This window comes from Juglans regia, chromosome 15, assembly GCF_001411555.2.
Source record: "Juglans regia cultivar Chandler chromosome 15, Walnut 2.0, whole genome shotgun sequence".
NCBI classification, from domain to species: Eukaryota; Viridiplantae; Streptophyta; class Magnoliopsida; order Fagales; family Juglandaceae; genus Juglans; species Juglans regia.
Window position 1 is genome coordinate 17,169,809 of NC_049915.1, and position 72,089 is coordinate 17,241,897.

General features: G+C 36.5%; 4 protein-coding genes across 4 annotated transcripts in view; 2 read left to right on the forward strand and 2 right to left on the reverse strand.

Annotated features, from left to right (window-relative positions):
* Positions 1-21,442: 21,442 nt before the first annotated feature.
* Positions 21,443-23,425, forward strand: LOC108993052. Its single transcript, XM_018967821.1, has one exon. It carries the CDS (start codon positions 21,443-21,445, stop codon positions 23,423-23,425), a length of 1,983 nt encoding a protein of 660 aa, XP_018823366.1.
* A 3,383-nt stretch (positions 23,426-26,808) lies between these two features.
* LOC108993053 (heavy metal-associated isoprenylated plant protein 47-like) lies at positions 26,809-27,432 on the reverse strand. Its single transcript, XM_018967823.1, has 3 exons — positions 27,427-27,432; positions 27,260-27,329; positions 26,809-27,128 (listed from the first exon to the last, which is right to left on the reverse strand). The coding sequence occupies exons 1-3, from the start codon at positions 27,430-27,432 to the stop codon at positions 26,809-26,811; spliced, it is 396 nt and encodes a 131-aa protein (XP_018823368.1).
* A 15,093-nt stretch (positions 27,433-42,525) lies between these two features.
* Positions 42,526-52,705, forward strand: LOC108993054. The gene is made up of 6 exons (XM_018967824.1): positions 42,526-42,990; positions 43,037-43,160; positions 50,851-50,947; positions 51,509-51,587; positions 51,930-52,210; positions 52,446-52,705. The coding sequence occupies exons 1-6, from the start codon at positions 42,526-42,528 to the stop codon at positions 52,567-52,569; spliced, it is 1,170 nt and encodes a 389-aa protein (XP_018823369.1). The 3' UTR covers positions 52,570-52,705.
* A 15,426-nt stretch (positions 52,706-68,131) lies between these two features.
* The window catches only part of LOC108993055 (putative disease resistance RPP13-like protein 1), a 4,251-nt gene continuing 293 nt past the window's right edge, over positions 68,132-72,089 (reverse strand). Inside the window, exon 1 of the mRNA XM_035685815.1 lies at positions 68,132-72,089. This exon is cut by the window's right edge and continues 293 nt beyond it. Coding sequence (XP_035541708.1) covers positions 68,132-72,089 — 3,958 coding nt within the window.

The window sequence follows — 72,089 nt, forward strand, 5'->3', positions numbered from 1 at the left end:
CCGTTCTTCTACTACTTCCTCTGACACCAAAGAAACTAGTTTGGGACATCTATCAATGTGCAGATGACGAAGACTTGGAAGATGTCGCAGGAGTGATCCCTCAGCATCTGACCACAAATGTGTCATGATCAACTCCTGGCAATTGAAAATGGTTAATCAGCTGCAGAGTTGAATCATGTATTCTATATAAGGACGCTAGAGCTCTCGCAGGCTCCACTATGTATTTTTTTTTTTTTTTAACATAGATTTTTTTGACACTTTTAAATATTTTTAAAAATAAAATAAATTTAGAAATCATTAAAAAACACATTCTTAATTAAAAAAAAAAAACCATTAAAAAATACTTCTTTAATCACGAAATAAAATAAAAAATCATAAAAAATATTTTTTATTTTACTTTGTGATTAAGGAAATATTTTTTTAATGATATTGTGAATTTCTTTTTTATTTTTTTAAAATATTTAAAATTATTAAAACAAATCTATATAAAAAAAGAACTAAAAAAAACACATAATAAAACGTATGTTTTAGAGCCTAGCGAGAGTCCGAGAGCTCTAACATTATTCTATATATATATAAAAAGTGACAACAACATTAATTTATATATTTAATCATTTTAACTCTTTTCCAACAAATAAAATTCATTAATTACTTCTGCATCCATCTTATTCTTCAATGCTTTCATTTTCAATGTAGATTAATTACCAGATAATTTTTCAAAAAACTGATCCTGCGTGATTGGAAAAGTTTCCTCAGGATTAATGGAGGCGATTGGAGGTAAGCCATGCAACTCCCATAGGCATGGTTAGAGGGTCATGTGGCCCCATTTCCTCATTTTGACAAGTAATAATTATTAAGTAAATTCTGAGTTCAAATTCTTATAATTTCATACTTCTATTGATTTAATTAATACATTTTACATGTTGTCCTACTTATTAAAGAGCAATCTGACCCAATACATGATGTCATGGACAATATAAGTGTATAATATAAATAATTAAATTATCTCATTGTCCTGATCGAACAGTGCTTGTTGTACCTTATGTGGACTCGATCGTGTCTTGCCATGCATGTCGATCAGTGGCCAATATATTATATATCTCCAATAACATGAGTCAATTAAATTTAAACTAATGGTGGTTTAATAATCTTGTGGTTCACTTTGATCTGCTCATTGTCTTGGTCCAAGAGTCCCTGTACCTTCCGTGCGTGGACTAGACTAGTCTTGCTCAATAAATTTTGTAGGCATATTTTATATACTTATTTCTCTTCTTGAAAATTTAGTTAATAACTCTTGAAGTTTAAACTGAAACTAGTACTGCACCAGCCTGGCCTGCTCCAAGTGGCGTGTATCATGCATGGGTAACCAACTCCAAGTTATAATAATAAATGATTCGACCAAAACATAGAAATATAACTATATATATATATATATAGTTATCATGATCCCAAAACTCTTTTGGCGCATGCATGCTTGTTAAGCTAAAAAAAAAAAGATTTAGGGGTAGGTGAAACTAGATCAGGCACAACATGAGTCAAGATAAGGATATTTTTTAGCAATTAATTTGGATGTATTCTTCTTGGAGTTTGGTTCCACATCGATCCATCCAACTTGAGGACGTTGCTGCGAAGTTTCCATTCTCCATGTGAGTGGGGACGTTGAGCGCAGTTGGTAAAATTATTTGTTCTTGTCTCACGTTGTCATGATGTTGATCTATAATATAATATAATCGCACCAAATAATAAAGGTGTGAGCTAGGACAGAAATTTTTCTTTTGACTAATAAATTCGGCCTTTTACTACATGATGATCAAAATCAAGTATCAATACCTTTATGCTCTATCATGCCTAATTCTCAAACCGGCCTTGACGCGGTTTAGTTCGCAAAAATATTAACATTTCCTTCGATATTTATATTTCTAGAAATATAATGTTTGAGAATGTAGATACTTGAAAGTATATTAAATTTACATTTGAAAGTGATTGAGGCCGGGAATATGATTGAATTCTCAGTATCATATATATAAAAGGATAAATTATATTTGCAGTCTTATGCTATATATACATCGCACATTCTTTAAAAAAAAAAAAAAAAAATTTAAGACCTATATTTTAATTTTTAATAGTGAGTTTTGCTTTCTTTCAGATGGAATGCTTGTGTACACCCTAAGATTTTACCCAAGATTACTCTTATAAAATCTCTATGTTTGTAAAATTCCTAGGAATCCTTAATACCCCTGGAATCCTGCAGAAAGTATTCGTCCTTTCCCAAATACCCCTATATTTTTGGGTTAATCCCAAAATTAATCCCTTGATTTTCGAGAATTTGCAAAAAGCTTATTAGATTTTTTATTTTCACAATTACCTAATTGAATATACATTTTTTTTACAATTAATTAAACTCTTCTATCCATCTTCTATCAAATTCACTTATAATGGCAATGATATTTATTTATATATTATATAAACAATATTATTTATGTAATTGTAAAAGTTTTAAAAGGTTATTTTTGTACTCTTATAAAAAAAAATGACATTCTAAGAGAGGTGCGAATGTCGATTCCCTTCTCGATCTTTATGTAATTACAAATACATCAAACTTAAATTATTGATTAAAAATAATTTTTGTAACTACAAAGTTAAAAAAAAAAAAAAAAAAAAGCTATTTCCGTCCGCTTATAAAAAAAGAAATATGAAAACAAGTGGGAATGTCGAATTGGATTCTCTTATTTAGAAGGGGGTCCACATTTCCTTCAAAAATGGGTTAGATAGAATTAATTGGAATCTAAATTCAACGAGCGTTTGGATTTCTTCATTTGTTTTTACAATTATTCTCATCTTATTTAATTATTATAATTTTTTTAAATCTCACACAAAATAAAATAAATAATTTAACATTTCTAAATTTTAAAATAAAAATAATATTAAAAAAATATTTTATAATAATATTTTATTTAATTTTTAACTATTATCTCAATTCATTTTATCTCATCTATAAAAATAAAACGAATACAGTCCACTCAAACAAGATAATCACATAAGCTAGATTTCTAAAATTCTAAAAATTACCACATCCAAAGGGCCAATTTTATTTAATATATTCTATCACTTTTTAGTATTTTTTATCATCACTCCAACATCCTAAGATCAGGTTTGGGGGTGAGATGAAAATTTTATATTTTATTTTAGTATTTAAAGTATTATATTTTAGTATTATTATTATGTTGAAATTTGAAAAAATTGAATTGAGATTTGAAAAAGTTGAATTATTTATTATATTTTATATGGAGATTTGAAAAAGATATAATAATAAGATAAAATAAGATGAAAATTTTATGTCTCATCCCATCCCAAATCTGCCCTAAATGTTCTTCTGGCACAAACTGCGAGAGACCACATTTTCTGTCTAAAAAGTACATCAAGTTTTTCAATTACATCGTATTTGCCACTCAAGTAAGCTGAGAAGTGGCGGGCCTTTATAAAAGTATGAGATATGCTATACATCAGCCTACACTCTCCACACACCATGATTTCAATTTTTTTTTTCACTCAACACACTAAGTTTGTTGAGGTTGATGTAAATAGTAGGCTGATGTAAATATTTTTCCTAAAAGTATTCCTTTGCTTAGAACTACTATTCTCAACTCCTGTTATAAGAAAATTATTTATTTGTAATCAGTTATTTCTTATAAAAAAATTATTTTTTGTTAAAATGAGTCTATTTTCATCGTAAATAATCATTATCGTTATAAATAATCTGTCATAAATGCTCATTTTTTTTTGTAATGATATATATATGTCCTCCATTCTAACGCATGTATTTCCTGCAACCAATTGAGCCAGAATCCCTACTTGTTTATAGGAACGTGGGATCGGACGTACTTTAGAGCAGTTGATGGCAAGTGCATGCTTTATTTAGTTATTTATTTATTTTTCTTATCGTGATTATCTTTAATTATCTAATTCTATTTCTCTTTTTGTTTATTTTTTATTGCGTCTATATATATATCTTGCAATTGTCACACTGGGTGGAGTCCAACACAACTTGCATCTTTCAGTCAACTGACGGAATCTAAAGTTCTGTCTTCTCTTTTAATTGTTTTATTTCTTAAATTACAAAAAAAAAAAAAAATGAATTGCGTGTACACCGAAGTTTATTATAATTAATAACCCACAAAAAAGAAAGGTTTGATATATCTAACGCCTCAAAACGAAAATAAAATAAGGAGGAAAAAATAAATTTTAGTACTAACAAAAAATGCTAAAATCTCAGCAATTAGAGTAAAAATTTACATTCATGCGGAGAAACGAAGAGGAAAAAATACTAACTATGAAGATTGAGTACAAATATTAATTTATATTAGTCATATGAATCACTCAAACCCAAAAATCCAATACACTTATAATCTCACATTCTAAAACCCTAAAATAAACTCAAACCCAAAACTTGCAAAAATTTGTAGTAGAAATGTATTGGAAAAAATGGTTAATAAAAAAAAATGGAATATGCATGCATGTGATCGATGGGGCCATGCAGGAACTACGTGATCAGGATTCTTCATGTATTGCTAAAACATATACATAAAAATTAAGAAATAGCTAAAACATATACATATAAAAAAAACATATATGACCAGTCAGCTGCAAAGTTGAATCATGTATTATAAAAAAAAAGGTCTTGAGAGCAACCACTGTTTGTTGCATCCAAATTACACGCATTACGTGTCGAAACAGAAGCAGCCACTGACAGCAGAGATGAGGGAAAGAGCGGATGAGAGAGAGACCCGGCGAGAGAGAGCTACTGATGAGAGAGAGAGAGATAGAGATGAGAGAGAGAGTCGATGAGAGAGAGTCAGAGATGAGAGAGAGACCAAGATAGGAGAGAGAGTCGATGAGGGATGAGAGAGAGAGGGGAAGATCTAGTGCATTTTGCACCCAAAAGAAAAACCTAAAAGACCAAAAGTAGTTACGTAATGTGTGCAATGTGTGCATAGTAACAGTGGCTGCTCTGTAGCAATACTCATAAAAAGTGACAACAACATTAATTTATATTTATTCAATTTAACTCTTTTCCAACGAACAAAATTCATTAATTACTTCTGCATCCATCTTATTCTTCAATGCTTTTATTTTCAATGTAGATTAATTACCAGATAATTTCTAAAATAAAGTGATCCTCCATGATTGGAAAAGTTTCCTCAGGATTAATGGAGGTGATTGGAGGTAAGCCATGCAACTCCCATATGCATGGTTAGAGGGTCATGTGGCCCCATTTTTTAATTTTGACAAGAAATAATTATTTTGACAAATAAGCAAATTTTGGATTCAATTTCTTATAATTTCATACTTCTCTTGATTTAATTAATATATTTTACATGTTGTCCCACTTATTAAAGAGCAATCTGACCCAGTACATGATGTCATGGACAATATAAGTGTATAATATAAATAATTAAATTATCTCATTGTCCTGATCGAAGACTGCTTGTCGTACCTTATGTGGACTCGATGTGTCTTGCCATGCATGTCGATCGGTGGCTAATTATATATCTTCATAACATGAGTCAATTAAATTTAAACTAATGGTGGTTTAATAATCTTGTGGTCCACTTTTATCTGCTCATTGTCTTGGTCCAAGAGTCCCTGTACCTTCCGTGCGTGGACTAGACTCTTGCCTGCCAAGCTTTAAAAACAATAAAAAAATGAAAAAAATAAACGTATGAATATGTCCAATCATAATATACAATATTTATTATATTTGTCTCAAAAATCATTTAATATTGCTCAATAAATTTTGTAGGCATATTTTATATATTTATTTCTCTTCTTGAAAATTATTTAATTAATAACTCTTGAAGTTTAAACTGAAAGTATTATCACCGGCACCAGTACTGCACCACCCTGGCCGGCCTGCTCCAAGTGGCGTGTATCATGCATGGCCGGTAACCAACTCCAAGTTATAATAATAAATGATTCGACCAAAACTTAATATATATAGTTATCATCACAAAACTCTTTTGGCGCATGCATGCTTAATTGGTGAACCCATGTGACGTCCTTCCATATGATCTCGAGTTTACCTAAAAAAAGATGAGAAATGCTACATACAGTCGTGGAATGCGCAGTCGCCGTGCAGTCGCTTTGAAAAAGAGTGGGGTCTACTATTAAAAAATTAATTTCTTTTCAGGTGTGTCCCTTATTTATTCACTTTTTTCAAAGCGACTGCACGGCGACTGCACGCTCACGACTGCAAGTATCATTTCTCAAAAAAGATTTAGGGGTAGGTGAAACTAGATCAGGCACAACATGAGTCAAGATGAGGATATTTTTTAGCAATTAATTTGGATGTATTCTTCTTGGAGTTTGGTTCCACATCGATCCATCCAACTTGAGGACTTTGCTGCGAAATTTCCATTCTCCATGTGAGTGGGGACATTGAGCGCAGTTGGTAAAATTATTTGTTCTTGTCTCACGTTGTCATGATGTTGATCTATAACATAATATAATCGCACCAAATAATAAAGGTGTGTGCTGGGACAGCAATTTTTCTTTTGGCTTAATTAAAGTGGATGCCATTTTTACTATGGCATAGCTGGTTACATGACTAATAAATTCGGCCTTTTACTACATGATGTTCAATATCAAGTATCAATACCTTTATGCTCTATCATGCCTTCTCAAACCGGCCTTGACGCGGTTTAGTTCGCAAACATATTAATATTTCCTTCGATATTTATATTTCTAGAAATATAATGTTTGAGAATGTAGATACTTGAAAGTATATTAAACTTACGTTTGAAAGTGATTGAGGTCGGGAATATGATTGAATTCTCAGTATCATATATATATATATATATATATATATATAAAATGAGAAATTATATTTACAGTACTCTTATACTGCATGTATATGCATCGCATATATTTTTTTTAAAAAAAGTAGATAAATTTACCATATTAAAAAAAATTTTTTTTAATGGAATGCTCAGAGTTGTACAGCCTAAGATTTTATCTGGATTACTCTTATAAAATCTCTATGTTTGTAAAATTCCTAGAAATCCTGCAGAAAATATTCGTCCTTTCCCATATACCCCTATATATATTTTTGGATTAATCCCAAAATTAATCCCTTGATTTTCGAGAATTTGCAAAAAGCTTATTAGGTTTTTTATTTTCACGATTAACCAATTGAATTTACATTTTTTTACAATTAATTAAACTCTCTCCATCCATCTTCTATCAAATTCACTAATGTCAATGATATTTATTTATATATATAAACAATATTATTTATGTAATTGTAACAGTTTTAAAAGGTTATTTTATACTTTTATAAAAAAATGACATTCTAAGAGAGGTGCGAATGTCGATTCCCTTTTCGATCTTTATGTAATTACAAATACATCAAACTTAAATTATTGATTAAAAATCATTTTTGTAACTACAAAGTTTAAAAATAGCTATTTGCGTCCGCTTATAAAACAAATATATATGAAGAGAAAAGGGAATGTAGAATTGGATTCTCTCACGTATTTAGAAGGGAGTCCACATTTCCTTCAAAAAATGGGTTAGAATTGGAATCTAAATTCAAGCGATTTGCTCATTTGTTTTCATAATTATTCTCATTTCGATCATTTAATTAATTATTACAATTTTTTTAAATTCTCACACACAATAAAATAACATTCAATTTTTTAAAATTTTAAAATAAAAATCATATTAAAAAATATATTATAATAATATTTTATTTAACTTTTAATTTTTACCTCAACTCATTTCATCTCATCTGTAAAAATAAACGAGTCCGGTCCAATCAAACAAGATAATCTTATAAGCTAGATTTCTAAAAATTCTAAAAATTACCACATCCAAAGGGCCAATTTTATTTAATATATTCTATCACCTTTTAGTTTTTTTTTATCATCACTCCAACATCCTAAATGTTTTCTCTTTTTGGGGCTTCGGGATAGATTCGGTCAAATTCGAAATAAAAAATTTAAAGTCGAGAATAATTTCAGTTGAACTAGCATATAGATTGTGAGTAATTTATTGATCAGTTATGGACTTACACATGAGATGTTGGGAGGCAACTTATTTATTTATTTATTTTATGGGATGTTGGGATTGGCTTTGGAAAGTTTTTAGTGCATTAAAATGCATCACTGGCCTCCATATATGCAGAATTATAGATGAAAGAAAAATTCTATTTATTATCAATTTTATTATCATTCTTTTAACATCCTATAAAATGATTGGCCCACAAGTTAAATATAACAAATAGTCTATAATTATTTAATACCACGTAATAGAAAGATAAGAGAATAATGATAAAAATGATGGTGGGTAGCATTATTCTTGATGAAACTTCATTGTTTTGCCAAACTTGGAAGCTTACCATATAGATTTGTTTAAAAAAAAGAGCAAAAACAAGCTTAAAGTCATGTGAGGGAAATCACTACAACAAATTTGATTTTTAAAAATGAAATTCTTTAAGGAAGAATTTGTTTTCATCCTTAAAAGTGATAAAAATCAAATACGGTTGAGACAAAAATTATTGAAAATATGTGTGGCGCTCCCGACCTCCATATACGGGAACACGGGAATCAAGACATACGAATGATGACAACACGATCATGCATCCCAATGATAGTGTCAAGTGTGTGTACATACAACAGTGTATAATGAACAATGCAGCGAATAATTTAAGTAAGTCAACTAAGTACCAAAATTTTTAAAATAAATTAACATAAGTAAAATGATTAAAAAGAGTTATCCAGTTATCCCAAAATATAATACAAGTCTAAATACAATAATGAGTGATCCCATATCACTCCTCGGGTGGAGCCGAATCCGCAGGCTCACCCTCAGCTTCACCTGCATCGAAATGTGCGTTACCATAAATGGTACTGCAGGTAAGTATAATCCAAACAACCCTCGAGAATAAAAATGCATTAATGCAACCAACAATTATGCATGCATATGATGAAATATGCATTATGCCCAAAATATCATTTTTCACAAAAATGAATATTTTCTAACACACGCCAAAATCTCATTTAGCCCAAAACATATCCATAAAAACATTTACCGCCTTTTTCCCAGAAAATGACCCAAATCAATAATCCATCGTTTTTCCAGAAAATGATTCACATAAAATCCTTATATCCAACACACGTCATTTTCCCAGAAAACGGTCCATTAATCCATTTTAACCGTATGTATCATGATCTCCTCTAGGGATCATCTGTAACCCTGGCTCCCTTCATCACACCATGGGTAACGATCGTGCGAGTGACTTCGTAAAGAGCGATGCCCAGTTCTGCGCCCAACGCGTTCATGACCAAGCATCCTCTAGCCCCTACCAACAGAAGGGCTACGGAGTCGGCATGAGAGCGTTACCATCCCGTTCGATTCCGTTATCGCCCAGCAATAACCCAGGGGACATCACTCAGTATATTTCGCTCCCGAGTGACCAAAGGAGCTCCACTGAGATAATGCCCCATATTGGCTTTAGGTCATGATACACACGCACCAAAATCCATTTCTCACATGAAAATCCATTTTTCATAAAATACACATGAACATGTATGCAATCACGCGAAAACCCAGTTTTCATTTACAAACATGAACATACGTGCAAATATGCCATGTATGAAACGACATAATATCCAACAACCAACAATTCACAACACAATCCAATCACACAAACAACTTCAACCTCCAATCCATCCGACCCCCTTACTCCTCAGACTAAGTCCGGCACAACCAACCAGACCACAATAAAAATGAGTTAGTACAAAAATACATTTAAATCACGAAAATTCTTTGGAAAAATACTTACAAAACTATAGTATAATTCTCGAAGGATCACGGAGGTACAAGAGGTGGCGACACACCGTTTGAAAAACCCACTTTTGAATAGGGACAAACTAAGACTCGAGATTACTAGGGAAGTGCTTAGGGATGTCGGTAAAGCTAGTGATGGTGGTGGTTGGCCGTGGGTGGCGGCGTGGGAGGTGTTTGGAGGCCAAAATGCTCAAAACGGAAATGTGGATGGTGGAGCTTCACTGGTGGCGGATCGGAGCTGAGGATGGATGGGTTAGGTTGCTGGGAGGTCAATGATGATGTGGTGAAGAGATGGTGGCCGGTATTGGCGCTACGGCGATGCTGGAACAAATGGTGGCCGCGGCTTGAAGCCGTGTGTGGAGAAGAATGGTGGCGCGAGAAGGGGCTTGGAATGGAACGGGTGGTCGTCGGCCGGAGGGGAAGAGAATGGGAGGGGCAGTGATGACCACGGCGGCGCACGGCGGTAGTGGGTGGTGGATGACGCAACGGACGAGAGAAAGGGAGGAAAATCGCGCGGGAGAGAAGAAAGAGAGAGGATAAGAAGAAATGGGGAGAAAAGAGAAGAAGAAGAAGAAAAGAAAAAAAAATGTGGAAAAGAAATAAGGTCAAATCCTCATATTTTGGGTCACAAAAATGATCCAATGAAAAATATTTCAAAATAGCAAGTTAAATAAAATAATTTAAACGTAGTGATTAAATGAAAATAAAATAATTAAATCTAACAATAAATTAATTTAAAATAAAGAGAAATTTAAATGTATAACAATAATTAATATTAAGGAAACATATCAAAATAATTTTCACAAATTAAAAATCATAAAAATGATCCAACTAAAAATTCGATAAACTTAAAACAAGAGAACCAATATTTAAATTAATAAAAATAATCATTCAATTAAAAATACATTAAAATACGAGATGTTACATTCTCCCTCCTTTAAATAAAATCTCGTCCTTGAAATTGGCAAGGTCAAACATTAAAACTAGGACAGAAATAAGATTTGACTAAGAGCAGACATAAGAAACATACCGCCAGGGTCAATCAAACAAGTATAGATATTGCTCCCTCATGTCAGCTTCTCTCTCCCAAGAGAAATCTTGAGCCAACGGATCACCCTATGACACTTTCACCAAAGCTATCGTCTTGGACCTTAACCCTTGCTCTTTCCAATCCACGATCTGCATTGGGGCAACTTCATAAGTAAGGTTAGGCTGATGTTGAATGCGTTCAGGTTCAACAAAATGTGGTTCTTGTTGTCTAAAACTCTTATTCAATGACGACATATGGAACACATCATGAACTTCCCCAAAATAGTCCGGCAATGCAACTCTATAAGCAGCAAACCCAACCTTCTCCACAATCTAAAAAGGGCCAACATACCTCGGACTAAGCTTTCCCTTCTTACCAAAGCGCTTAACGCCTTTCATAGGAGAGACTTTGAGGTAAACTCAATCACCTACCTCAAAGGATAAATCTATTCTCCTTGTATCTACATAACTCTTCTGGCGACTTTGAGCTTCCGCCATTTTAGTCCTTACAAGCTGAACTTGATCTTTCATTTCTTGAATTATCTCAGGTCCAATTAATTTACACTCGCCAACTTCATCCCAACACATAGGTGATCTACACTTCCTTCCATACAAAGTTTCATACGAGGCCATCTGAATGGAGGCATGAAAATAGTTATTATAAGCAAACTCTATTAGCGACAGATGATTCTCCAAACTCTCTTGAAATTCCATGACACAAGCTCGCAACATATCCTCAAGAGTCTGAATAGTGCGCTCTGATTGAACCTCAATTTGAGGGTGATATGCAGTACTAAACTTCAACTTAGTGCCTAAAACTGCATGCAAACTCTTCCAAAAATAGGACGTGAACCGCGGGTCCCGATCCAACATGATACTCTTGGGTACTCCATGCAAACGCACTATCTCTTTGACATACAACCGAGTCAGCTTTCCCAAAGAGTCGGTATTATTAATAGGCAAGAAATGGGCACTCTTGGTCAACCGATCAACAATCACCCAAACCGAATTCTTCCCACTAGGGGCCCTCGGCAAACCCACTACAAAATCCATAGAAATGTCATCCCACTTCCACTCAGGAATAGGGAGAGGTTGAAGTTTACTAGCAAGTCTTTGATGCTCAGTCTTAACTTGATTGCATGTGACACATTTCTCAATAAACATGGCGATATCCATCATACTCGCATTAGTCCCCCAGTGGCACATCACGCCCAGTATTCCTAGGGTGGCTATGTTATCCAAAATCTCATTTTTCCACAAGAACCTTAATACAGCATCCAATAAATTCCAATGATTAGTAGCTTCATACAATAATCTGTGCTAACTTCAATCGACTTCTATGCTATAACTTCCAAACCTCCATTGAATTCTACCTTTGGTAACCTAATGGCCACTTCCAAAGTTAACCATCAATAACAAATTTTGCACAACCAAATGATTAATCTCCAATTACAAGTATTTTCTCAACATTTCAAGTCACCACTAATTCCTCAAAATTAGCACAAAATCTGAACTCCTAACTACGACAAAAAATATCATGCTTCTGCTGCGCATTCTGATATTCGCCACATGCATAAAATTTATGTCCTCATAAAACTAACACCATCAAGTGCATGGTGGCTCCATACCTACTAACCAAAAACTCTTATCATAATTTGGTAGAAAATACTCTCTTTCCCAAAACCACGAGTCATCACTCATAGTCCTCAAATAACTCCTCTGCCTTAATCAAAATCAATATTCGGCAAAATACATCTATGATCATTGGCAGAAAACCAATATCAACCGACCTCAGTATCCCAAATTAAAAATAGGTAACCTCAACCCAAAATACATCTGTCTTATCTAAGATAAGGAACATACCCTAAAAGGCTCGATTCCAACCCATCCAACCAATATGAGCGCCTATAAACTTCTACTCGACAACCTAAACCCAAAAGCTCGTCTCCTTACTTCTGAATATCATCTAATCTAGCAGTGACTAAACTCACTACGAACCACCATTGACTTCACCAAAATATTATCAAAACCTTCTTGGTAACTCGCCCACCTACTTCTACTCCTATAAGCTAGTATTAGCACAACTAGTTCCTTCAATCGCACATCATTATTAAACCTCAAGGCAAGCCATATTGCTCAAATCTTCAATCCACCAAAAGCCATTGCAAAGCACCCATGGATCCTAATGCTTTATTAACTCACATACTTGATCATATTATCCATCGCTGATGCCTAAGCTTCAACTTCCAAGATCTTATCATACACCATACATGACGACCCATCAATCTCTCTTCAAGTTAAATAACAATGTCCTTAATTCAACCAACTGGACGCTCAATCTCTAAAGGAAAGTACAGCCTCAAAATTTAAATTCCTAGGTAACCTCAAGTCACAATTAATTCCTGTAGATAATCACAACAATTTTTGCCAACCATCATTCCATTGAGTAACCCGCATCGACTATACACTTCGATCAACTCATCAAAAACTCAAAGCCAATGTCTCTTAAATTTAATAATATTGTATTTACTCCTCTTCAACACCTACCAAAGCCCCTTATTCCAAGCCAAAAAAATGAGACTAGGACCTGTACTCTGCGAAATGCATACATACTCACCACTACTACGCATTGATCTCTTGCACCCTTAGCCGAAACCAATAATCCTCCAAACGTGCAAGTGATCCATCACTACCATTTCCATCATCTGGACATATATGCTTGAAATTAACAAGAATCATTTCTTAAATCCGCACCATCTATTATTCTTAAAATTGATATGGATTAAATCCTTAACATGTCATTGTAACCTCGAGCTAAAAACAATCATTTTCTGAACTAGATCAACATCTTCAATTCTCAGAAAATACACGAACTAAATCATTACCTTCGATCTCTAAATAAATTCTCTCATGAAAATTCTCATATCAGTAACTCAACTCTGATTAATCCTATTTTAAAGGTTACCGACTAATCAATCGCTAGAATAGATCAAGCTAGCGTACCAAGTCTACAAAACTAAGAACTCAAATCCTATTATAATTCAGCGCTTCAACTCTGCAATTCTAAAACCTTAAACCAGATAAGAATCATTTCCCGAAATCCTCAAGATCGATGACCTTAAATCTAAAACATTCACCTTATAAAGCTTGTCAATTCTAAAGCCCCCAAATGTTATCAAACTGCTTATCAAAGTCGGCAAGATCGAAAACTTCTAATCTAAGTAATCCCTCAATTGCTTGTTGAACCTACCACCTTAAATCCCATAAACTTATTTCCCCCAAACTATAGGGACTCAAACCTTAGATGAACTTGTATAATCTAAACTTGAGGTTCGTTGAACTTACAACCTCCTACTCCATAGACGCATTACATAAATTCTACGGAACCTAAGACCTCAATTATCCTAAGCGATTTAAAACTATTCCACTCCTCAATTGCGACTTGAGTTCCTACTCCATAGAATTAACCCAGACCATGTCGTTCGAGCCTCGATATTAAAAACAAACCAATTGCCAAGAGTTCAGACCTACTATACTAAATGTTCAAGCCTAACAATAGCATTCACAGTCATATCATCTTCCTGCCATAGCACAACCCTTAACCCACTTTTCAACTCCGAACAAAACAAAACAAAATAAAATTTCATAAATAAATAACATACGACAAGATGAATAAAACAAATGAAGTAATAAACAATAAAATAATTAAAACAAATAAAATAACCTACCATATAATAAAACAAATAACATAAAATAACATACAATAAAATAAATAAACAAACAAAGTAGTATACAATAAAATAAATAAAACCAATAAAAACAACATACTTTAAATTAAATAATTTCAATTTACACTTTTCAAATTTCTGGTACCTCACCTAAGGGATATGTGGTTTTACCTAGAGTCGAATCGCTTTGATACCACCTACGGCGCCCCCGACCTCCATGTACGGGAAAAAGGGAATCGAGACATCCGGATGATGATAACATGGTAACGCATCCCAACGATTGTGGCAAGTGTGTGTACATGCAACAATGTACAATGAACAATACAACGGATAATTTAAGTAAGTCAACTAAGTACCAGAATTTTTAATACAAATTAACATAAGTAAAATGATTAAAAAGAGTTATACAGTTATCCCAAAATAAAATATAATACAAGTCCAAATACAATAACGAGTGATCCCATATCACTTCTCGGGCGGAGCCGAATCTTCAGGCTCTCCCTCAGCTTCATCTGCATCGAAGTCTGCGTTACCATAAACAGTACAGCAGGTAAGTATAATCCAAACAACCCTCGAGAATAAAAATGCATTAATGCAACCAACAATTATGCATGCATATGATGAAATATGCATTATGTGCAAAACATTATTTTCCTCGAAAATAAATATTTTTCTCGAAAATAAATATTTTCTCCAAAAAATGAATATTTTTCAACGCACGCCAAAATCTCATTTGGCCCAAAACATATCCATAAAAACATTTCCCACCATTTTCCTAGAAAATGGCCCAAATCAATAATCCATCATTTTCCCAGAAAATGATTCACATAAAATCCTTTTATCCAACACATTTTCTCAGAAAATGGCACATTAATCCATTTTAAACGTATGCACCATGATCTCCTCTAGGGATCATCCACATACCCTGACTCCTTTCGTCACACCAAGGGTGACGACCATGCAAGTGACTTCGTAACGAGCGATGCCCAGTTCCGCGCCCAGCGCGTTCGTGGCCAAGCAGCCTCTAGGCCCCATCTGCAGAGGGGGCACGAAGTCGGCACGATAGCGTTACCATACTGTCTAATCTCGTTGTCGCCCAATGAAAACCTAGGGGACATCACTCAGTATATTTCGCTCCCGAGTGACCGAGAAGCTCCACCGAGATAATGCTCCACCTCGGCTTGGAGTCGTGATATACATGCACCCAAAATCCATTTCTCACATGAAAACTCAGTTTTCATAAAATACACATGAACATGTATGCAATCACGCGAAAACCTAATTTTCATTTACAAACATGAACATGCGTGCAAATATGCCATGTATGAAACGATATAATATCCAACAACCAACAATTCACAACACAATCCAATCACACAAACAACTCCATCCTCCAATCCATCCGACCCCCTTACTCCTCAGACTCAGTCTAACACAACCAACCAGATCACAATAAAAATGAGTTAGTGCAAAAATGCATTTAAATTATGAAAGTGCTTTAGGAAAATACTTACAGCGCTATAGTATAATTTTCGAAGGATCACGGAAGTGCAAGAGGTGGTGACACAACAACAGAGCAGTGCAAAATGAACTAGGCCGTGGGTCTCAAAAATCTACTTTTGAATAGGGACAAACAAAGACTCGAGATTATTAGAGAATAGCTTAGGGATGTCGGTGAAGTTAATGGTAGTGGTAGTTGGCCGTGGGTGGCGGCGTGGGAGGTGTTTGGAGGCCAAGATGTGCAAAACGGAAATGTGGATGGTGGAGCTTCACCGGTGGTGGATCGGAGTTGAGGATGGATGGGTTAGGTTGTTGGGAGGTCAAAGATGATGTGGTGAAGAGATGGTGGCCGGAGGTGGCACGAGGGCGGTGCTGGAACAAATAGTGACCGCAGCTTGAAGCCGTGCGTGGAGGAGAAGGGCGGCGCGAGAGGGGCTAGGAATGAAGGGGGTGGTCGCCGGCCAGAAGGGAAGAGAAAGGGGGGGGGCGATGATGATCACGACGGCAGTGGGTGGTGGACAACACAACGGACGGGAGAAAGGGAGGAAAATCACACGGGAGAGAAGAAAGAGAGAGGAGAAAAAGAAATGGGGAGAAAAGAAAAGAAGAAGAAAAGAAAAGGAGGAAAAGAAAAAAGAAAAAGTGAGGGAAAGAAATGAGGTCCAATTCTCATATCTTGTGTCACAAAAATGATTTAACAAAAAAAATTTCAAAAGAGCAAGTTAAATAAAATAATTTAAACGTAGTGATTAAATGAAAATAAAATAATTAAATCCAACAATTAATGAACTTAAAATACAGAGAAATGTAAATGCATAACAATAATTAATATTAAGGAAACATATCAAAATAATTTTCACAAATTAAAAATCATAAAAATAATCCAACTAAAATTGCAATAAACTTAAAGCAAGAAAACCAATATTTAAATTAATAAAAATAATCATTCAATTAAAAATATACTAAAATACGGAGTGTTACAATATGGTATTAAAAAATCAAATAATTATCGTTTTTTAGACAAAAATTTTGTCTCAAAAACGATAATTATTAAAAATATGGTTCGAAAAACCATTTTTGCATTTGAATGGTATGTTTAAGGATGAGATAGGTCATATAACATGTTATTGAGCATTGAATGATGTCTGAAAAATAAACTTGACAGCAATAAATATTAGAGGGCCTTACTTCATATGTTCATCTCCTGTACTCTAGACCATACAACATTAATTTATTGAGCATTGAATCTTGTTTAATTTGAAATTTTCAATTTGGCAACAATAAATATTATAGGATCTACTTAATGTGTTTATCTCTCTCACTCTATATCTTATGCAAGGGGATCTAGGTTTGATGATGTCGACTTGAAAAATTCCTAGTTGATAGTACTGAAATATCTTGAGAAGGGGAATCAAGGAAAATTTAACAGGAAACAATGAAAATTCTTAAGATTTGGACAATATTGCACACGTGTCAGTATTTTAGCCAAACTTTAGTTACAAATATAAGAATCGCACATATGACTCCAATTCAAAAAGGATCTTTTCAGCGCACAAGTCATGATCACCACAGTATGCCTGTCCGTTCCTGTTTAGAGCTCATAAGCATTTTTTCTCTTCAAATCATCAACTTAAGTTATTTTTATTTTTTATGGAACCATTTTGATTTTACTTTTAGAGATCATTTTTTGTTCGACTCGGGTAAATTTTTGGCAAAATTATTATTTTATTACGCGTTTTATCTTTATGCAATAATGGAGATTTTGCCTTATCAGGCAAAATTCTCATAAATTCGGATTTCCTTAGTACATTGAACCTGGCTTGTGGGTTTCAAAACTCAGTTTCAAGTTTTATCAATAAACATTGCTCTCAAAATTTTTTTTTTTTTTTTCCGTTTTGCATTTTTTCTCAGTTTCAATCCTTAGAATCTGTTGATTAACTTGCCTTTATAATAATTTTAATTGAATCCAATGTCAAAACCTGAGTGTTCAGATAGTAACTTTATGAGATCCAAATCCCACTTGTTGAATGCAAAATGGGAGAAGTAAGGGCATTTAGGATTTATATATATATATATATATATATATATATATAGTATGTGCATTCTTTTTCTCCTAATTGGATCAAGCCTCTTTGGCCTCATGAAGTGAGAGAGAAAGATAGAGATACCAAGTATGCCGTACAATATTTGTACTCATTAATTTAATGATGTCTAGAATATTTATATGGTTAGAATAAATATTGTAGTGCTTAATTCATGTGTCCATTTTTCTCCCACTCGAGACTCAAATTTTATAAAAATACTTGAGGAGATATTTTACCCGCTTAAGAAGTTTGGGCAAGAATTTCAATTCTTTTGTTTGGTAATTATACATGATTTATAAATTGAAATCAGATTAACACGCCTAACTCATGAAGGCCCACTTTATTTTTCTAGAAAAACAATCTTACCCGTTTATTTGAAACATAAATGACATATATAGATACAACAGTTAAAAACTACAGCTAAAGGCCTATGGCCTGGTTGGCATAACCCCAGCCTCCAAAATGGAGGTTTGGAGTTCAAAATCTCCTCCTCCAAACAAATAAAAAAAAAAAAAGCAATTAAAAACTACAAAGAAAATCGAGGATATTGAAACCTTATAATAGCCGCCAAAGCCCCAAATTAAGCATACTAAAACAAGGCAACAATGAGATATGGGTAATCTTTATTCATCATTATAAGCATGCAATTGTTTACGTTATCATATGTTTATTTGGGCCAAAACTCAGCTTCAAATTGTTTACGTTAACTATGATCCCAATTCTCAATGCTCTCAAAGGTTGCATTGGGCCGATAATTATTAGCACTGCCCTCCCAAAGTCCCGTCCTGCATGCATGCACCTCATCCTCCCTCAATCACTACAAGAAAACTACTTATTTGTGGCCATTTAATTCCAGCGAAATGATTATTTACAGCCAAAATGAGACTGTTTTGGTCACAAATAACATTTTCGCCGCAATTAAATGGCCACAAAAGCCCATTTTTCTTGTAGTGAATCATAATTCCTTCCTCCATCCTAGCAGCAAATCTTTGGATTTTCATTGTCTTTTTATTTTTATTTTTTTATTTATTTTTTATTCTATTCTCATCTGTAGGTTTTGAAGTTGAATATGTCTTCCTTATGCTGTTTTTCTCCCTCAATTAATTTCTAAGTGCAGATTGGCGCTTTCTTTTGTTGAAAATTAACTTAATTTGTTCGACAAGGTTTCAATCCTTGCTTGGGAATCCTCAACCTAGTCAGTGCTTCCATAGAGTCATTATAAGCATTTGGACCGAACCTAATAAGTAATGCCTTAGTAAAGATATCCCAGTTTTGCATTGGACAACTATCTTCCATATCTTGAAACCAAATTAATGCCCTTCCCTCCTGTGAAAGGAGGCTAGTCGTACTCTATGCTGTGGGATAGTGTTATGAAAAAGAAAAAAAATGATTGGCCTTGTAAATCCAACCTATAGAGTCATCTCCATGGAAGAGTGGGAAGTCGAGCCTCACGGTACTTGGTTGAATCTCACCCATTTGTGTATGAAAAATTATTTACATCAGCCTACTATTTACATCAGCCTCAACACACTTAGTGTATTGAGTTAAAAAAAAAAAAAAAATTGAAACCATGGTATGGGGAGAGTGTAAGCTGATATATAGCACATCTCTATGTATTTTGCAGGTGCTATTGCTATTGATGTAGATGGGGCTGCTATTGTTGCTGAATTGGTTGTTGAGGATAGGTTTGTTGCTATTGTTGCAGCTGCAGGTTTCCAGATTCGTCTCTTAATGGGGCCCCATCAGAAGATTCGGCATTAGGGCTGTGCTACTAGGGTTTCTTTTATGTATTTCCATAGTGAGGATGGCCAGTTCTTGTCCTATGTCAATTGCAATTGCCATCTCGTTGTCCATGTGAGACAACCAACATCATTAGACTTTTTTAATTCTTGGTATTCGGAATCAGTTGCCTTTTTTAGGGCATTGAGCCTATCTTGTAGCTAATTCAACGTAGTTCCTTCTGCCATTCTTCTTCACAGGAACATGTCTCTGATACCACTTTGTAACACACTTATTCTGATTCACACACAAATAAGCTGACTTCAAGAAGAGCACCTCCAGAAACGGAACGAGATAGAGAGATAAAAGAGGAAATTTAGGTTTTTTATTACTTTTCAGATGCCTTACATTTTCCCTCTTGCGTTACATATACTGAGAGAGCTAAAAGAGCTCATGTGCCTACTCTTGGGGACTCAAATAAAATAGACTGAACTAAAGACAGGAAGTACATAAAACAAGTAAATGGATAATAGCCCAGGATCAACGCTGCGGCCCACAACTGACTCCAACTAACTGACCTCTAACTAATTGACATTGGGCCTAGCCCTTACAAATGACCCATCCCACGACTAACTCACTAACTCCAAACTTCAGTTCGACACTCAAAACATTTCACCTAACCGAACACTTCACTTCAAACTTCGCACACGTGCACCTAGGGCTCGATCTCATCTTCTTCCTCACAGCCTCCTTTCGTCGTCTGTACCTCTTCATGTCTAGGGTTCCAGCTATGCCGTGTTACAGAAATTGTATCTCTTGCATGCCCAGATGTTTATATATATATAAGAGAAGTTTGATTCCAATGGAACTAATAAAGAAAGAAAATTCAGTATTCTTTTGCAGTCCAAAAGATCATTGAGAAAACGAGGAGGGTTAAATTCATGTAATTTGCAAGATAGTGTTTGATGGGCCCGCATATCAATCTTATATGGTTTTTTAGGATCAAGTATAAAGACAGTATCTGGGTTTTGGTGATCCTTTGGACGATTATATTTCTTTCTGCTCCTAAGTTTTTCGATTCTATTATTTCACTCCTCTTGTTATATTATAATTTTATCAATTACGGCACGACGTCATATATTACACAATAAAGATGCAACCAACTCACAAGCTGCAGGTCGTATAGCTACTGCAACAACCACAAGTCGCACAGCACAATCCCCATACGCGACACTAAAGGATGAAAATGGATGATCCTCCATTGTGTATTCTTTTTATATTGTCTATCCATTTTTTATTATTTGTGAATATTAGCTGGCAGCTATTTTTAGTAGATAGAATCTGTTAGTTTGTTATGACAGACTATATAGTGGCCACTCACTAGTGCACTGTTGTATGCAGAATTTCCTTCTAGTACTTTTCAATGGAATACATGGTTTTTCCTTCTCCATGAATATGCTCTCTGATTCTCTTCACTTCTAAGTTTACATTTCTTACATGGTATCAGAGCCTAAGAGTTTTTTTTTTTTTTTCCTCATGGAAGACACACTGGAACATTTCGATGATTCTTCTTCTGCTCATTCACACATAAACATAAACACCTTACCTGCATCCCGATTTCTGAATCTTGGTGACCCTGGTAATCCCTTCCGTTTGGACAATGGTGACAATCCTGCTGTTATCCTCGTGACTGATTTACTCACCACAGACAACTATGCGACTTGGTCCCGTGCTATGCGACGGGCACTCCGTGCGAAAAACAAACTGGGTTTTATCTCTGGCGCCATCCCTCAACCTATCGATCCAGAGGATCCTCTTCTTGAGCTGTGGGAACGCTGCAACGACATGGTCGTCTCATGGATCCAGAACTCCATTAGTCCCTCCATAAAATCCAGCGTTGTTTTTGTCGATGATGCTCGGGAAATTTGGCTCGATCTTCAGGATCGTTTCTCTCAACAAAACGAGCCTCGGATCTTCCAGCTTAAGAAAACACTTTCCAGCCTTCTTCAAGACAATGATTCAGTCAGTATTTACTACAGTAAGCTGAAAACTTTTTGGGATGAACTTTCCATTTATGATCCAATTCCTGCTTGTAACTGTGGTTCTATGAAAACCCTTTTGGATCGTTACCAGAGAGATTGTGTATTTCAATTTCTTAAGGATTTGCGTGATTCTTATGCTAATGTGCGTGACCAGATTATGCTCTTAGACCCTTTGCCCTCTGTTACTAAGGTGTTTTCTCTAATTCACCAACAAGAACAACAACACAACCTGATTTCAACCATTCCATCCCTTGACTTAATGGCCTTAGCCATTAAGAAAACTTATCCCAACACCAAATTTTCTGCCCAGCCCAGACCCCCTTTCAAGAAGGACAGACCCTATTGTAGCCATTGCAAGATCCTAGGCCATTCCCTTGAATCATGCTTCAAAGCTGGTCATGCCGAGGCCCCCGTATGTACTCATTGCCATTTACCTGGTCACATTGTTGACAAATGCTACAAGCTGCATGGTTATCCACCGGGTCATAAATTTTTCAGCAAATCTCAATCTTCTGGAGTTTTTGCTAATCAGTTTAGCCTCTCTAATGCTTCTGAACCTAAGGAAATCAGTGATGAGAGAGTTGGTTTGACTAGAACTCAATATCAGCAACTCATTGCCTTGCTTCAGCCACGGGAATCTTCAACTGCTGCTCCTCACTCTGCAAACCAGATACAGTCCATTTTCAACCCCTCCTCGCCTTCTAACATTTCTGGTATTCCCTTTTGTTTCTCTACTTATACACACAAACTCACTGACACTCCTTGGATTATTGACACAGGAGCAATAGACCATATGGTCTGTTGCACCTCTTTTCTTACTACCATCACAAAACAAGTTTCATTATCTGTCAAATTACTTAATGGGAACCAAGTTCTTGTTACACACACTGGTAATGTTCAACTCACAAAGTCCATTTTACTCAAAGATGTTCTATGTGTTCCATCCTTCCATTTTAATCTTCTTTTAGCAAAAAAGCTTGCTACCTCTCTCACTTGTTGCCTGGTTTTCTTTTCTGATTATTGCTTTATCCAGGACCTTTTAACTTGGACAACGATTGGGAAAGGTGAAGTGAGACATGGCTTATATCACTTGCTACAAACTGAAGTTGCTCCCTCAACTCTAGCCACCATTCTTTCGAATTTCTTCAAAACTAATGTTCCTGTTTCAGCTTCTGTTATAAACAATGTGGCTATTTCAGACCTTTGGCATTGTCGCCTAGGCCACCTATCACTTTCTCGTTTACTTTTGATTACTGATCCTATTGTAAAGCAACACACCTCTTCAACTAATGAAAAATCTTGTTGCATTTGTCCTCTAGCTAAACTTCACAAACTTCATTTTCCTGACAGCACTCACAAGACTTTGAGGCCTTTTGAACTAATCCATTGTGACCTTTGGGGACCATGTTCTACTGCTGCATATGATGGTTCAAAATATTTTCTAACTATAGTTGATGACTTCATAAGAACTACATGACTTTATTTACTTCAAAATAAGACTGAAACTCGAAAATGCATTGATTCTTTTTCAAATCTGGTTGAGACACAATTTACCCTTAAAATTCAGACTTTAAGAAGTGACAAAGGGGCTGAGTTTTTAATGAGAGATTTTTTTAACACCAAGGGGATAATTCATCAAAGAACTTGTGTTGCTACCCCTCAACAAAATGGTATTGTGGAAAGAAAACACCAACATTTACTTAATGTTGCTCAGGCTTTAAAATTTCAAGCTGGACTTCCCATTGAATTTTGGAATGATTGTGTTTTAACTGCCACTTACATCATTAATAGGACCCCAAGTCCTCTACTTAAAAATAAAATTCCATATGAGCTACTTTTCAAATCACAACCTCCCTATGCTCATATGCGAATTTTTGGATCTCTATGCTTTGCTACTACCCTTGTCCATGGTAGAAAGAAATTTGATCCCCGAGGTCGCAAATGTATTTTCCTTGGCTACCCTTTTGGCATTAAAGGTTATAAACTCATTGATCTCAATACACGAACCACTTTTATCTCTAGGGATGTTATATTCCATGAATCCATATTCCCATTTCACTCAACCTCCTCACCCAACACAACTCCCTCTAATAAAAACAGTTTTGTGTTCACACAACCTTTGCCAAATCTTCTTGACTTCCCTTCTTTTCCTCTTCAAACCAACCCTACATCTCACACAAAATTTCCTTCCTTTTCACCCACTGCCGTCACTCCTATTTCTCCTCCCATTCAATCAGCCCTTCCACAACCATCTAATCATCCCCTTCGCAGGTCCACTAGAGTCAAGAGGGCACCTCAATACCTACGTGATTTTCACTGCCAACAAGCCTCACTTCCAACTCCATCCCAATCATTGGCCAAGACAACCTCCAAAACTGCAGGTACAAATTTTTCCCTACACAATTTTTTAACTTACCAGAATTTTAATCCTTCATTTCGTGCCTTCTCTTCTTCCATTTCTACTTCATTTGAGCCAACCACCTACAAACAAGCAGTAAATGATCCTGGCTGGTGTCAGGCAATGGACACTGAATTGCAAGCTTTAGAACAGAACAAAACTTGGATTATCACTGATCTTCCTCTAGGTAAAGAAGCTGTTGCTTGTAAATATGTGTATAAAATTAAGTATAACTCTATTGAAACAATTGAAAGGTTGAAAGCCAGGGTTGTAGCAAAGGGTTTTACACAGCAAGAAGGCATAGACTACACAGAAACCTTCTCACCAGTTGCAAAGTTGGTGACAGTTCGGGTTTTACTCACTGTGGCAGCAGTACAAGGATGGCTCCTTCACCAATTTGATGTCAACAACGCCTTCCTACATGGAGATTTAACCGAGGAAATTTACATGCAAAAACCACCTGGTTACAACAAGGGCAGTCCTCATCAAGTTTGCAAACTGCTTAAGAGTCTCTATGGCCTTAAGTAGGCCTCTAGACAATGGTACTCCAAATTCTCCTCATCTCTCATTGAGTTTGGTTTTGAACAATCCAAAGCAGACTATAGTCTTTTTACTAAATTAGATGGAACTTTTTTTCTTGCTTTACTAGTCTATGTGGATGATATCATCGTAGCTAGTAACTCTCAAGCTTCCATTGACTCTCTTAAAATCTTTCTGAATCAAAAATTTAAAATCAAAGATCTTGGAAGTTTACGCTACTTTCTTGGCTTGGAAGTTGCTCGATCCTCTCAAGGAATTCACTTGTGCCAAAGAAAGTATGCTTTGGACATTTTAGCTGATTCAGGCACTCTTGGCAGCAAACCTACTAAACTGCCTTCAGACCAGAATTTTAAAATCAGCAAAGATGCTGGTGACCCTCTTCCAGATCCTAGCATTTATCGTCGACTCATTGGTCGTTTATTGTATCTCACTCTCACAAGGCCTGACATTTGCTATGTTGTTCAGCTTTTGAGCCAATTTATGGATCGACCTACTGATGCACACTTAGCCACTGCTCATAAAGTTCTCAGGTATATCAAATCTGCCCCTGGACAAGGTCTCCTCTTATCCTCCACATCTCAGCTGCAACTAAAGGCCTATTGTGACTCTGACTGGGCCTCTTGTCCAGATACCCGTAGATCTGTTAATGGGTATTGTATTTTCCTTGGCCACTCACTTGTTTCTTGGAAATCTAAGAAGCAATCCGTGGTCTCTCGTTCATCAGATGAAGCTGAGTATCGATCAATGGCAGCCACTTGTTCCGAGCTCACATGGCTAAAATATCTCCTCTATGATCTCAGAATATCACACGACCAAGCTGCATTTCTATACTGTGACAACCAGGCAGGCCTTCACATCGCTGCAAATCCAGTTTTCCACGAGCGCACCAAGCATATCGAGCTCGATTGCCACTTGATCAAAGACAAAATACAAGAGGGCAGCATCACCACAGCCCATGTTGCATCTCAGTCCCAACTTGCTGACATATTTACAAAAGTTTTACCTTCCTATCTCCTTTATTCACATTTGTCCAAGATGGGAATAGTAAATCTCTATTCTCCATCTTGCGAGGGGCTATTACACAATAAAGATGCAACCAACTCACAAGCTGCAAGTCGTATAGCTACTGCAACAACCACAAGTCGCACAGCACAATCCCCACACGCGACACTAAAGGATGAACAAGGATGATCCTCCATTGTGTATTCTTTTTATATTGTCTATCCTCTTTTTATTATAGTGGCCACTCGCTAGTGCACTGTTGTATGCAGAATTTCCTTCTAGTACTTTTCAATGGAATACACGGTTTTTCCTTCTCCATGAATATGCTCTCTGATTCTCTTCCCTTCTAAGTTTACATTTCTTACATCATATATCAACCAATTATTTAATGAAAATCTCATACTTCAACCAGATTTCAATCAAATATTTCGAAATCTGGTGGCCGCCATAGCTGTGAAAACAGCATATTGTAGATCGATCTCTGAGTCAAGTACGCTATCAATTGATTTGTGGTTTCACGAAGCCACGTAACTCGAGCATAAGGCACTATGCTAGGCAAATTGATGGTTTTATTCTTCTTAAATTATATGCTAAACTAATCGACATGAAGATATGTATCGATCATGTGCTAGTAATTAATGGCTTACTTTTTAATGTCAAGTAGGTCAACGATTAATCCTAGAAACCACAAGTTTAATTATTGTAATCCGGTCGATAATCTGATTACAATTAGTAATCATGAACACGTCCTTTTTAAGATTAGGTTCGTATAAACAGACATACACAGCATAATAAAGATCATCTACATCTCAAGATACAATTATTTTGAAAGGCAAAAAAAAAAAAAATTAATACTAATAATAATAATAATAATAACAATAACGAAGGAAACTAATCTATTAATCCAGCATGCTAGATGATCAGTACCAGGGCCAGTGAAGTCCATTCCCCCTACAGACATTGCAACCAGGTGGATATTCGACATAAGCCCCATGACAAAATCCCATCCGAGGTTGGTGACAATAAGGTGGTACTTTGCATACACAAGCTGGAGGTGGATTTTTGTTTTCATCTTCTTTTTTCTTCTCGGGCGCTTTCTGCACTACCTTTTCCACGGTTATTAAGCTAGTTTGGCCAACCTTCTTCCTCAAATATTCTATCAAGCAAGCTGCATCAACGTCATCTCCAACCACCACCAGTAGATTTGGGTTTTGCCCATCTAATGCCACTGAGGTAACACCTATAAATATGAAACTTTATATATATCACAAGAATGAAACTTTATAACAAAGACAAAAAGAATCAGAATACTAACAAAGCAATTGGAAGATCAACTTTATTTAACGAACAATATTCGAGTATGAGCCATACCATCTGCTGTAGCAGCCAGGGCCAAGGCTTTGGACCGACGTTCCTTACATACCTCAATGACGATCTTTTGCTGCACATGATTTGAGCATAGAACACGTAGATATAGTCATGCATGTTGCCATACCATTCATACAAGAACTGACCAACACTAGATCAAGATGGCTTACCTTCATGATACGCGGAAATGTTTGTCGACAATTGCCAGATTTTTCAGGAGTTGGCGGCTCCGGGATACAAATGTTTTGGTTTTACAAGAAGCGGACGATCGAAGAATATAAGAACCTCGATCGAGCTATCACTTCTTTTTATAGTCATGAGCAGTTCTTAGTTCTTACCCACTGGTCTTCCACATGCATGCTACTCGTGAACCAGCCTTGATTTGATAATTAGGCTGGAGATCCACTTTTTGCGGGTTCAAATTAGATTGCCATATATACAACAAGTATATATCCACGAAGTGTTCTGCAATATCAGTATCATGATCACATGTTTAGACTAGTTAATTAATTATTACTGGCTGAAATAACTGATGATCATGAGTTCTTAACGAGTAAAAATCTTGTTTTGCGATATATGTTTCGATATCTCCAAACATTTTCTTTCATAGTCCATTGTTTGTCGATGTAAAATAAATTTTTTGCCAAAAACTTTTCAATAAATTATTTTACAAGAAAAAAATGTTTTTCTTGTGTTTGGCGCGCTCTCATTGAAAATTATTTTCTTGAAAATATTTATTATTAGTTGGTGTGTATAATCCTAGGTATTTATAAATAGAATCAAATATTTAAAATTTTTTATTCTATATATTTAATGTTCAAATAGTATTTAATATTCAAATACTACATTATAATATATATATATTATGTATATAATATATATATATATATATATTATATTCAAATACAACATTATAATATATATATATGCTGTCTTATGACTTTATGTACAAATCTATACAAACTTATAACAAACATAATTTTCAAGACTTCGAGTCTTATTTAAGAATAGATATGTTTCTAGGTACTATTTTTGTTGACTTTCAAGTCTTGTTAAGAATAGATCCGTTTCTTCTGGCCAAAAAAAAAAAAATAGTTTCTACTCATGTTTTTGTTTATAATATTAAATTACTCCTACATGCAGAAACGGTAACGCTTTGTGTATTTGGAAGATCGATGACCGTCCTAGCTAGCTAGCTAGCTAGAAGAAACTAATTAAATAAAAATATTCTAAATTTGCTTTCCTTGTAATTTCCTTCTGCTGCCCGCGGTATGTAATTAATGTAATGATTAATTTATTTAAAGTCTATAGAAGCTTTGAAAAATCAATGGAGATTTGTATTTTTTTAATCAAAGATATATGTATTAAACTTAGACTAATTAATCGCTTTTCCCAAAAGATGTATTAAATATTTGCCACATGAGTTAATTTCAGATCTGATGATCATAGTTTTAAGTGGTGATGCAAATTATCAAAACCCGGACGCAGTTTAATTAAGATGTTAAAAAAACAGTATGATAGGTCGAAGGACATAAAATTTGAGTTGGTATATATAAAGAATATATTTATCCCATAGTCCAACTCATCAGCTTTTTATTCGAGGTTACAATAAGCCTACCCCCACCATATTATAAATCTTAAAATTTAAAAGAAAAATCATAGAACAGTGATGAGTGGCTGGCAGCAACCTCCGGCGCTGGATATATGCACCAGATCAACACCTCGCTAGGAGGCATCGAAACTGCCAAATTCAGCTCTTTCGTAGTGGTGCCGGATTATGCCTGAATCATCTAGATTTGTCCGGAACCGACGCTGCTAGACCTGACTATATCTAGGCCTCATCCGATCGGTTCCGGACAAATTCTGCTGGTTCAAACAAAGCTATGTTCGAATTCGGTGTTGCATGATTTGCAGCCGCCTCTCATCAGGGTGGCAGCTGGAGCGCTGATCGGAGCCAATCTTGGAATTAATTAGGATTTCTAGTATTTTTGGGTGCATACTTCCTATTTTAGCATTATATTGTAATAATCTTGTACTATCACTACAAGAAAAATGGGCTTTTGTGGCCATTTAATTGTGACGAAAATGTTATTTGTGATCAAAACAGACTCATTTTGACTGTAAATAGTCATTTCGCTGTAATTAAATGGCCATAAATAAACAGTTTTCTTGTAGTGTGTATATATATATATATATATATATATATATATATATATAGTCAAATTTGTTTCAATAACTACTGTAGAACTTCTAGGTGACTGCACGTGATTGAAGGGTAACCAGCTCTCGACTAAAGGTGCTGATCCCTCTTAATATATACGTACTATAATTGTGGTTCAGCTTTTGGTTTTCTTTATTCCAATGGTTTCATATTATGGCCATCGACAAACCGTAAGGTACTCAAGTTGTTTTATATATCCAAGTCTTTCATTCACATGGTTTCTCTTTAAATCAATGTATATAGGTCATCTTTTATTTGGATATATATGTATATATGTGTGTGTGTGTGAAAACTTCTTGAGATTTATGTCATCTTGAGAGATTCTTATGTCTTTTTTTCTTCCTTGTTTGACGTATGCAATAAAAGTGGTGAAACTCAGAAAATAATTTTTTTTTGGGGCGACTTGAAAATGATTGCGGAATCCTATAGTGAAGAGTGTAACGTCTAAGGTAAGTTATATTATAGTATGGATAGAGTTTTCTTCCAATTGCTGAATCCTCGGTTTGAGGAAGTTTCCTACAGCTAGGCTATCATTAATTTGTCATATGTCCCTTAAGCATATGAGAAACAATTTGTATTTGTATTGTAGTTTATTTTATTTTTTAATGAAGAGACCCGTGAAGATTTTTAAATTAACAAGTTGTTATTACATGTGCAATATATAGATATATATATATACTTGTCATTTTAATATATAGAACGGATATTATTGGTGAAAGTTTCATCCAACTAAGGTTGGTGGAAAACTCTCTATACCATTTTAATATGAGTAATGCTACATGCGATCGTGAAGTATACAAGCGTCGTGCAGTCACTTGAAAAAAGAATGAGATTTACTATTAAAAAATTAATTTTTTTCTTGTGGGTTCCATATTTATTCTTTTTTTTCAAAGTGATTGCGTGACACTTGCACACTCACGACTGCAACTATCATTTCTTTTTAAAAATATATCTTTCTTTCTTGCTTGCTTTTCTAAAGCTAGCTACTCTTTTATTTTATTTGGATTTTTCCAATTATACAATTTGTCACTTTCCCTTTTAGAATGAAATTCAATATAAACAAAAAGAAAAAGTATGAAACATATATTATTACATTTCTAAGTCAATTTGCAGAAATTATTATATTTCTCACTCGCTCTCTAGAGCAACCCCTCCCTCCCTCCTCCCCCTCCCTATTCTCTCTAGTTTTTTCTTTTATTTTTTCTGGTTTTGTGTTTTTTTCTTTCAAAGTAGGGCGAAATGCCGATATGTTGTTCTCTAGAGCCAGACGACTACCACGCGCCTCACCGCAAGATTCCCAAGGCGCAGATCCTTCAGACGAGTCAAGAATCTCGTCGAACAGAGTAGGGTGTAAGCCACACGCGCGGTCCAAAGTGTGCTTGTGACATCCACGCGTCACCGCAATGGGAGCTCTACCATTGCCATGCACAGCATTTCTGGGACCAGGACCATCAGTTTTTTCAGACTCTACTGTCCGCTGTACTTCCAGGGTGGCGTGTATCCCTCATGCGCCACCACATTCCATGTGTTTGCTTTTTATTTCCTCTATGGTTGAAAATGCGGATCTACAGTTTTTCAAACTATATTTCGCTATTTTCTCATGTATCATTTACGTTTTTTGTTATTTCCTTTGTTTTAGGTTAATAATAAAAAAGAAATAGCCTCTTGGACATTTTGTCCATAGAATTTAAGTCCTCTCCTCCTCTTGAGGGTAGGGTTTGAAATCTCTGTTTTAGGCAGAGTGTGGTCTCTCAGACGGTTTGTCTGTAGAGAGTTCTAGAAGTTAAGACCATATCAGTCACAAAGGAATTTGTGTACTGGTGGAGCCCCAACCATGAGTAATTGACTTATAATCTGGGTTTTTCCCTATATATATCAGTCACAGCTATAACTTCGCTTTCATGAATGAATGCAGTCTATTTCCCATAAAAACAATGATATATAGAGGAACATGAAAATTACAAATTTGGGGTTGAAAGCATGAAGCTATAGCAATATCCTAAATATACAAAATTAATAAAAACGATCAAGAACATGCAAATTACTATTCACTAATATGGAGATTTTATTTGTTATATTTATAATTGATCTTGAATTATTAATAACATTTCCTACAATTTTTATTATGCTTTATATGTTCATTTTCGTCTTTCAACCAAATTTAAAGCAAGAAACACTAGATCTAATATTATTGAAAGTGGTTAATAAAGGTTCAATTCGGCTTAATATACTAGATTCTTAGAGACAGAGACTCCTCCTTCTCTCTAGAAACCACTCAGATCATAAACGGGGCAGGGGGAGGAGCTTCGGCTCCTCTCTCCCTCTTCCCTCACTCATATCTCCTTCCTCTCATCTCTAGTTTTCTCATTTTCTATTTCATTTTTGGGTGTTTTTCAGGGTTAAATATGGAGGAAGGTTGATCTATTGCTCTCCGGCCCCACCACAAGCTTCCCAAGGTGCTAACGAGTGAAAAAGTTCACCAAATGGAGCAGCGCATGAGCCACACGCATGGCCCAATGAGAGCATGTGTTTTCCATGCGCCACCACTCAGGGAGCCTTTCTACCTCCACACATGGCGTTTCTAGGTCCAAAACCACCTGCTACTTTAGACCTGACCGTCCACCATACTCCCAAGGTGGCGCGTGGCTCTCACATGCCATCACAGTCGCTGTTTGTGTTATTTTTTTTTTCTCCAAGGTTGAAAACACATAGTCTCTTGGACTTTCGTCCGTAGAGTGTGTCAGCAACTCTATCTTAGACGGAGTGTGGGGTTTGGTCTGCTCTACTTCGTCTTAGACAGAGTATGAGATTTGATTAACTTTGTTTTGGGTAGAGTTGTGCTGTCTCTTAGGCTTTACATTTGTAGAGGTTTGCAGCATTGGACTAAATCATGTCAGTCACGGGTGCGTATTGGGGAGCTATTAATGTTGTAGTTGGCTTGTAATGTATATTTCAGGTCCAGTTTGTAATATCAGTTATTAATGAATGCAATATTTTTTTTTTCTAAAAAAAAAAATGGCTTAATATAATAATCTAGATGTACAAGCTTTTGAAGCTGCAACCTTACATTAAAATTGATCAGTTCGAAGTTCATGCCTTTGTAAGGCTATATTTCTAGAAAACAATTCTTCACATCATCATCATTATTATTATTTTGATAAATGTACAGGGCTAAATATTAAAATAATTCTCGTGGTGTGGTTTGTCCAGTGGTGGAGCTAGAGTTATCTTTTAATATTAGGTACAACAATGAGAGTAATGAGAGTTTTCTCTTAAGGGTGGGGTTGTGGGCGCTTTGCTTTGACAAATCATCTATCTCTTAGACAAAAGTCTCAAGGGTTTAGTAACTTTGCAGAGGAAATTACAAGATTGTGGAAGGGGCAATCATTGACTGAAGAAGAAAGACAAGAGATCATTCTTCCGGAAGAGGCCGCTGTCAATATCTCAAATATTAAAGGTCAACATTGTCTACTTGCTTTGATCATCGATGATGAAACTGTTAATAAGGAGGCATTCAGATCAACTCTAGCAAAAGTCTAAAACTCAGATGGATGGATAACTTTCTGTGAAGTTGGCGAAAACAGATTCCTAGTGGAGTTTCAAAATCTCTCTAACAAAGAGAAAGTCATGCATGGCAGACCTTGGTCGTTCGATAGATACATGGTCAGTCTCCGGGATTTGGAAGGCAATCTGTTAACTAATGAAGTTAAATTCAAGTCAGAACCTTTTTGGGTACAATTACACAATCTACCATTTGCTACAATGACAGAGGAATTGGGTAAGCTTATTGGATCAAGCATGGGTAAGGTTCTCAAAAATGGAGGTTGATCAGGAAGGACTCGGGTGGGGAAAAGTTTTGAGAATTAGAGTACAAGTTGATATATCAAAGCCTCTAATTCGTGGACATTTACTAAACATTGGTGGTAAGTAATTATTGTAACACCCCGTATTTTAGTGTATTTTTACTGAATGAATTATTTTTATGGATTCAAAAATTGTTGGATTTTTAGTGGGTTTATTTTATGATTTTTTAATTTTGTGAAAATTATATTTTGAAGTGCTTTCTTATTATTAATTATTGTTATGTGTTTAAAATCTCTTTATTCTCAATTAATTACTGTGGGATTTAATTATTTTAATTTCACTTTACCATTACGTTTAAATTATTTTAGTTAACTTGTGGTTTTGAAATCGTTTCCTTTTGATCATTTTTGTGACCCAAGATATGAGGATTGAACCTCATTTCTTTTCCTCCATTTTTCTTTCTTCTCCTTCTCTTTTTTTCTTTCTTTTCTTTTTTATTCATTTCTCCCTTCTGTTTCTCCCGCGCGCGACACCCACCCAGTTCCCTCTCTTCCGTCCGTTTGCTTCTTCTCCACCCAGCGCCGCCGTGAGCCGGCGGTGATCGACACTGCCCAGCCCATTAGCTTCCCCACCGGCCGGCGACCCTACCCCACCAACCTCAGCTCCATTCGAGCTGCCGTTAGCCACCACGAGCCTCTCCAAGCCGTGACACTCTTTCCGCCACTGCGCCGCCGTCGCGCCACCATTGGCCACCATCTTCTCACCACTTCATCCTCGACCCTCTAGCAACCCATTGGACCCAACCTCAGCTCCGATCCGTCACCGGTGAAGCACAACCAACCCCATTTTCAATTTGGGTGTTTTTGGTCTTTAACCACCCATTGCGTCGCCACCCACGGCAAACCTTTACCACCACTAGTTTCACCGACATCCCTAGGCCCTACCCTATCATTCTTGGGTCTTCGTTTGTCTCCGTTGAAAAGTGGGTATTTGAGACCCACGGCCACAGTGCATTTTGCACTGTTACGTTGCTCAGACGTCACTTCTTGCAGCTTCGTGATCCTTCGGAAATTGCTATATAGCACTGTAAGTATTTCTCCAAAGAACTTTCGTGATTTAAATGTATTTTTGCACTAACTCATTTCACTGTATTTGGTTGAACATGCCGGACTGAGTCCGAGGAGTACGGGGGTCGGATGGATTGGTGATTGGAATTGTTTGTGTGATTGATTGGGTTGGTAATTGTTGGTTTGGATATTGTATTGTTCATGTACATTGCATTTTGCACGCATGATCATGTTTGTAAAGGAAACTGGGTTTTTGTGTATTTCATTCATGTTCATGTGTTTATGAAAACTTGGTTTTCATGTGAGAATGGATTTTGGGTGCGTGTGTATCACGACCCCAAGCCGAGATGGGGCATTATCTCGGTGGAGCTCCTCTGGTTACTCAGGAGCGGAATATACTGAGTAACGTCCCCTGGATTGTCGCTGGGTGACAATGGGATCGGACGAGATGGTCTCGTGCCGACTCCGTGGTCCTTCTGCTGGCGGGGACTAGAGGATGTCTAGCCATGAACGCGCTGGGCGCGGAACTGGGCATCGCTACGAAGCCAGGATATGCGGATGGTCCCTAGGGGAGACCATGGTACATATGGTAATAATGGATTAATTGGCTATTTTCTGGGAAAATAGTGTATGTTGGATTTTGTGTAAATTATTTTCTGAAAAAATGTTTTACGGATATTTTGGGCCAAATGGGATTTTGGCGTGTGTTGGAAAATAGTCATTTTCGGGGAAAATGATATTTTGAGGAAAATGCATATTTCATCATATGCATGCATGTTGGTTGCATTAATGCATTTTTACTATGTGGTTATTTGGGTTATACTTACCTGCAGTACCATTTTGTGGTAACGCAGATTTTGATGCAGATGAGGAGGATGAGGGCGAGCCTGAGTAGACGGCTCCGCTCGAGGAGTGATCTGGGATCACTTGCTTAGTTATTTTATTTTACTATATTGTATTTTAATTTTGATTGACTGTATAACTACTTTTTAAACCTCTACTGATTTTTAGATTGTATTTAAATTCTGATACTTAGTTGACTAATCCATTGCGTTGTTTGTACACCGTTGCATGTACACACACACTTGGCACTTTTGTTGGGATGCGTGACCTTATTGTCATCATCGTGGCGTCTCGATTCCTGTGTTTCCTTACATGGGGGTCGGGGGCGCCATAGATATGAATTGATTTTAAGTATGAAGGGTTTTTAAATTTATGTTTGAAATGTGGTATTTTGTAGCACAAGGATAGGAAATGCCCCAAACAGAATTCGGGAACCCGAGCTCAAGAACAATATGGCCAATGGATGAGTGATATGTCAGCCATCCCTTTGAGCATTATGGCTATGGTGGTATATCAGACTCATTAAGTCAAGCTTCCTGCTGTCTAGGGAGATCAGATGAGGAAGGTAGCAGAAGCAAAAACAGAAGAAGGAAAGGATACTCAATTTGAAAAAGATAAGGCGCAATCAAAGGATAATGGAGGAGAAAATCAGGCATTTCCTATAGCCAATTCCCAAACTAACAAATCCCAAGTCATAGAGAGGGCAGACTTGTCTTACATAGTTGATAGTGCTCAAATTCAAGTAAGGAAACTTTCTCACACTCTTAATACGCACGATATTGTTGATAAGGGAACTGGGGAGGATATTCCTTTCCTTATGGGCCTATAAGTCAGAGATTCTTACTCTAGTCCCATTCCTAGAAAACCTTCCTTAAATATCCATGCTGAAAGGATCAATTCTTTATCCCTACCAAAACATATTTCTTCTCCTAAGAAACCTAATAGAGTATCCACGTGGAAGAGAAAAGCAAGAGGTAGTTCTAATACTCTAGTTGTAATGCCTAAACTGTCTACAAATGCCCCGATTGAGAAGTGTAAGAAGAGATCCTTGGCTAAAAATTATGAGAACTTGATGAATAAGCCTATTTGGAAGGGGGAAAAAAAAAAAAAAAACCAAGCTCACCCTTGCAAGGAGCCTAACTCAGATTGAATTTGTGGAGGTTGATTTGCAACCCCACCATCAACAATGAATTGCCTCAGTCGGAACTGTTGGGGGTTGGGGAACTCTAGGACACCTAATGAGCTTCACCTGATGGTGAAAATAAAGAGCCCACAGTTGCGGATAAAAATTGGAACTGATAAAAAGTAAACTTGATTTTGATAGTAGCTTTGTTGATAATAGTAGAGGATGGTGTGGGGGATTAGCTCTACTATGGAACTTTACTTAGGTTGTGTAAATGGATTCTTTCACTAATCCGCACATTTCAACATGGATCGCCTTTCCTGCAAAGGGTGGGAAATGACTTTTGACATGATTCTATGGAAACCCAGCTACCACAAAAAGAAAGGAAAGTTGGAATCTACTTCAAGCACTAAAGCCTCAAGTGGGTATACCTTGGTTATGTGCAGGAGAATTTAATGAAATTCTCAAACAAAATGAGAAGTTTGGTGTGACGCCCTTGACCCCCACATGTGATTTGGCGGTAGTCACGACGTCGGGGTGCTGGCCGCGCGGGTCACACACCCTATGACCAAAGTGAAAGCATGAGTGTGCAAGCATGGAAAGTATAGGTGTGCAGTTAAAAAGGCAATCTTAAATACTAAAAGTACCAAAAACTAAATTACATCACCCAGCAAAATAAACCAAAGTCACCAAAACTACTAAACACCGACATAAAAGTTAATGCAGTCATCCAACTAAATTAAAGGAAAGATCATATCATGCTACCAAAAGGGAAATGGTCCCCAAATCTTCATTCCTCAGGTGGAGCCAATTTTCCAAGCTCATAATCATCCTCTACATAAAAGTCTATGATTCCGTAGAGAGGAACTGCAAGTGGGGATACCACAGTGAGATTTCGCATTCTTAGAAAGTAAAGCCAAAGAATAACACCACAAATATACAAACATGGAAAAATATGGACATATCACAACAATGGAAAATTTGAGATTTTCAGCATTACCAAAATTGTACAAAACCAATTTCCTTCTCAAAATTTACAGAGAAGGTCACACTCAAAATCATATTTTTTTTTTTTGTTTTTTGAAAAGCCACCATTTATTTCATTAAGGTATGCACCATGGTCTCTCCTAGGGACTATCTGCACACTCTGGCTCCCAGCGTCACACCACGAGTAACGACTGCATGTGACTTCGTAATGAGCAATGCCTAGCTCCGCGCCCAGCGCTTACGTGACCAGGCATCCTCTAGCCTCTATCTCATCCGAGCCCATTGTTGCCTAGCGACAACTTAGGAGACGTTACTCAGTGTACGTACTTCATGGTTTAGGAGGGAAAGGCACATAGCTTTCGGTATGCATAGCCCCTGTCCGACTAAAACACAAAATCTAACTTATTTACTAATGAAATCAAATTATAAAATTTAATACTAGCTAATATATTTATACCAAAATATTTTAAAATTAAACAACTACAACTTAGATTCATTTTGAAAATTAACTTAATCATATTTAGAACTCATATATTTAGTAATTTAACTTCTATCAGTAAATATAAATTCTTATATTACAAATAAAATCCCACGCATACCAGATGATAAAAACATGATCAATACATACTCATTCAAGGGCATTTTTGGGAAAGAAAAACTTATAACCTGCATGGCTCTTTGAGAAAAATAACCTAGGATCTAATACCACGTGACAAGGGCCATGCATACTGAAAGCTATGTGCAGCAGTGGCTTGGGTGGAAATCTACAGCGGCACGGTTGGGGTGGTGGCAGATCACGGTGGTGGGCCCTAAGAGAGAGAGAGATGAGTGAGAAAAAAACCTCACGTAGAAAAAGAGAGAGAGAGACGGAGAGAGAGCTCGGTGTGAGCAAGAATGAAGCTCACCGTGAGCCTAAGGTGGTGAACGGCAGACCAAAGGGCTAGGCAGAGGTCGACAGTGGTGAGCTCGATGGCTGGGCAGTGATGTTGCTTGAGGCTGAGGCAACCGGCGTGGAGGAGTTACTGTATGTGGATTGCTCTATTTTTAGTTGTGAAAAACAGAGGTTCATCGTGTGACTGCAGGTGACTTGGTTGCTTCCTTGCATGGTGGTTACAAGGCTGGATCCGGTGGCTGGCCAGCGGTTGTGGGTTGGTTGTGAAGGAGCTTTAGCAGTGGAGGTGGCTCATGGTGATCTGACTTACGGATTCTGCAAGGGTGCACCCTCCACGGCTAGGTTGTGGAGTCAAGGAGGAGGTGTGCCCGAGTTGTTGTTGATTGGGTGGATGCTGGTGGCAACGGCTGTTCTGTGTTGGTCTCGTGGTTGACGCTAGGACAACTGGCTGCTGGGCTTCACACGGTGGTGAGGACGAGCACTGAAATTGGATGGTGGGAGGGGCATGCAACGCAACACTGTGTTTACTATCTTTATGGCAGTGTACGTACTTCGTGGTTTAGGAGGGCAGAGGTTGTTGTTCTGTCGTAGGGTCTTGTGTTTGGGAGGAAGAGAAGTGTGCAGGACGTGTTTAAGGTGCATAAATATAGAAACAAAAACTAATAAAAAAATCCTAGAGAAACAGAAGGGAGAGACGTGAATTAGTGCATGAGCGTGGAGACGTGTATCGCATGGAGTCAGATCCTAAGTTCCCACGGGCATGGGCTTCTGGGCCCATTTCAAAAACATTTGGGTCCAAGTGTGGTAGTGAATAAAAAATAAATAAATAAAATGACTATTTTCTAAGCTTTGGGCCTTAAACCAAAACTCTACAACATTCTAACTTGTCTCTTGAAAAATATTTATCGGCCCATATAAATATTCGACAAATCAACTAGCTTTCCATACGCATAAATTCAAAAATTTTAGAAAGCGGTTTGGTGCTGATCTCGGGTGTTACAAGCCTAATTGCTAAATGTTCAAGCCTACTATACTAATGATTCATACCTATAATACTGAAAATAACAGCAAATGTTTCCAAAATCCTAATCTAACTACCCAAATTTTCAAGCCTATCGTACTAAGATTAAAGCCTAGAATTCTAGTACTATACCTAAGTAACTTCTAGACTTACCTAGAGCTGTAAAAGCTCTCATACCACCTATGGCACCCTCGACCCTTACATGTGATTTGGCAGGAGTCACGATGCCGGGGTGCTAGTTGGTTGGCTCACACTCCCAATGCGCAAAGTGGAAGCATGTGTGTGCAAGTAAGGAAAGTATAAGTGTGCTGTTAAAAATGCAGCAGAAAATAAAAAAGGTAGTCTGAAATACTAAAAGTACCAGAAATTTAATTACATCACCTAGTAAAATAAACCATAGTCATAAAAACTCCCAAACACCGACATAAAAGTTAATATAGTCATATGACTAAATTAAAGGAAAGATAAAAATCATGCTACCAAAAGGGAAAAGGTCCCCAAATCCTCAGTCCTAACGCAGAGCCAATGCTCCAAGCTCGCAAGCATCCTCTGCATCAAAGTCTACAGTTCCACAGAGCGGAACTATAGGTAGGCACACCACAGTGGAATTTCGCAATCTCAGCAAGTAAAGCCATAGAATAACACCACAAAAATACAAACACGGAAAAATGTGGACATATCACAGCAATGGGAAAATTGAGATTTTCAGCAGTACCATAATTGCACAAAACCAATTTCCTTCTTAAAATTTACAAAAAAGGTCACACACTCAAAATCACATTTTTATTTGAAAATCAACCATTTATTTAATTAAGGTATGCACCATGGTGTCCACTAAAGACCATCCACACACTCTGACTCCCTTCGTCAATCCACGGGTAATGACCAAGCGTGTGACTTTGTAACGAGCAATGCCTAGCTCCACGCCTAAGGCGTACGTGACCAGACATCCCATAACCTTCATCAGCAGAGAAGCCACGAAGTTGGCAAGAGTGTTACCATCACGTTCGAGCCCGTTATTGCCCGACGACAACCCATGGGAAGTCATCTAGTTTTACATGCGCCCGAGTGACCACAAAAACTCCACCGAGATAATGCCCCATCCCGGATTGGGGTTGTGACACGCACACACCCACAAAACACGTTTTTAATCTTTTGACACAAAAATCTCAGTTTTCCAAATTTATAGCACAAGCACAAATAATAAATAAAATGTAGTCATGCAACTGACAATTATTAGATGACATGGTATGGCATAATACAACCATCAAACACAGTGAGCACATAATTTTATAGTTTCACATTTTTCACCACTACACATGAATCCCAACGCTCCACTCGGCCCTCAGCCAACAATCCATCACCAACTATAGATTTTATCCCAACGCTCCAAAGGCTCTCGACCACTTAACCAATGACAACCAGACTATAATAAAGACACAGTTTTCTAATGTCAGTAGTCCTAGGGTTAGTCTAGGATTTTACTTACAATGGGGAAGGCAAGTTTGGATGATCGAGCAAGCTATCTAAGGTATCACGTGTGTGCGTGTGCATGTCGCTACAAGATGGAAAAAGGGTTAGTTAAATTTGACGATGCCTGAAAATTAATACGAAAACAGAGTGGCACACAACTTACTGTGGTGGCATCGGGAGGGGTTGAGCACAGTGATGGCAATGGCGGGCCATATTAAACAATGGCAGCTTTTGGGCAAAACAAGACTCAACAAGGGAAAATTTGTGGGTGGCAGATCTGATAAACTCAGGGGATGGGGAGGGGGACTAGTATTCGTTGGTGGTGGTTGGCGACAATTTGAAATCCTAAGAGAGAGAGAGAGAGAGAGATCTGGTTTTGGTATTCAGGAAAATTTGAGAGGGGAGAGGCTGAGTTGGAATTGGAGGGGGTGGGGGGTGGTCAGATGACCTTCACTAAGAGGCAAAGGGTGGCGGTTCACAACGGCGGCGTCTTAACTACGAGACAAAGATCAAGATACAGATGGACGTAGAGAGATCTACGGGAAGGAGGACGAGATTAAGAGGGTTACGAAGGGAAACTACATGTCAAGGAGCGGCGGCAACATGGGTTGCAATGGAAGGCAGAACGAGATATATATATATATATTTAGAGAGAGAGAGAGAGTACGTGAGGACATCGGCCGGGGGGGGGGGGATTGGATGGATGAAGCAGAAGAAGTGCATTCGACAAGCTCATGGCAGGTGTGGGTTGTGCGCAGGCTCAAGGGTTGTGGGAAGAAGAAAATAGGGAAGAAGAGGGTTGGGGGGCAGTGCGGTGCATGAGGGGAAAATGGAGATTTAGGGTTTTCTCGTCCTTACACAAAAAAAATGTCATTTAGTGGGTTGGGTTGGGCTTTTTTCATCAGCTTATGGGCTCAAACATGGGCTGGGCCCTAATCTTGCATCCACTCACATTAAAAGGAACCCATTTAATCCACATATTTAGGCTCCACCTCACAAGAAAAAATATACATTTTCAGACTTGGGCTTCAAATGGGCTAGGCTTCACATTTGATGCTGCCAGGAGGCCTTATAAACAAATTGATAGTTTTAGAATAGCTTTAGAGAATTGTGAGCTTAATGATCTTGGTTATCTGGAGGACAAATTCCCATGGGAAAATAATAGAGATGGTGATGCCTTTACAAAGGAGAGGCTTGACCGAGCCTTTGGTAAATCTAGCTGCCAATTTCTCAGATCACAATCCATTACTTATCTCGCTATAAACTCACTCCATCAACAAGCACAAAGAAAGAATATTTAGATATGAGGCTAGTTAGTTTAATAAATCATACTGTAATACTGTTGTTCAGGATGTGTGGTATTCTATTACAAGCTCTTTGAGTAGTTTGCAAGCTACTACGGCAGGTTTAAAAAGTTGTCAGATGCGGCTCAAGCAGTGGAGTAAAGACATGCATAGACACAAGGGCAATCTTATCAATGCCAAAGTTGAAATGCTGAGCATGTTACAAGAGATCAACAAGGGCCACCTTAATAATGATATCAAAATTCTACAAAAAGAAATTGATTGTTTACTTGAAGAGGAAGACATTAAGTGGAAGCAAAGACTCAAGAAAGCATTGGCTAAAGGATGGAGACAGAAACACTAAATTTTCCTACAAATGTGCCAGTAAGAGGAGAAAGACCAACACTATCCACAAGATAACAAATGAAGATGGTCAGGTAACAAAAGAGCCTATGGAGATCAATACAGTGTTCCAGAGGTATTTCAATGATCAATTCCAATCTAATAGGAATAGATACTTGTCTGGAATCCTTGGAGCCTTTAGTAACAGAAGATATGACTGCTAGTCTTATCAAAACATTCATTATGGCAGAGGTTAAAGAAGCTATTTTTAATATGAATCCATTAGGATCTCCTAGTCTTGATGGGTTCCTTGTAGCTTTCTATCAAAACTATTGGGAAACAGTAGGACCTAGAGTGAGTGCTGCTGTTTTAGAGGTCCAAAATGACACTTATATTGCTCTTGTCTGGAAGTCCAAATCTCCTTTAAAGGTTACTGAGTTTAGACCTATTGGTCTTTGTAATGTCTTTTACAAAATCATTGCAAAAATATTAGCTAACAGGCTAAAGGTTATTCTCCCTGACATCATTTCATCTATCCAAAGTGCCGTTGTGCCAGGTAGGCTCATTACTGATAATGTAATAGTAGCTTTTGAATCCATGCATATCATGAAGACTAGAATGAAGGGAAAGGAAGGGTTCATGGCTCTTAAGCTTCAAATGAGCAAAGCTTATGACAAGGTTGCATGACTTTTCTTACTCTCTACTTATTAATGGAGCTCCACAGGAGAAGTTCACTCCATCTAGGGGGATTAGGAAGGGTGATCCTCATTCATCCTACCTTTTCATCCTATGCTTTGAAGTTCTCAGCAATCTTCTTAACATTGCAGAAGCTTCTGGTTTGATCACTGGTATTTCACTGGCTAGAGGTCAAATCCATATTAGCAACTTTTTTTTTTTTTTTTTTGCAGTTGATAGCTTACATTTTTGCAAGGCAAGCTCATAGGAGTGGAGTAGACTTTTCAATCTTCTGGACTCTTATTAGAAAGCTTTAGGTCGAAGACTCAATAAAGAAAAGACTTTCATTTTTTCAGCAAAAACACTCGAGAAGACACCAAAGATATCATCACCATTATATCAGGAATAATAGCTGACACTAGTTCGTACGATAGATATTTGGGCCTACCAGTACTAGTGAAAATATCTAGTGCCAATACCTTCAAATGGTTATTAGACAAGGTGAAGGACATACTGAGGAATTGGGAAACCAAATTTCTCTTACAAGCAGGTAAAGAGATACTACTCAAATAAGTTGTTCAAGCCATCCCCACTTACTAATAGACATTTTCAAGCTTCCTAAGCACCTGTTACAAGAGCTTAATAAAATTACGAGAAGTTACTGGTGGGTCAGCAAGCACATGAAAATAAGATTCATTAGGTGAGTTGGCAGCAAATGAGGAAATTTAAGAAGATAGGAGGCTTGGGGTTTAGGGGTTTTGAGAATCTTAATATTGCCATGCTAGGGAAACAATGCTGGAGGCTAGTCCAAAACCCTCATTCCCTTAGCACAGGTGCTTAGAGCTAAATACTTCCCAGCAACTACGTACTTTCTTAAAAGCAAAAATGGGCAACAATCCTTCCTACATTTGGCAAAGCTTCTTAGCTGCAATACCTCTTCTTGAAGGACTTTTGTGGAGAATTGGCAATGGAGAAGCATTAAGCATCTGGACTAATAAGTGGCTTCCTCAACAAAATACCTTTAAAGCTCGAAGTTCAATCAGATTTCTACAAGCTAATATTAAGCTCTCAACTCTAACAGACATACATACAAATAAGTGGAATAAGTCTCTGGTGGATGCTATTTTCTCAAAAGATGAAGCTGACCTCATCAAAATGATTCCTATAAGCATCTACAATAGGCCTGACAAGTTGATTTGGAGATGTACCACCACTGGTTTATTTAGTGTTAAAAGTGTCTATCCTCTTAAAGGAGAACTACATGATTGTGGAAAAGGCAAATCCTCAAATTTGTAGACAAAGAAGGAAGAGTGGACAAAGATATGGCACCTGAAGATACCTAATGCCAACAAGACTTTCTTATGGAGAGCATGTCTATATGCCTTTCCCACAAGAGCTAATCTGTTTAAAAGAAGTATAGTAGATAATCCAGAGTGTCCTATCTCTAAGCAAGACCTTGAAACAGTGGAGCATGCACTTTGGGAATGCACCTTAGCTAGTGATGTATGGGGGTTAGTGTACAACCAGTATTCAAAAGTGTGGATCTCAAAGCCAGTCCTTTAAGAATTTAGAGATTAATTAATACTATCATTGTAATGGAGGAAATTCTTCAATGTATTCTTTCTTTCTTAAAGAGATTAATTATGAATAAAAAAAGATGTTGTTTATAAAAAAAAAAGAAAAAGGATATCTTAAATAAGTTGTGATATATTCAAAAAATGAGATAAACTTCCCTTTTATTAACACAATTTTAATATATATATGATTGAAACCATCGGTTGTTTGCTTCTCTCTTTTCTATCACGCCGTTAGTAATTTTCAGTATGGTTCCTAGCTAGTTAATTTTATTTATTTTATAAACTTGATATTTGCACTTTCATTAGTGTTAGATTAGAATCATGTGAAGCCAACTCCAACACTTTTTCCACTGTCATTTTTTTAATAAGCTAGCTCTTTTTTCTTTAAAAAAACCAAAATCCTCTGCATGCATGAATGACTTATAATAGCCGCGCTGTATTAATTATAAGTACTCCACACTTTTTTTAATATCTAATTACAGAGATTTTCTCAAAAGTGATAGTATAATGTTTTTAATGGGTGCAAGAGTTGAAAAATCACAAGTATTTTCAACAATTGAAATACCTATTAATTAAAAATGTTTTGTTTACAGTACTGGCTGCATTAATATTTGCACCCACTATACGTAATGTGGCTTCGCCGGCACTAGTACTTGCAACAACCCTAGATCATTCCAATCCACCCGGCCCGATTATGATTTATTAATTTTTAAATTAGATTTCTTTAGTAATTTTGAAATTAATTTTCTTATTTATTTATTTTATTATGATCCATGGACAAGAAGCATGGCTAAATATGACGCGTGACACGTTTCTACTGGCAATGATGTGACTTACAAGCCACGTGGCAAGGATTCTGTTAGCATATGTCTGACGATTAATTTGTGTAATAGAAGGATCAAGGAGGTAGAATTCAGAGTAGTCTGAACATATATGGTAGGGATAATATTACTCATTCCTTTTTATTTTACCGTTCAATTCTATCGTTTTATATTTTTAATGTTTTTTTATTTAATGATTAAAAAAATATTTTTTTAATAATATTATAATTTTTTTATTTTTATAAAAAATATTAAAAGATACATATATAAAAAAATAAAAATAAAAAATGAAATAAAATTCTAATATAATTACCGCTGGGAGCGGTGAGTGTAGCAGCACTCATATTTTAGTATCTAACCGGAACGTAGATTAAAGTTATATTTAAATAGTAAAGTTAGATTAGTTATCATCTATTTTTAAGTTATTCAGCTACAATTGGATTGTTTGTTATAACTTGTACTTATATATATATGTTCAGACTACTATTCGGAATATTTTCTTGTAAGCTTATTATAATAGAAATATATATATTAGGACTGCATAGTCTACAATCAGATTAAGGTATTGATCTTATAGTCTTCGTTTAATTCGTTAATTAACATTTGATGGTAACCTTTTCTAATTAAATTAGGATATAATATAAAGTACTCTAGCTAGGGAGGACCCAAGTGCTAGATTGGAACGGCTGGCTTCGTAAATGCCTGGCCTCAAGACTTTTGTTCTTTATGGTTTAATTTCTATATTACAAGCGGTCGATGTTTTGATAAAATTAATTTTTCCAAGTAATTAGAAAATTATTTTTTATTCAATTGCACTCCTGATTTTATATTACCTAGTTCCATCCCAATATGGAGATCGAGGGGTAAAGAAGAAAATAAAACAAGACGGTTTGCTTGAAAATTATATATAAAACAGTTCGATAAAACTCGAGTAATTATTTTATTTGTTATTTCACGTGTGTCGACCTATAATATTGTTATTTGATACAAATATAAAATATATATTATGTGATAATTATATATATAGTCAGCATGGGTTCACTAAAAATCATGAATTCATTTAGAAATGTACGTACGTCCATCGTATCATGTTAAAGGACGTTTAATCATGGTTCATATAAATGATTATTAAATCAATTATATATATATATATGTCACGCGCGTGGTTAGCGAAGAAATTAAATTTAAATATGTTTATTTAGTTCCATCTAAGAACGGTATCAAATTTTCGGTCCAATACAAAAGAAAAAAACAAAAGGTATGAAAAAAGATATTATTTTATTTCTAAACCAAGTGAAAGCGCAACGACTTGATCAAAATAATAATAATAATAATAATGGAGAAGCTAGATGACATTTATCACATTTTAGCTATCTATCTGCATTCTTTTATCATATTCTGGACTTTGAACCTCATCATCTTCTGCATGGACTTTGAAATTAACTAGTCTTTGTTTAGGAGTAGATATGTTTCAACTTGGCTAGCTTAAAAGTAAAATAACGTCTGTTTCATATATATATATATATATATACACACACACACACACACACATATAAAATTATTTTGTTGTTGTTTATATTCAACTACTCGATCGATACTAAAAGGAAAATGACAATTTGTATAATTGGAATGATGGCCGTTCCTCAACTAACGTGGGTTGAATATATAATAGTAAGTGATCACAGTGTTAGAGATACCAATGCTAAACGTAAAGTTATTCTATTATCAAATCAGTGTGTAGAGCAAAGCATGTATGTCATCCACATCAATTAAGTGATAAGATTTTATTTATAAGATTTAAATTTTTAAAATTTATCTTCCAAATCAAATCATGTCATATAAGTACTTTATTAGTGTGCTTTACTCACCGGCTTGAGACAATAATTTTTCACTAAACACATTATATTATTACCAATTTTACTACAATATTTATTTTATTTTATTTTATTTAGTAAGTAGAATGAGAAATATTTTAGCCACAAAGAAATCTCACAAAAGTAAACCTACTAATTGACGTGATTTGATATGGTATGTTAGATTGTAAAACTACTTAACTTTATTGTAAAGTAGATCTAATATATCATATAAAACCATAGAGTAGTGCTATACGGCATCCACTGTAGTGGTGCACACAATGCACACACTACGTGGACGCCTCTCATCCATTTGTTTTTTTTTTTTTTTCTTTTCTTTTCCTTCGGCTTGTTCTCCCGTCTCTCTCTCTCTCATCGTCTCCGCTCTCTCTCATCTCGCTCTCTCTCGCTCCTCTGCGCTCCTCTCTCGTCGTCTCGCTCTCTCTCTCATCTCCACTCTCTCTCTGCTCTCGGTCTCTCTCTCTCGTCGTCTCGCTCTCTCTCGGCTCGCTCTCTCTCTCATCTCCACTCTCTCTCTCTCATCTCTGCTCTCGGTCTCTCTCTCTCTCGTCGTCTCTCATCTCTGCTCTCGGTCTCTCTCTCTCGTCGTCTCTCATCTCTGCTCTCGGACTCTCTCTCTCGTCGTCTCGCTCTCTCTCGGCATCTCGCTCTCTCTCTCTCTCGTCTCGCTCTCTCTCTCATCTCTCGCTCGTTCTCTCTCTCATCTCTGCTCTCTCTCTCTCATCTCTCATCTGCGCTCTCTCTCTCCTCTCTCTGCTCTCTCTCGCTCGTTCTCTCTCTCATCTTCTCTCGTTCTCTCTCTCTCTCATCTCTCATCCGTGCTCTCTCTCTCATCTGTGCTCTCTCTCGTTTTCCCTCTCAAATATGTGGTGTATGTTTTGACACCTAATGAGTGCAAAATTGGCTTCTACAAACAGTGGCTTTCATATATCATTTTTCAAAACCATATAAGTCTGTGAATTTACTTTTGTGAAATCTTTTTGTAACTGTAGTAATACTTAAGTGAAATACGATAATATTTATAACTACTAAAACTTTAATAACAAATAAGCTGGATGGCCGAGCCATTCCAATCAATCCTTGCGATGGGCGATTTGCATTAATCTCTGGTTCCGACCGATTATGATCATAAGGTAATAAAAGGAACGATTTGATCTATTAGGATATTGTATTTAGCAGATAAATCGATTTAGAGTAATTTAGAACTTATTTGGCAACACAATTATTCTCAAATTATTTCACTATTATTCACAAACAGTTCAAGACTACTATTTACTACTATTTTACTACTATTAACAAATTATTTTACTACTATTCATAGATAATTTGAGATATTTTTAACATCCAAATGGAGCCCAAGTCTAACTCTATCTAAAAGGATAAAGATTTAGAAAGAAGATCGAGAAAAGGCCGGCAGATACTAAGAATAATTTAGAAGTTCTTCAAAAGAAAATTGACGTTAAGGATCAATATCGCCACCACCTACTCATCATTTGAATAAATAAAGGCAGACGGCCAAGACAATTTCATTTAAGATTAATGCAAGACGTACGTCCGAACCTGCAGTCATATTCAAAATAACTAAATATTGTCTGTGGCGGCCAATGCATCCATTTTTCTACTTTTTATATATGCAATTAAAAGAAAAGGCTACGTACTGATATCAACTTGATGACCTTGACATTGATTTTTCAACAATAAAGAACTAACTTGAACAAGCTAGCTAGGAAATCATGTCCAACTTGATCACCTTGACATTGATTTTCCAACTTGTTGATCGGGAAAAGATTTTTTGATATTTTTATCTGGATTTGAGATCAATTTAATTTAAGTGACACGATGATCATACAACTTTTATTACTACCCATATAATAAACATTTTAAGAAGCATTAAATGATCAATATAAATACTTTAATACCCATAATATTTATCTGTATTTCTCTTATTAATTGAGATCGTGAAATTCAAAAAAGACCTAGATCCTTGATGATAAATGTGCTTCTGCCCACAATTAATGGGCTAAAATGGAGGAATATCATCAACCTAAATGTCAAAAATTAACTGGTGGTGCACATAACAATGCTTTGATAGTTGATAATATAAATTGAATAAAAAGCAATGCTACTCTTTATTCTTAATTTGTCATGCTTTGTCACACCAAATTATGTGACACATTTTAAGTAGCTTCCTTGAATAACTCGATCTATCGATTACATTTCAAGTAGCTTCCTTGTACTATTTGGAAGCCTTTTTATTGATAGACCAAGTGCATTGGTCATTTGGAATTAGCTTGCTGAATTAACTTATATAAAGCAACTGACCTTTTTCTATAAATATAATGGGTCAAAAAATGGGTGTCATTAAGGTTCAAAGATTTGGGGGAGCAAAATGTGGCTTCCGATTATTGTTGTTGTTGTTATTGTAATTATTTTTATTATTTATTTATTTTTTTTTTAATTTTAGTATTTCAATGGCACCTATATACGATGTTATATGTAAATTTATTTTATTCAGGTATTTAATTTATTCCCATGGCCTAGGTATAATCATAATTTCAAAACATTTTCAATAACTTTTCATAAGTATTTGTGAAAGTATTATTAAGACCCATAAAAAATCTATTCGGAAAGAGACAAATTTGCTAGATGTATTTTGTTTTGTTTTTTAGTGAAAATGATAGAGTCCATGGTCAAATATATATGTTTCGAAAAACATGCATTTTATGAATGCATGCTTTTATATATGAATTTTCATAAAAGCGCGCGGTTTTATTGTTTTTCCTCATAGAAATAGATATGAATAATGCATGTGATCGATCATGAAAGAACAAAAATGTATTCGTTACTTGGAAGATGTTATATATTAATGGTGTCTGTTTCTTTCTTGTCTTCTTCAAATCACTAGTATTATATATTCACTTTTAGTCTATGTCGATGGTTTCACCAACTGATTATAATAATATAACTAGGTATTCGAGGATCAATAATATTATGAATCACATAATACTCTCATCTTATCATGATCATCAGATCCTGCATTAATATTAGCAGTACTAAACTTATATGATTATATATATATATATATATATTGTCATATATTATGCATCGTGTAGCATGATGAATTAAATTACCATAATGTCCGTACTTTGAAATGACCCATAACCTAATACTTCGGGTTGAATCTAGACATGATGAGAAGTTAGAATAATACTCTACTTCTGATGGCTATAAATAAGACATGCCATTGTAGACGTCAATACTATGGCTAGCAATTATAAGGTATTGTGCTTTAATTTGAAGTAAACTACATGTAACCATGCATACCCTCAAAAACTCTCTTCTTCTCATCCATTTTTGGATCGGTTAATTCAATTAATAGCTAGCTATATATGAATATGCCATGCAATTGTAAACCGCCCAATTCTTCTATATTCTCTTCCTGAAATTAACCTCTCGCGCTTAATTAATTATTAATTTGATGCGGCCAATAGATAGACACGTATTTTTTTCCTCACTTTCTGTAGATCATGTTCATTCTACTATATATTCATATAGTTATATCTTCATTCTATTATTCTGTTTTCCTTACAGGAACAATCACTAGCTCATTCGGCCTTCAACTTCTCAAGGATGCATGCTTAGGACGTAAGGTCAGCCTTGTGATCATACACGCACACAAATTCAATAGGTATGCCTCTGGACTCATTTATTTAATTCCTACATAATTGAAAAATATTCCCAGAATATATTATAAAACAACGGAACAAATGATGTGTTTGGATGGATGGATTTGGTAGGAGAATTTGGATTTGAAGCTTTACAATCTAAGTTCTTTGTTAATTTGGATCATATACTAAAATTTTGGATTCAGATTTGCACCAAAGCCAAACATGCATGTTTTAAACCTTTTCAAAATCGAGTATATATTGGGAATTATATATATATATATATATATATATTTATATATATGCAGGTTGATTTGAAATCCAAATAAATATAATTATTTTAAACTTAAATCCAAATTCTGTTTTTTAGGATATTTCCAAAAATCTGGGACTTCTTAGTTCATAAGATCATCATATATAGTTCAAGGCCCTAGCTAGGCCTCCCAATTAATAAAAACAAGTGTTTAATGGGTCATAATAGGTCATAATTAATAGATGTTTAATGAGCATTAATCTTCAATTTTTTGAATGAACAACAGCTAGCTAATTAGAAATTGTCCGATCCAACTTCTATTGTTCGACAGTAAGTACTATTATTCAGCTTACCCAAAAGGCAAGGAGGAAATCATGAGCACTAGTTACGCCTCAGCAGATCAAACAACGGTAATTAATTATGTTAGTTACACAGTACTAGTTTTAAATGCATGCATGCATGCATGTACATAATATGTAAATTACTTATGCAAGGATATACGATGGTGAAAGGTTGATGATCTTGCCCTTTTTGCCACTGAAAAATGTACGTATATAAACAAATATTGATCGATCACCTGATCAACATATATATAATATTATATATATATATAATTGATCATGTACGTGCATATATGCATGCATGCAGTTTTTAGCAAGATATATATATATATATATATATATATATATATATATATATATATAAAAAGATTAATGTGGGTTTGACCATATTTTATCTTGTTCAATTTGAAGTACATATTCTTCTATGGAGGCACGAACATGAAATGGGTCACAGGACTTGCTAGCAAAGTAGAAATAGTGGCGGAAGCATCGAACCGGATCACGGGTATAAGATTTGGTGTAAGTCACCGTGGTAATCCACAGACCGTCGAAGCCAGTTTACTGCAAAATGTCCGGAACAGTAATCCGGCCGATCGTGACGAGGTTGTCGAGGAACTGAAACATTTCATCCAGCAAGAGCATAGTGAGGGATGGCTTGTGCTGACGGAGAATGGTTCCGTGTTTGAGAAAGGGTAATGGTCGTTGCATGCATGGGTTACTACTATTACAAAGTTTTAACAGAACAATCATTAAAAAATAATTTTTTTTTTCACATTAATTCGACAACATCATCTCACGATCAAGGTCTTTAAAGTACTGGAAAAAAAAATTAATTCTTTAATCACAGTTCTTGTGTCAAAGCTAGCTAGCTAGCTATCTAAAAGTTGTAACTCTTAATTAACATTTTTGTCATTCAAATTAATCTAGATACGGGAGAAGTGTACTAGAAACCATGGACGCTTTCGAGACGGAATGGAAGAAGGACGTAGAAAGATCAAGAAATTTCGGAAGGAGTTTCAAGGATGCATTAGGATCAAGGCCACGAGTCTAATTATGGTGTGAAAGTATACATCATGATGATGGTGTGTACGTAATAGTACTACTGCAATAAATTAATGAAGGGCATATATCCTGATTATGTCCGTATTTACGTACGTGCATGCAGTGATGTTTGTTGTTCATGATCGCGTGGTGTTTATGTTTTAATAATTAAATTTCACTTTCCTAGTTTTTAGTTAATTTGTAATGATATATGTCGACTTTGTTTAATAAAATATATATTAATTAGCTGCTTTGAAAATATATAAACGCGATGATGATATTGAGTAATGAACTTATTTATCGATCGAACTTATAGTTGATTTAAAGATATTATTACATGTGATTTATGAATACATGTTAATGATCAGATTAATATACGAGAAATATAAATCACTAGTCACTTATATGAAGTAGGTTCGTAGTTGACGATAAATTATTCAACATTTATTTGATATATATAAAGACTATATATATAGCACGTCAAATATAATAATTTATTAAGGAGAGGTTTGGATTAAAAATTCATCTCATTATTATAACTTTTTCAAATTTTCACACAAAATATAATAAACAATTCAACTTTTTCAAATCCTAAAATAACTTTTCCAAATTCCCACACCAAATATAATAAATAATTCAACTTTTATTCTATTATTCACAAACCATCTCAACTCATCTCTGAATCCAAAAATCTCCTAAGTTTCACATGTTAATAGAGTACTTGGAATAAATTGAACTAAATGGCTACGGTGATTAATTATGATTATGAAAGTACTATTGTTAATTAAATAATGAATTTACTACTAGTAGTATATATCATCTTATGATATATCCTTGATCCCAAGAAGGTTCTAAATTCAATGCGCGCGCGATATGCTGGTTGCTTATTAATTTTGTTTACTCGAGGGGTGATATTTTATTTGGCTAATTAATATCTCAATACGTTTGGTAATTATATTTAACAATGTCTAACCAAATGTTCAAGATGAAATCCTTAGTCTCTATTAAGAAGAGAAATGATTGGGCTATCGACATTGGATCTCGAGAATGTATACCAACATTTTTTTTTTATTTAGTGATGAAGTAAATGTTTTTTTAATTATATTGTGAATTTTTTTAAAAAAAAAATTTTAAGATATAAAAAAACAAATATTTGACCTTCTTGAAAATATTTGTCGGGCTACACCCGCTGTGGGTATAGCACGACTCCTATTAAGAAACAAAATGTACTCTTGAAATAAAAGTAAATGATGAGACTTGATTGATCTCAATCTCCGGCCTGAATATTTTATTAAGAATTACTTTATATAATTTTGATTCTATAGACTAAAAGAATAATCAACACATTCTCAATGGAAGTATTTAATAAATGGGAACTCCTTTGTAATTAAATAAGTTTAAAGTGAAATTAAAATTTCACAGCGGAATAAATCATAATTAAAAGTAATCTTAGGTTAATTAACAACAACAAAAATAAGATTTTGGGATGAATGTTTTTTGGGACAAAATGAAAATTGCCCTAAAAAATGAGTTGTAGGAACGAAATTCATGAAATTTCGCCCCTAAAAAATGATGGAAGCTTTAACCATTCTAACAATCAATTTTTTGTTTGAGCGGTATATGTAGGGACGAGAAATTTCGTCCTTAATAAAACCACCATTTGAACATTTACGAACACGTTCGAACATAATAAAATAAATATTTGGCACGTTAAGTGACAAAAGTTAGCGGGACATTGACTTATCGTTCAAACATACAACATTAACGTTCGAACGTTAGAGTTTATTATTGTTCAAACGAATATTATATATGATCGAACGGAAAATTGGCAGGTTAAGTTACTAAATTTAGCAGGAAATTGAGTTACCGTTCGAACTCATTACTGTTCCATTCGAACTAATAGGTTAATCAATATTCAAATGTAAAATAAAGAGTTCAACTAGTAATTTATTTCAGAAATATCTGGCGCGAATGGAGAAATGTTCGAATGGTATATATTCTGTTTACATTAATTTTATAAAAAGTTTCAATTAAAGAATCTATATAATAGAAATCAATAATTAAGTTAGAAAAAAAAATATCATTCATAATTAAATTAATTTTACAAAACACAAAATATCGTCTATACAAAAAAAAAAAAAAAACAAATAAAAGATATAGAGATGGGCGTGTCTCTATTGACCCAACTCTCTAACCACATCCTCGACTATAGCTAGGCATGTCTCTAGCTGTGTTAACCGAGTACTGGTCACAAATATGACATCAATTTCTGTACGTAAGTCAGACATGGCACTACGGATCTCCATACGCACTACGTAAGTCAGACAATTCCGATCCCCTTCATTGAGCCACTTCTTCTTTGCCTACTGCGCCAATCTCATCTCTTCCCTTTTTATCCATAAGTCAAGTTCAGATTTAGTATGAATCAGGTCCGCATCCACTGAGCTTGAGAATTCATGTTGTAACGAGTCCTCTAGTACCTCTAATCTCTCCTCAAGAGCACGGATAGGCCCATCTACATGCCCAGAAACCTCCTTATTCTAGACCCGATGGGCTACCTTTAATCTTTTCAATTTTCCAGCAAGAATATGAAAGCCACTCCCAGCAGCGATACTCTCATCCCAAGACCTCGTCACCGTAGAGAGAAAATCATCATGAGCCATCCACATGTTCTAAAACCGAAACGGTGCAGGGCCGTATCTCTTGAATTCCTTAACCAGCTGCAAGAGTATCAGTGAATTGTCTAAGGTTTTTCTATTCAAAAACCGAGCACTAGCACATCCAAACTTAGATACGAAACCGTTATTAGCAAGGACCCTATCACGTTTAGCCCAACTCCAAGCCAGACCATGTTTTCCATTACACTAAGAAAGCTATTTCCCCTCCATTATCCAATCAATTAAACCACAAGAATGAATATAATTATTAAATTCCTCCATAGAGGATCTCAATCTCGGATTACCCCCAACCCTTTCATCATTCGATCGAATGATGTTAAGATCACCCATCTCGACCCAAGGGATGTCTACACAAGACACACAGATGGTTCCATAACTCCCTTCTTTCCATCTGAGCACACTTTGCATAAACAAAAGAAGCAAGGATGGACCCATTTGAATAAGAAAACATAGCAGTGACACACTGATTTGAAACACCCACAGCCTCCATATCAATCCCTTCTTTCCAGCAAACCCAAACATTTCCTCCCAGATCAGCATTAGAATAAATGAAAGGAAACTCAAGAGCTAATGCCCATCTCTACAACTTATCTATAGCCTGGAACGGTTTAGAAATAGCCAAAATTGAAATACAATATTTTTACACTAACTTCCTTAGCCTCCTTTTGGAGGTCCCTATGCCATGGACATTCCAAACTAAGAAGTTGTTAATCATAAATTAATTTTTGGGGAAGGGCTTTTGCCCTTTGGGACCTTCAGACCATACCTTCTCTTAGTTTTTTGGCTCCCTGTGCATCCAAGCGAGTACCAGGATCAGAATCAAAGTCTTTTCCCTTATCCAACTCCACGTAATCGGTGCTGTCCGACAGGACCTAAAATCTATTTTCGACCGACAGGGCCTCAAATCTATTTCCCTCCTCCTTATCTCGAGCAGCCCCCAGCGCAGGAGCTAAAGGACTCATTGCGGAGCCATTCTCAAGCTGCTCCTCCAAGGCCACTAGCCTGTTACAATCTGGTTCCCCAACCTCCCCAACTTCAACCACAGCCACCTCCATCCGCCCTTCACAAGCCCTGAAACCTTACCACATTCCTTAATGACCCTAAAAGGAGCTGCAGATTCAATACACACCTGCTGCCCTCTATCACTAGGTGCACCCTCTTACGACATAAATTCAAACAAAACAGGACACTCCAGAGCGCCATCCCCATCTGCACTCCAAACTAGTTCCCTCACCTCCCCATCTTCAATCTCAATCACAACGTACTGCCCACCACAGCCCCCTGAATCCTCTCCACCGTTTACACCAGTGGGGGCATCCATGGCCACAACCATTTTATGCTTACCTTTGTCACGGACCACACCCCCATCCGATTCCACCACAACAGGACACTCTAGATCAACATCATCCACAATCATAACCTTTTTCCTCCCAACCTCCTTCCAAGCCTTGTCCTCCCCCATTCTCTTCACCACACGCTCAACCCTGATGAATTTTCGGAGCCCTCTCTCCCCTGCACGACACACCACTTATGTGTGACCCTGCCGAAAACACTTATTGCAGTAAAAACCAGGATTCTCGTAGACAACCTCTTGCCAACAATGGTGCTGACCAACCACCAAGGGAAACCCCTTAACAGGCTCATCCTTTAAATTAGTCTCCATTCATAGTCAAGCCCTGTAGCCCTGGTGTGGTATAGAGTAGCATTATAAGTGCCCAAATATCTCCCAAATCTAGAAGCAAAGCTTCGGAGGCATTCCACCTGATAGAGAGGGAGTGGAAGACCCAGCAGGAAAATCCATTGTGGCACAACAGATGGTTCTTTAGCAGTGTCAAAATCCACCGTCCAATTGAACAACCGAAAGGAGCAACCAGCCACAGCTCTCCCTTCTTTCGCCCAAGCGTGAAGTTAGTCCTTCTCATTAGCCAGATGTAACAAGACATGGTGGTCATCCATGAAGCTCACCATAGGAACCTCCGAGAAACCCCAGGTTTTAATAATTTTCATCCTCAAAAAGTCAATTGATGGCCAGCTCGAAGCAAATTTCAAGACCAGCACAAACTTAAGGTTGTCCGCAACCCTTTTTCATTTCAACATCTGTGAATACAAAACCCAACTCACCTTGAATTAGCTCCTGTTTACACAGCGGCAACTGAAACTTAGGTTGGGGCTGGGAACGCTTTAGAGCTTCTGCAAAGGACTGTAACCTACACACCCCTTCCACCGTAAGAACCAAAGTACCCCCATCCTCTCCACCCGACTGACCCCCAGAAGAAGCCATCCCTCCGGCAACAGGGTTACCGGAGGGCCTCTCGTATAGGCAGGGCCAAGCAAAGCAAGTCCAAACCTGAGTCTCTAGATACATGCTTGCTTGTTGATGTGTGCGTGATTGTTTGTAATAGGATATTATGCATGGATAAGAGTTGAATGCAAGTTAAAGATCGCTTGGGTGAGGATTACAATGTATATGCTAAAGGTGTTAGGAAATTCTTGGAGTTCACATCCTGTACAGTTAATAGTGATGGGCGTATTAGATGTCCATGCCGACAATGCAAGAATTTATGTTCTCATAAGATAGACTTGGTGAGAGAGCATTTATTTGTCAAAGGTATTGACCAGGATTCTACTGATTGAGTCTTACATAATGAACCATATCTAACGTCATTCAAGCCTCCACATGAAGAAGAAAACATCGATGAAGATGTGCAACCAGAGGTTATTGGAGATGAATACGATAAGGACATGGAGCAAATGTTGGGCGACATTGGTGCAGGAATTGTGACGCCCCGACTCCCACGTAAGGAAACGCGAGAATCGTGACGTCGGAATGATGACAACATGGGTCACACATCCCAACGATAAGTGCTCAAGTGTGTGCAACGAGCAACAAGAGCACCACAAAAGTCGCAGCGGATAAATTAAAAGTAAGTCAACTAAATACCAGAATTTTTAATAAAAATTTACATAGGTAAAATGTTTAAAGAGAGTTATACAGTTATCCGTAAAATAAAGTAAAAAGCCGAATACATAGACAAAAGGGAAACAAATCCCATAATCCAAAAGCAACCACATGACACTCCCTTCACGGAGCCAATCCCTCAGGCTCTTCGTCCTCATCTGCATCAAAATCTACGGTACCATAAAACGATACCACAGGGTATCGAACACCGTGAGATTATGAATCTCAGCAAGTAATCAACCAAGCAACCCAAGAGATAAAAAAATGCATTAATGCAGCCAACAAACATGAGTACATGACGAAGCACAAATGTGACCCAAAATATCATTTTCCAAAAAATAAATATTTTCCAACGCACGCCAAAATCCCATTTTGGCCCAAAAATATAATCCGACATTTTTCCAGAAAATGATTCACAAAAAATCCAACTATTTATCACACACTGTAGGCGGGAATCGCAGGCGGGACTAACCACCATCCCTACCGCGTGCACCATAGGCACGAATCACATGCGGAACTCTACCACCATCTCTACCGAGTGCACTGTAGGCGGGTACTCTACCACCATCCCTGCTTACCACTATCCCTACAGTTCCTTTTCACACAATGAGTACCTATCAGAGCACTGTAGGCAGGAATCACAGGTGGGACTATACCACCATCCCTGCTTACCACCATCCCTACTGCATGCACCATAGGCGGCACTACACCACCATCCCTGCTTACCACCATCCCTACCGCATGCACCATAGGCAGAAATCACAGGCGGGACTCTACCACCATCCCTACAGTCTCTTTCCTTTCTCTCACATGAAAATCCAGTTTTTCAAGTATACACATGAATATGTATGCAATTATACGAAAACTCAGTTTTTAGTTACAAACATGAACATGTGTACAAATATGCAATGTACATGACACAACACATTATCCAACAACTGAAAAATCACAACATAGTCCAATAATACAAACAACTCCTTCCCCAAATCCATCCGACCCCCTTACTCCTCGAACTCAGTCCGGCACAACCAACCAAATCACAGTAATTATGTGTTAGAGCAAAAATAGATTTAAATCATGAAAGTTTCTTGAAAAAATACTTACAGCGCTATAATATATTTTTTGAAGGATCACGAAGGTGCAAGAGGTGGCGACACAGCAACGAAACAGTGTAAAAATGCACTAGGCCTTGGGTCTCAAAATGCAGGATTTTGAACGGGGACAAACGAAGACTTGAGATTACTAGGGAAGGGTTTAGGGATGTCGGTGAAGCTAATGGTAGTGGTGGCTGGCCGTGGGTGGCGGCGTAAAGGGCGGTTGAAGTCCAAAAAGTACAAAACGGAAATGGAGTTGGATGGACTTCATCGGTGGCGGATTGGAGCTGGGGACGGGTGGTTTAGTTTGCTAGGAGGTCAAGGATGATATGGTGAATAGATGGTGGCCGGAGGTGGCGCGACGGTTGTGCGCAAACACAATAGGTGCCTCTGCTTGAAGCCGTGCGTGGAGGCCCACGGCGGTGCAAGAGGAGCTAGAAATTGGGAGGTAAGGTCGCCGGCCAGTGGGGAGAAGAATGGGAGGGGCGGTGACGAAGATGGGCAGCGCACGGCAGCGCTGGGTGGACGGCGCACGGACGGGACAAACAAAGGCCTCGCACGCGGGAGAGAAGAGAGAGAGGAGAAAAGAAAATGAGGAGAAAAAGAAAAGAAAAATAGGAAAAGAAAAATGTAGGGAAAGAAATAAGGTCCAATCCTTATAACTTGGGTCACAAAATGATCCAACGAAAATTATTTCAAAACGATAAATTTAAATAAAATAATTTAAACACAAAGACTAAGTAAAATAAAATAATTAAATCCAACAACACAATAATTTTAAAACTCACAAATAACTAATTTAAATTAAAAAAAAAAATTTAATGCAAAACAATATTTAATATTAAGAAAGCACACCAAAATAGATTTCACAATTTAAAAATCATGAAATAAACCAACGAGAAACCCAATAAATTTTAAAACAAGAGAACCAATATTTAAATTAATTAAAATAATCATTTAGTTAAAATACACTAAAATACGAGATATCACTGGAATGTTTATGGATAAAGGTGATACAAACATATCAAATTCAAATGATGCAGGCCAAAACATTTTTGCATGTTTGTGGAATGATTCACAACGTGAGTTATATACAGGATGCAAAAGGCATAGTAAGTTGTCATTTACAGTTAGACTGCTTGACATAAAATTCATGTGCCGATTATCAATTAAGGTTGTCAATATCTTACTCAGGTTATTTAAAGAGGCACTTCCATCAGACAATATTTTACCTCACAACTTCTATGAAGCAAAACAGCTAGAACAAGGACTTGGATTTGATTTTAACGTAATACATGCATATAAAAATGACTGTATATTATTTTGTTGAGAGAATGAACAATTGAATGAGTATCCCATTTGCCAAGAATCAAGATGAACATCTAGTAAGCAATGTACCGTGGAAGGTCGTATGCCACTTTCCATTGATACCTAGATTACAATGGTTATTTATGTCATGTGCAACAGCTGTTGACATGACATGGCACTCATCATCCAGAGTCAAGAATAATAGTGTCTTTTCACATCCTCCTGATTCTCAGGTTTGAAAGGAATTTGATTTAGAATGCCCCTGGTTTGCCAAAAAACCTCATAATGTGCAATTAGGGTTGGCAACAAATGGATTTAATCCGTTTGGAAACATGAGTACTGGTCATAGTACTTCGCTAGTTGTACTGATGCGGTATAATCTACCACTGTGAAAATGTATGAAAAATTCATATTTCATGATGAGTTTGCTCATTCCAGGTCCGCGATTATCAGGATATGATATAGACGTACACTTACAGACATTGATTGCAGAATTGAAAGATTTGTGAGAGAATGAGGTCTTAACATTTAATTCATCAACAGACAAGTCGTTTAAGATGCATGCTGCCGTGTTATGGACAATAAATGATTTATCAGCTTATGAAAACTTGTTAAGTTGGAGTACTAAGAGGAAAATGGCATGTTCGACTTGTAACAAACATACACAATCTGAATGACTTATGTATGAGAAGAAACTATACTTCATGGGTTATCGTCAAGTTTTACCAGTTGACCATAAATGACTTGGAAATTCTAGGATGTTTGATGGCATAGTTGAATGGGGGCACCCTCCACTATATTTGTCTGGCCAAGATGTATTTGCACAATTTGTAGATGTTAGTTGTAATGAATTTGATATAAAAAAACGAAACAGAAAACGAACGCGAATGAGTTGAATTGGACAAACAAGAGTGTATTTTTTTATCTCTCGAACTGGTCGACGTTAAAATTGCAGCATAGTCTCAATGTTATGCATATTGAGACAAATATATGCGAGTCCGTGTTGGGAACTTTGAAGTCAATTGAAGGCAAAACGAAAGATACATTAAACTCACGGAAAGATCTGAAGCGGTTGGGAATAAGACCGTAAATGCACTTGCAACAAAATGGTTCGTCTGTCTACATGTTGATTGGGTGGTATACATTGCCAATGAACGAAAGGGCTACATTTTATGAGTGGCTAATAAATATTAAATTATCAGATGGTTATACCTCAAATCTAACAAGGTGTGTGCGAACAAATGATTGAAAAAATACTGGATTAAAAAGTCATGATTGTCATATATTTTTACAACGTATCTTGCGTGTTGGTATCCGTGGGTACTTGACGAGAGATGTGCACGTGGCTTTGACTGAACTGGGTGCATTTTTTAGAATTTTGTGCTAGAACGTTGAATGTAGAAGCTTTGGATCGTATGGAACAAAAATTGCTATAATATTGTGTAAGCTACGGAATATTTACCCACCATCATTCTTTGACGTCATACTTAGCTATTCATTTGCCACGTAAGGCTCGACTTGCAAGACCGGTCTAGTATAGATGGATGCATCCCATTGATCGGTTCCTTGGAAAGTTCAAACACTCAGTGGGTAACAAGGCCTGCCAGAATGGAAAAAACTTTGTAACATATTTGATGATCCATTATTTAAGATAAATTAAATGAATTTTTGTACATGTTTTATCTATAATTTTCGCTTCCTAAAATTTACAAATTGTATGCAGGAGCAAAGTTCTATAAACAAAACAAATAAATCAAAGTTGAAGATTTATTATCATGCAGGCTCAAGATCTTTCAATCGCATCTCTAAGAAATTGGTAATACTATTTTATTTTATATATTGTATATAATTTGTTATTTGGAGGTATTCTAATGACTTTATACCTCAACAAATTTCTCTTGTAGCAAGAGTCAAATGTCAATTAAGATATGACAAAATTATATATTGCATCACATACTGATCATAAAGAAGAGTGGACTTATGCTGATACTCGTGAAAATTATGTAAGAAAAATTGGTTGCCCTATGTGCTGAATCTGCTTCAGATCAAAATTCATCAATAAGTGATGTTGAAATTTTTACACAGATTCTGGGTCAACGTTCAGGATATTTAGGGGATTTGGGTCACTGCGTAAAGCTTTCTAGCTCTTCCTCATCGCCAGGGTATGCCTCTAACACCTCTTTAGCGTTAGAGAAAGTGAGTTTCAAGATCGATGAATTGAGTACAAGGCAACATGAATTAGAGGTTCAATTGGAGAAACAAGCAAACATGAAGATGCTCATGAAACAACAAGAACAACAACAAGAAGAGTTCATAAGAGAGATACAACTCCAAATGTAGATGCTTATGCAACAATTCAAGCCTCCAAGCAACTAATGTACAGATTTTTTTATCTATATTTTTACCAAGAACACTAGTACTATTGTTTTATTTATTTAGTTTACACTTATGAGATTACTTTTATGGGTACTGAACAAATTGTAATGAATTTTTTAAAATACTATGTATGTCTATTTGGTTTTTCATTATTGGATAAGATAAAATAGTTACCGTTCGATCGACCTAAAACCATTCGAACAAAATAAGTAAAATCATTCGAACATTGATATAGAACATTCAAATGTAATCGTTATTAAAAGTTCAAACAATACTTGAAACCGTTCGAACCAAAACATCGAACATGAAATAAACGTTCGATCGTATCATGGTCCGATCAAACGTTTTACTCAATACATTTAAACATATTTTACAGTTTAACTATCAAATTGTTTGTTCGGACGTCATGTTTGTACCGTTCGAACGTGGTTCTTGGATGAAATTCAATTGTCTAAAAAAATGTTCTATTCGAATGCGATTGAATGGTCTTGCTCAAGTTCATCCTAGAAGATATTTTTTGGGATGAAATTGATATTTTTGTCCTAAAATACCTTTTGGGACACTGTTATCAGAACGAAATTGATGTTTTCATTTTTTTTTATCCCAAGTAATATTTAAGGACAAAATCACATTTAGTAGTAAGAGTTAGTTTACATACAGTCCCCAAATGGGGACTGTTCATGCAAGCCCATACAGTTATGTTTTAAAAAAATTTTCAAATTACAATAATATCCTTTTTTAAAATGATTTTTTTTCACTTTTACCCTCATTCATCAATGAGACTGTACACGCAGTCCCCCACACAGGACTGCAAATAGAATTTCTCTAGTAGTAAAAGGAAAAAAATGAAAAACACTTTTTTGAATACACATAAATGTGAGTGCTACAAACACTCTTATGTTAACGGACAGATGTAAGTGTAAGTGATATCCCACTCATCAAGCCACAATCGTAGCTGCTGGAGAAGATCACTACTCATGCATGAATCCAGCCCCGCATCTACAGCTTGTTGTTTTCCTTTGTCAACTTTGTTTCCTTGTTCATTACTTTCCTTGTTTATACATCAATACATGTATATATATGTAAAGGAAGACAGATTGTAAGATATGAAAATAGAACGAAACATTATTACATTAAGTGTTGTTTCTCTTAAAGTAAGGGCCTCGTGTCTCACAAGTCGGAATGGTAATATGTGAGACTTTCATATTCGTGTGCTACAAACACTCTCATATTTGTGTTGCAATCTGTGAACACAGATTGCAACACAAATATGACATAAATTAAAAAAATTTAGATATGTTAGAAAACGGTTTGAATTGAAGGGAGTAACTCGATAAGACACGGTTAATAAATGAGTCGATTACGGTTCAACATCCGAAACCCACAATCAACCCTCAATAAATTCTAATTTTAACAAGATCATGGTTGGCACTCTACTTCCATTTTCAAATTTTATAAATGTTTAAATTCTTACTTATGTTGTTGTTGAGACGTAACATTCATAATATTATTTGACTACTTAACATCTCAAAAATATTACTTGTTATATAGTGTTACTTTTTTTAAAATTTTAACAATCATGTGACAATTAAAAATTATGGATATTAATTTTCTTATGTATTAATAATAGTTTGGATATTGATTATGAAATACCTTATCATGAATTTAGTTTTAATTTTAAATTATTTATAGGACAAAATAAATATATTGTTCGAGTTCGAGTTTTAAGCTCTAATACATTTATCATTACAATAAATATTTAGGTTTACCTACTGTTGTGGGAAAATCAAAATATGATACTTTTAAAGGGCTAAAAGACAAAGTTTGGAAGAATGTCACAAGTTGGAAGTCAAAGCTTCTATCAATAGCAGGAAAGGAAGTCTTGATAAAAAGTGTTCTTCAAGCAATACCAGCATACATAATGAGTGTATTCAGACTTCCAAAAGGTTTACTCAAGGAAATTGAGCAGTTGATTGCTAAGTTTTGATGGAATCATAGCAAGGACAATAATGGGATACATTGGAGAGGCTGGTCAAAGCTTGGAGCTGTAAAGAGCATGGGAGGTTTGGGCTTTCGGGATCTCAATTGTTTCAATAGGGCGCTACTGGCATAACAGGTATGGAGGTTGATTCAGGATCCTTCATCCTTGGCTGCTCAGGTTTTTTCCATCTTGTCATGTACTAAAGGCAAAAGTGGGGTATTGTCCTTCACACATATGGAGGAGTTTCTACTCAGTTTTGGACTTCGTAAAGTTGGGGTATGTTTGGCGAGTTGGCAATGGAATGCAAATTATGATTTGGAAAGATAAATGGATCCAAATCCATCTACCTTCCAAATCCAAACACCAATATCCAATTTGAATGCTGATGCTACTGTGGATGAACTTATAGATGAAGATTCTAAGACCTGGAAAAGAGATGTGTTATATTCAATATTTAGAAGGGAGGAAGCAGACTATATTAGCATAATTCCTATCAGCTTTAGAGGTACGGAGGATAAGGTAATATGGGGTTTATCAGAAAAGGGTCTGTTCTCAGTGAAATCTGCCTATTTTACTGATTTTGAAATGAAGAACCAAGGTATAGGTCAGGCTTCTATATCTTCACATGATACTAAGATGTGGAAGAAGGTGTGGATGTTGGACTGCACAGGGAAGGTAAAAGAGATGTTGTGGAAGGCTCTAAACAATATTCTACCTACAAAAGAAACTCTGTTCAAAAGAAGGATAGTTGAGGATTCAATGTGCCCGATATGTCAACTGGCTGAGGAATCTGTGATACATGTTATGTGGCAATGTCCTGCGTCTATGGATGTTTGGGGGGAATTTGATTAGTCCTCTATAGAAGTGGAAGCAGAGTTATGTTGACTTTAAATCCTTATGGAGTGATCTGGTTTCCAGACTAGATGATGGTATTATGAATAGAGTGGCTGCTGTTTTTCATGGCATTTGGAAAAGGAGGAATGAGTACGTGTTTAGTAACAAATTTAGAAGCCCTTCTCTCTTATTTCAGTTGGCAATCCAGGATGTTGAAGTGCCTGCCACACCTGGTTCACAGGTCCCGAATGAAGCCTTACAGGAAGTAACAGGAGTGACAGATGATGAACAAGGTTGGATTCCACCAGAAATTGGTTTCGTAAAAGCTAATGTTGATGCTACTTATGTTAAAGAAACTAAGAGAATGGGTATTGGGATTGTAGTAAGGGATCAATGAGGTGAAGTACAGGCAGTTCCGGCTACCTCCAGAAGTGGTATCCAATCTGCTGCTATAGCAGAATGTCGAGCTTTGCTTAGAGCTGTAAATTTGTGCCATGAACTTGGTTTGAGGGGTGTCCAGATCGAGGGTGATGCAAAAGTGGTTGTGGATGCTGTCAACAGGACCTCATTTGATTATTCTTGGAATGATCAACTCATTGAGGATATAAAAGGCTCTCCAATGGCTCATCAACACTGGTCTGTTATGCATGTGAGCAGAAATCGAAATAGAGTAGCTGATGCTACTGCCAAGTTAGGATTAATGTTAAATTCTGAACAATCGTGGGTGGAAGAGGAACCTTATGAGGTTACTCATTTTATTATTCTTGACAAATCCTCATGTATTCTTTGATTTATGAATGGAAGTTTCATTTCAAAAAAAAAAAAAAAAATTATCACCCCGGAGAAATATGTCGAGTTCAGTTTTAAAATTACCAAAATGAAAACGACGGCTAAAAGCGGAAAGGGCTTTCTACCCAATACTTTGTAACGTGGAAGCGCGGAGAAAAGGGGCTTAGAACATTCCTGCCCATTTGGATATATTAACAGTTTTATCTCACCTTATCTCATCTCATCATTTTATTATAAATTTTTTAAATTTTCTTACAAAATATAATAAATAATTTAATTTTTTCAAATTCTAGAACAATAATAAGATTAAAAAATAATATTTTATTTAATTTTTAATTTTAATATAAAATTATATCTTATCTCATCTTATCTTACCATTCAAATTCACCTTAGAATAAAATAATTAATCGAGACTAATCTATTAGTATTAATGCAATTAAGAAGGCACGTGAAGAGCATAGCCAAATGTCAAGTACTCATCAAAGACGAATTAAGTTTGGAGGAAGATTTCCAAGGGGGCTTGACCATACAAAAATAAACAAAGAGTACTACACACACCAAAAAAAAAAAACAGTGTACCAGGTCGAGAAGAGGAGATAACACATCGAAGGCCAGGGAGAAGCTTTGTGGCTGGTCGAGCTAATTCAATAGGCCAATTAAGTGATCACCAATCCCCATTTTCCATAAAAGTGTTAATAAATTCTTTCGTAATTAATGCATCCTTTGGTTGAAGACGAAGCAATATCAGTAAAAGAACATAAAATAAAAAACAGAGGAAAAACAAAACAACATTGGCAAACAACGCAGAGTAAAGTAGTACTGGAGTTGCACATGATGACCTCTGGATATTTAGGAAATGTTCTAAATTAATGGATGTCTATTTCATTATGAACAAAGAGTTCTCTCTCAAGCCTCAACAGGCAACCTCCAATATTATCAGAATAGGTATAATTGCATAAACATACGCTACCTTTCGGCACATTATAATTAACAACTGAGTATCAAATTTGAAGTCGAAAAAGGTTACGATAACATCAGCAAAGACAGTCTGCTTCCACGTGCAGTTTTCAGATGGAACTTGCATCAATGTTTTGGAACCATCTACAAGCATCAAACAACGAACAAATTACTATACGTACTGTTAATGCGTTAGAAAGCTAACCATGGATGAGTTGTAAAACATACCTCTATTCATATTCATTTTCTTGATCAGTTCGTTCCCAAGAATGCTGTGTTGGCACAAATCCCTTCCCTTCTTTGTATTTCCCAGTCCAGTGCAAAGGAGATCTGATAAATGTAACCATTCAGTTAATCATAAGAGTAAAATTAATTCCCCTTTTTAAAAATAAATAAACCAGAAAAAAAAAAGAGCAAAACATTACCATCCATATCGTGTCGAGAAGGAATATCTTCATCATTTAAAACTGAGGGTGTAATGACTACACGTGCATATATATATGCTCCCACTTTTGTGCAAAACTAACCAGACTTGGAGCAATAAATACCAGCGATCGGATCTCTTCAATAACCACATTCAATGGAGATCATGACATTCAATGATATGTGTTGAATCTGACGCAAGGGACGTGAGATATCTTCCACCACTCCTCTCCTCCATCTTTCTCACAGTGTTTTTCTAATAGAGGACATTGATATATATGAAGTTGCAACAGTGAGGCCGGCAGGCGTTTCTTTGGAAAGGACAGGAGCTTTTCGCACTTAATAATACAAAGTTTCGAGAGTGAGGGAGGTAGGCCATCCTTTGGAAAGGACGTGAACTTTCCGCACTCAATGATAATCAGTTCATTAAGAGATGTGAGGTTTTGAAGGCCCGCACAAGATAGGTTTCGCAGATTCGGGAAGTGTGAGATGGTGAGACTTGTTAGAGATTTAGGCAACTTCATCTGATCTGGAAAGGACACCAGATGTGGACATTCACTAATTTCAAGGTTATCAAGAGAGGTAAGTTTGTTCAACCCCCGTTCCAACAAGGCATCAATCATTTTGGGATGAGATATAGAAAGTAATTTTAGGTTGGTGGGAAAACCTTCTTCCGGAAAGGATACATCGTCTGGATCGTCTGGACAACGGTGTAGTGTCAAACTTTGAAGTGAAGTATGGTTGTGTATGCCTTTGGGTAGTGCCATTTTCTTACAGCCAGATATATGAAGCACTCTCAGGTTGGCAGGGAGCCACTCTTCGCTCAAGGAGAAACTAAGACTCGGACAATCCGTAGTATCAATTTCACGAAGAGTGCTGAGAGTGTGTATGTCTCTGGGTAAGTATTCAAGACTTTCACAACATACAATGACAATGCATTCAAGACACGAGTTATGATGTAACCTGTCCGCTATTGAGTTTAGCTGTGCACACTTCAACAAATCGAGGTGTTTGAGTGATGCAGGTAATTCTCCGCTGCTTGTCAAGGATTTGAGAGATGGACAGCGCTGAATTTTCAAGTACTGAAGATGAGATGTGGTGTTGCTGCAACTGCTGCTATCAGCAATATCGTCCAGCAAATACTCCAGTTCCTTGCATTCACTTACCTCTATCCGCTCCAGAGTTGGAGGTAGCTGGCGTCTTGCAATATGCTTTAGCAAATCACATTTCACAATTCGAATCAACTTAAGACGAGTGTTGTTGTACATCAATGACTCTGGCAAGGATTTCAGGGCTATGCAATTCTTGATCTCGATTTGTGTGGGCGGGCATGGCATATCCTGTTGGAGCAGTTCTTCTTTTCTCCCGACGACCAAAGAAACAAGTTTAGGACAACTCTCAATGCACAATAGATCAAGACATGAGAGATCCGGCAGTGATTCGCAATCATCTGACCACAAATGTGTCGACTCGGCCTCACATGTAGAAATAGTTAAATCTTTTGCATGTGTCATCCATTGCTTATCAAACCCTACTATTTCAGATGTGAACATTGAGATTTTAGAAAGAGACCGGATTTCTAATGAGCTGAAGTCAACCGCACTTCTATGCACAACTCCTTTTGATCCGGCCACTTCTATTTCATAGGCATCCGGAATGTTTGGAACTGAGATCCGTAACTGCCCACAACCATATATCTTAACTTTTTTCAGTGAAGGGAGTTGGTTTGGTAAATTTCCGTTTAGCTTGGGACAACGTCTAAGGGAAAGCTCACGTAATTTTGGGAATTCTTCGCAGGGACTCCAGTTCTCCCACTCCTTCATACCATGGAAGTGCAGAGTCTCCAAGGACCTAAACGGTTGAGAGATATCATTCCCACAAAACTCAGGACCAATATTCTTCACATTAGCCATGCCTCCGATGGAAAGGAATTTGAGAGATGATAGTTGCCCAATTGCCGGCAACGATGTACACTTTTCACAATTTTCAATCTTCAAGAGCTCCATATTAAGAAATGATGGACGTCTTAACCAAGTCGGAAAATCTCTACCACCATAGCATCTAATAGTGAGGTCTTTCAAGCTCTCGTGAGGCTCTAGGTTTTGAAGTACTTCTAACTCACTTGCTCTATCTGTCTCCTCATCAATATCTTCATTCCACTCCAACGACAGCCCTGTAATTTCGGGCTTGTTGCTTAAAGCAGCGTCCTTTGCCTCCTTGGGTTCAGTCACGTTCTCCAATCCTGAAATGCACAGTGTCTCTCGAAGATGTGGCAAAGACCCTAACTCTTTTATCCCAGAGCAAGTACTGTCTTTACCAACAACCATATTAGATAGTGACCGGAGACACGTTAGTTTACCTATTTGCATAGGAATTCCTTCCAAATGAATCGCTCCTTGAATATTGAGGTGGCGAAGGTTGACAAGGTTCCCTAACGTTGAAGGTAATTTATTTAAATGGAAACAATTCTCCAACAACAAAGTTTGTAAGTTGTAGAGAGTAGTTATTGATTCTGGCATGCTTCTGATCAAAGTTTCGGAAAGATCAAGATACCGTAGATGCTTTAAATTACTGATTGAATCGGATAGCTCGGTTATGCGGTACCCCCTCAAGCAGAAAACCCTTAGGCATCGTAATCTTTTAATCAATTGAAGAGGAACATTAGGCGCCAAATAACAATCGCCAAGAGATGGCGACCTCAGAGGTAAGAAGGTACGTAAACATCTAAGTTTAGAAAAGACCTCAAACTTTTCACTTCCATCGTAGTTTCCTGCCAAATAAGATGAGTGACGGGTCTTTTCAAAAATATTCCCTTGCTCTCTATCTTTAACTCTATCCAGCTTCATTCTATAACACGTATCTCCAGCAACCGATTTAGCCAACTTCTTGATGAGCCCATGCATTAGAAATCTTGATTTATGCTGGCGCGATTGTTGAAAAAATGATCTTGACAACAGATTGCGAAAATGCACCTTACCCAAATCTTCCATTTCAATTTTCTGTTGTCCTGGTTGAATCAAACCTTCTGCCATCCATAATAGAACCATCTGCTTCTCGTCAAATTCATAACCCTTTGGGAATATAGAACAATACGCAAAGCACCTCTTTAAATCTGGAGGTAGATTGTTATAGCTCAACATAAGAGCCGGAACAATTTCCTTTTTGTTCTTCAATATATCCCACATCTTGCTGTTTGAAACTATTTTCCAGTACTCATTGTTAACACGCAAGAGGCTTCCGACTGTTTCTACCGCTAGAGGCAGGCCCTCACACTTTCTAACAATTTCCTCGGCATCATATTTAAGATGCTGATGTGCACAAAAGTCTCTTGTATCCAATGCATGTTTGGCCAGTATAGACAAACAATCTTTATCTGGCAATAATCCCAACATGCAAGGTGGAACTTCAACCGTAGACATCAGTGACATGACATCTTGATGGCGAGTTGTGATGATAATGCTGCTTCCGGAAGCCCCTGCGTCAAAAGGAGCACGTAGGGTAGTCCACTTACGGTAGTTCTCATTCCGAACATCATCCAGAACGATTAGAAACCTCTTCCCATTTATTAGCTCCTCTAGTTTGCGTTGCAACGGATTTAAATCCATGGAGTGATAGTTAATTTCAGGTGTCATAGAGTGTAATATTGCTCTTGTAATCGTCGCAACATCAAAATCTCCATCATAAGCAGAAACACAAACCCATGCTTTCGGATAAAAATAGCTTTGCACTTCTTGATTATTGTATACAAACTTTGCAAGAGTTGTCTTTCCTATACCCGCCATACCATGTATAGGAATTACATTTACTTTAGTTAAAGCAGCATCACCACGTGTTTCACTGAGCAATAATTGTTGGATAAAATCTCTTTCCCTATCCCTACCATGCATTTGATCTCTGTCTGTGTTCATCATAGAAATGGAGGGTTGTATGATCTCTTCTATTATGTTTGGACTCCGGCCATCAGAATTTTGATTCAAGTTCAGATTATCTTTTCTTGTCATAAGTTCATCAAATCGAGTTGTGAGTTCTGTTATCCTTGCTCTCATCCTAATCTTCATCTTAATAGCACTAGCTAGAGGAGTCAAGCCGGTTAATAAGGCAGGGATGCGATTCAGTACCTTACTAGTGCTA

What these genes read in the sequence shown, in the direction of transcription:
- LOC108993053 (XM_018967823.1), bottom strand. An exon ending in CCTGGCTGCTACAGCAGATG is followed by an intron (nt 27,129 to 27,259) that starts GTATGGCTCATA and finishes TCATATTTATAG; the next exon opens with GTGTTACCTCAGTGGCATTA.
- LOC108993052 (XM_018967821.1), top strand. Translation starts at nt 21,443, where the DNA reads ATGGAAGACACACTGGAACATTTCGATGATTCTTCTTCTGCTCATTCA.
- LOC108993054 (XM_018967824.1), top strand. Translation starts at nt 42,526, where the DNA reads ATGACTGCTAGTCTTATCAAAACATTCATTATGGCAGAGGTTAAAGAA. An exon ending in AGCTTCTGGTTTGATCACTG is followed by an intron (nt 43,161 to 50,850) that starts GTATTTCACTGG and finishes TTTTCCTTACAG; the next exon opens with GAACAATCACTAGCTCATTC. An exon ending in CACGCACACAAATTCAATAG is followed by an intron (nt 50,948 to 51,508) that starts GTATGCCTCTGG and finishes ATTGTTCGACAG; the next exon opens with TAAGTACTATTATTCAGCTT.